Here is a 72,089-nt window from a genome sequence, read left to right on the forward strand (position 1 = left end):
GAGCGCTAACCTTATCCCCAGGCAGCCTGCACACCATTTCTAAGGTATCGATTTCTATACCTAGAAAACTCAGAACAGTGACTGGACCCACAGTTTTGTCCGGAGCTAAAGGAACCCCGAAAATCTTGCACACTCTCTCCATAGTGTGCAATAGCACCGAGCAATCGGTTCTTTGAGCCGGGCCTATAAACAGGAAGTCATCCAGATAGTGAATGCAGGATTTCAAGCCCGACACGTTTTTCACCACCCACTCCAAAAAGGTGCTAAAAGTTTCGAAGTACGTGCAGGAAAGGGAATAACCCATGGGGAGACAGCGATCGACGTAAAAACTATATCCCAATAGCAACCCAGGAGATGCATACTCTCTGGGTGAACTGGTAGTAGCCTGAAAGCCGCTTCGATATCCGTTTTCGCCAACAGTGCGCCACCCGCACATACCCGCACCCAATCCATAGCCTCATCAAATGAAGTGTAAATCACCGAACATAACTGAGGGTCAATTCCGTCATTTACTGAGGACCCTTTCAGAAAGGACAGATGATGAATCAATCTGAATTTATTGGGTTCCTTTTTTGGTACCATGCCCAACGGGGAAACCCTCAGATTGCGTATAGGCACCTCTGGAAAAGGGCCGGCCATCCTACCCAATTTAACTTCGCTTTCCAGCTTTTTAGCAACCACGTCAGGAAATTGCAGAGCCGAATTCAAATTTTTTGTGGAAAATTTATGTTCCGCATCCACGAATGGAATAAGGAAACCATCCCGAAAACCTCCTTCTAACAAAGCTGCAGCTGGTGAATCAGAGTACCTATTTAGAAATGGCACCATCATGTCCAGACGAATTGGCGTCATTCCTTTTTTCAGAACCGTCTCCGCTTCTCTGTCTGACACCCTTAAAACATTTGGATGACCCGTGCGGTCCCCCGCAAGTTGCACATTCATGCTTGAATTTGCATTTTTCCCCAAATTTACATGACCTTTCATTGAATGCAAAGCACAGTCCTCTCTGCATTGCCGCTGAGTGTCCCGACTGCCCTGAACCCCCAGCGCTTCCAGGAAACGACTGGCTGCCTGACCCAAAGCGTGATGGGACCATAACCTTCATCCACAAAGCTATATCTTTGTGATCCCACCGAATACTGGGCCTAATGGCCTTCCGTTGCCGGAATTGCTCATCGTATCTGAGCCAACCTTGGCCCCCATAAGTCCGATAAGCTTCCCCAATCGCATCCATGTAACAAAAAATCCCTGAGCAGTTCTCGGGGGACCTCTCACCAATCACACTCGCCAAAATGGTGAATGCCTGTAACCAATTAGAAAACGTCCAAGAAATCAGCCTAAAACGCCTTTTTTCTTCCTCCTCTTTTTTTAACTCATCCTTGCGCAGCCTGTCCAATTGAAAACGTTCTAGTGGTAATAAGGAGAATATTTCCACGTATTCCCCTTTCCAATTTTTTTCCCTAGTTTCACTTTTTAAGTGTGCCCCCAACGGTCCCTCGAAACAAACGTATACCTCCCCACGGGCCACGTCATCCAAATGCACTGAGGTATCTTTCTCTGCTTCCCCTGCCTGACTGGCAACAGACACGCTAACTGAAGGTATGGCAGCAGTCGGCGCCGCAGCATCATTCCCCACGTTATCTGACGACATACTCCTAGAACTAATACCAGTGAACCCCCCAGAGAACCCCTCAAACCCGAAACTTCCCCCGGATTCCCAAGCCATTCCGCAGAAGGAGAAGACCCCAGGTTTGAATCCCCCGATCCCCATAGCGCCGCCAGATCTATAAGCCCGTGCATGATAAGCCCTAACCCCCCCCCCCCGACTCCCCCCATAAATACATCCCTACTAACACAGACAGAGGGAGCTAACACAGGGGTACATGAAAGAAAAGGATTGTCCTCACCTAGCTTCCTGAGCGCTGTGGACCCGGCAGCCGAAGATCCTGAAGCCAGACACACGTGCTCCTCTCCTGAGCTCTCCATCCGTTGGTCCCCGGGTAAGTCAGACGGCCGACTGCCTTCCTGTGACACCCCATCCGAAGGTACAGGGTCCCTTGCTGCTGACGCCACCGCTGTGAAGATGCCTGAGCCAGTGTAACGCTGCCCGAGCTGGGAAGTGCTCCTATCTGCAGTTGTGACATGGCCAGACCCCCTGGATGGACTCAGCCCCGGCCTGCGCTGGCTAGAGGAAGTCAGCCCTCCAGCTCCCTGCCCCGTCCCAGGCAGAGCGCTGCTGACAGGGCCGACAGAACGCCGCCCGTTAGATGCCACATGCCGAGAGGCCTGGGAATAAGGCCCCCGCCTCCTGGAAGCACCCGCTCCTCCGCACCGAGCAGGCTCACCTGACCTGGCGCAGCCCGCCGCTCCTGGTCCCAACACCTGGTGAGTCACACGTGCTGAGGAGGAGGCCGACACCTCCCCCTGCTGCAGGCCTTGCCATGCTGCCAGATTCGTCCTGGCTCTGCCGTGGGCCGCTGCTGCACCGCCGCTCGCATCTCCTTCCGGAGGGTACCTAGAGGGGTTCCTGATACGGCGCCGGGCCCGAGGGGTGACGTTCGGGGCTCAAGCGCGTCGGAGGCCTGGACCTCCGCTGCCGGCATCCCTCTGCAGGTACCTGGGCTGGTCCCATCACCGCTCCGTCCAGAAGGCTGCTTATGGACTGCTGCAGCCATTCGGTGCCCTGTGTGCTGGCCTGTTTGCGCAGTCTCTGCAATAAGGCCTCCACATCCATCACTGGGGATTTCACCAGCAGGTGAGCGTGGCAGTTGCTGAGGTGAAATTGTCGGTTTCTTATTCAAATCACCCCCTCAGCAAGCTCCCCCCGCTTGCTCCTCCCTGCCTCATCCAAACCCTGCGCCCCCTCTGTCCAAATTCAAAAGTACAAAGCCCAAGCAAACTATTTAACCCCAACTTGCCCACCCTGAGGCTCTGCCATTCCCCATGACCCCGTCATGCTGGCTTCCCTTGAGGGCCAGGGGCCCAGTACAGCCTTTCCTTGACCCAACCTATTTTGACCTTAACCCCTTCCCGACCTTTGACGCGTACGCTGCGTCATGAAAGTCGGTGCCATTCCGACCCATGATGCAGCATATGCGTCATGGAAAGATCGCGTCCCTGCAGATCGGGTGAAAGGGTTAACTCCCATTTCACCCGATCTGCAGGGACAGGGGGAGTGGTAGTTTAGCCCAGGGGGGGTGGCTTAACCCCCTCGTGGCTACGATCGCTCTGATTGGCTGTTGAAAGTGAAACTGCCAATCAGAGCAATTTGTAATATTTCACCTAAAAAAATGGTGAAATATTACAATCCAGCCATGGCCGATGCTGCAATATCATCGGCCATGGCTGGACACACTAATGTGCACCCACCCCACTCCTCCGATCGCCCCCCCAGCCCCCCGATCTGTGGTCCGCTCCCCTCGGTCCTGTGCTCCGCTCCCCCGTCCTCCTGTCCGCTCCCCCCGTGCTCCAATCACACCCCCCGTGCTCCAATCAAACCCCCCCGCACTCCGATCCCCCCCCGCACAGCGATCCCCCCCCCCGCACAGCGATTCCCCCCCCGTGATCCGATCCACCCGCCCGCACAGCGATCCCCCACTCCGTGCTCCAATCCACCCCCCCCGTGTTCCGATCCACCCCCCCGTGCTCCGACGCCCCCCCCGTGCCCTGATCTCCCCCCCCTTATACTTACCTGGCCTCCCGGGGACCGTCCGTCTTCTTTCCTGGGCGCCGCCATCTTCCAAAATGGCGGGCGCATGTGCAGTGCGCCCGCCGAATCTGCCGGCCGGCAGATTCGTTCCAGAGTGAATTTTGATCACTGAGATAGGTTATATCTCAGTGATCAAAATAAAAAAAAAAGTAAATGACCCCCCCCCCTTTGTCACCCCCATAGGTAGGGACAATAAAAAAAATATTTTTATTTTTTTTTTCCACTAAGGTTGGGGTAAGAACTAGGGTTAGGGTTAGGGTTAGGGGTAGGGTTAGGGGTAGGGTTAGGGGTAGGTTAGGGGTAGGGGTAGGGTTAGGGGTAGGGTTAGGGGTAGGGTTAGGGGTAGGGTTAGGGATAGGGGTAGGGTTAGGGGTAGGGTTAGGGGTAGGGTTTCGGTATGTGCACACGTATTCTGGTCCTCTGCGGATTTTTCCGCAGAGGATTTGATAAATCCGCAGTGCTAAACCGCTGCGGATTTATGGCGGATTTACCATGTTTTTTCTGCGCATTTCACTGCGGTTTTACAACTGCGATTTTCTATTGGAGCAGTTGTAAAACCGCTGCGGAATCCGCAGAAAGAAGTGACATGCTGCGGAATGTAAACCGCTGCGTTTCCGTGCAGTTTTTCTGCAGCATGTGTACAGCGATTTTTGTTTTCCATAGGTTTACATTGAACTGTAAACTCATTGGAAACTGCTGCGGATCCGCAGCGTTTTCCGCAGCGTGTGCACATACCTTTAGAATTAGGCTATGTGCACACGGTGCGGATTGGCCGCTGCGTATCCGCAGCAGATTTCCATCAGGTTTACAGTACCATGTAAACATATGGAAAGCCAAATCCGCTGTGCCCATGGTGCGGAAAATACCGCGTGGGAACGCTGCGTTGTATTTTCCGCAGCATGTCAATTCTTTGTGCGGATTCCGCAGCGTTTTACACCTGTTCCTCAATAGGAATCCACAGGTGAAATCCGGACAAAAAACACTGGAAATCCGCGGTAAATCCGCAGGTAAAACGTAGTGCCTTTTACCCGCGGATTTTTCAAAAATGGTGCTGAAAAATCTCATACAAATCCGCAACGTTGGCACATAGCCTTAGGGCTAGGGTTGGGTTGGAATTAGGGTTGTGGTTAGGGTTAGGGGTGTGTTGGGGTTACGGGTGTGTTGGGGTTAGGGTTGTGATTAGGGTTACGGCTACAGTTGGGATAAGGGTTAGGGGTGTGTTGGAGTTAGAATTGAGGGGTTTCCACTGTTTAGGCACATCAGGGGGTCTCCAAACGCAACATGGCGCCACCATTGATTCCAGCCAATCTTGTATTCAAAAAGTCAAATGGTGCTCCCTCACTTCCGAGCCCCGACGTGTGCCCAAACAGTGGTTTACCCCCACATATGGGGTACCAGCATACTCAGGACAAACTGCGCAACAATTACTGGGGTCCAATTTCTCCTGTTACCCTTGTGAAAATAAAGAAATGCTTGCTAAAACATCATTTTTGAGGAAAGAAAAATGATTTTTTATTTTCACGGCTCTGCGTTGTAAACGTCTGTGAAGCACTTGGGGGTTCAAAGTGCTCACCACATATCTAGATAAGTCCCTTGGGGGGTCTAGTTTCTAAAATGGGGTCACTTGTGGGGGGTTTCTACTGTTTAGGCACACCAGGGGCTCTGCAAACGCAATGTGACGCCGGCAGACCATTCCATCAAAGTCTGCATTTCAAAAGTCACTACTTCCCTTCTGAGCCCCGACGTGTGCCCAAACAGTGGTTTACCCCCACACATGGGGTATCAGCGTACTCAGGAGAAACTGGACAACAACTTTTGGGGTCCAATTTCTCCTGTAACCCTTGGGAAAATAAAAAATTCTGGGCTAAATAATTATTTTTGAGGAAAGAAAACGTATTTATTATTTTCACGGCTCTGCATTATAAACTTCTATGAAGCACTTGGGGGTTCAAAGTGCTCACCACACATCTAGATAAGTTCCTTTCGGGGTCTAGTTTCCAAAATGGGGTCACTTGTGGGGGGTTTCTACTGTTTAGGCACATCAGGGGCTCTGCAAATGCAACGTGACGCCCGCAGAGCATTCCATCAAAGTCTGCATTTCAAAACGTCACTACTTCAATTCCGAGCCCCGACATGTGCCCAAACAGTAGTTTACCCCCACATATGGGGTACCACCGTACTCAGGAGAAACTGGACAACAAATATTGGGGTCAAATTTCTCCTGTTACCCTTGGGAAAATTAAAAAATTCTGGGCTAAATAATTATTTTTGAGGAAAGAAAACGTATTTATTATTTTCACGGCTCTGCATTATAAACTTCTGTGAAGCACTTGGGGGTTCAAAGTGCTCACCACACATCTAGATAAGTTCCTTTCGGGGTCTAGTTTCCAAAATGAGGTCACTTGTGGGGGGTTTCTACTGTTAAGCCACATCAGGGGCTCTGCAAACGCAACATGACGCCCACAGAGCATTCCATCAAAGTCTGCATTTCAAAACGTCACTACTTCACTTCCGAGCCTCGGCATGTGCCCAAACAGTGGTTTACCCCCACATATGGGGTATCAGCGTACTCAGGAGAAACTGGACAACAACTTTTGGGGTCAAATTTCTCCTGTTACCCTTTGTAAAATAAAAAATTGCAGGCTAAAAGATCATTTTTGAAAAAATAATTTTTTATTTTTTATTTTCATGGCTCTGCGTTATAAACTTCTGTGAAGTACTTGGGGGTTCAAAGTCCTCACCACACATCTAGATTAGTTCCTTTGGGGGTCTAGTTTCCAAAATGGGGTCATTTCTGGGGGATCTCCAATGTTTAGGCACACAGGGGCTCTCCAAACGTGACATGGTGTCCGCTAATGATTGGAGCTAATTTTCCATTTAAAAAGCCAAATGGCGTGCCATCCCTTCCGAGCCCTGCCGTGCGCCCAAACAGTGGTTTACCCCCACATATGGGGTATCAGCGTACTCAGGAAAAACTGGACAACAATATTTGGGGTCCAATTTCTCCTATTATCCTTGGCAAAATAGGAAATTCCAGGCTAAAAAATCATTTTTGAGGAAAGAAAAATTATTTTTTATTTTCATGGCTCTGCGTTATAAACTTCTGTGAAGCACCTGGGGGTTTAAAGTGCTCAATATGCATCTAGATAAGTTCCTTGGGGGGTCTAGTTTCCAAAATGGGGTCACTTGTGGGGGAGCTCCAATGCATAGGCACACAGGGGCTCTCCAAACGCGACATGGTGTCCGCTAACAATTGGAGCTAATTTTCCATTCAAAAAGTCAAATGGCGCGCCTTCCCTTCCGAGCCCTGCCGTGTGCCCAAACAGTGGTTTACCCCCACATATGAGGTATCGGCGTACTCGGGAGAAATTGTCCAACAAATTTTATGATCCATTTTATCCTACTGCCCATGTGAAAATGAAAAAATTGAGGCGAAAAGAATTTTTTTGTGAAAAAAAAGTACTTTTTCATTTTTACAGATCAATTTGTGAAGCACCTGAGGGTTTAAAGTGCTCACTAGGCATCTAAATAAGTTCCTTGGGGGGGTTTAGTTTCCAAAATGGGGTCACTTGTGGGGGAGTGCCAATGTTTAGGCACACAGGAGCTCTCCAAACGCGACATGGTGTCCGCTAACGATGGAAATAATTTTTCATTCGAAAAGTCAAATGGCGCTCCTTCCCTTCCGAGCCTTACCATGTGCCCAAACAGTGGTTTACCCCCACATATGAGGTATCGGCGTACTCGGGAGAAATTGCCCAACAAATTTTATGATCCATTTTATCCTACTGCCCATGTGAAAATGAAAAAATTGAGGCGAAAAGAATTTTTTTGTGAAAAAAAAGTACTTTTTCATTTTTACAGATCAATTTGTGAAGCACCTGAGGGTTTAAAGTGCTCACTAGGCATCTAAATAAGTTCCTTGGGGGGTCTAGTTTCCAAAATGGGGTCACTTGTGGGGGAGTGCCAATTTTTAGGCACACAGGGCTCTCCAAACGTGACATGGTGTCCGCTAAAGAGTGGAGCCAATTTTTGATTCAAAAAGTCAAATGGCGCTCCTTCCCTTCCAAGCCCTGCCGTGCGCCCAAACAGTGGTTTACCCCCACATATGAGGTATCAGCGTACTCAGGACAAATTGGACAACAACTTTCGTGGTTCAGTTTCTCCTTTTACCATTGGGAAAATAAAAAAATTGTTGCTAAAAGATAATTTTTGTGACTAAAAAGTTAAATGTTCATTTTTTCCTTCCATGTTGCTTCTGCTGCTGTGAAGCACCTGAAGGGTTAATAAACTTCTTGAATGTGGTTTTGAGTACCTTGAGGGATGCAGTTTTTAGAATGGTGTCACTTTTGGGTATTTTCAGCCATATAGACCCCTCAAACTGACTTCAAATGTGAGGTGGTCCCTAAAAAAAATGGTTTTGTAAATTTCGTTGTAAAAATGAGAAATCGCTGGTCAAATTTTAACCCTTATAACTTCCTAACAAAAAAAAATTTTGTTTCCAAAATTGTGCTGATGTAAAGTAAACATGTAGGAAATGTTATTTATTAACTATTTTGTGTCACATATCTCTCTGGTTTAACAGAATAAAAATTCAAAATGTGAAAATTGCGAAATTTTCTAAATTTTCGCCAAATTTCCGTTTTTATCACAAATAAACGCAGAATTTATTGACCTAAATTTACCACTAACATGAAGCCCAATATGTCACGAAAAAACAATCTCAGAACCGCTAGGATCCGTTGAAGCGTTCCTGAGTTATTACCTCATAAAGGGACACTGGTCAGAATTGCAAAAAACGGCAAGGTCTTTAAGGTCAAAATAGGCTGGGTCATGAAGGGGTTAATGACCTGGCCATTTTTTGCAATTCTGACCAGTGTCCCTTTATGAGGTAATAACTCAGGAATGCTTCAACAGAATCCACAGATTCTGAGACTGTTTTTCCTGACATATTGGGCTTCATGTTAGTGATAAATTTAGGTCAAACCAGGGATTCAAGCTTGAGGAGGCTAATTTGCATATTCCAGGTGCCTTCTGGGAAAGCGAAGAGTCTCCCTAAGCTAGAAGATCGTTGGGTACAGCCGGGACTAGCTGCTTGGAAAGAATCATCAAACCAGGGATTCAAGCTTGAGGAGGCTAATTTGCATATTCCAGGTGCCTTCTGGGAAAGCGAAGAGTCTCCCTAAGCTAGAAGATCGTTGGGTACAGCCGGGACCAGCTGCTTGGAAAGAATCACCAAACCACCAAATTTTTGCCTGTAGGACATTATTGCAAGAGAGCTTGGCTGAGTAGATTACACAAGAAGGAAAACACACAGCAAGTCAGCAGGATCTAAGAGCAACATGGCAGATGTGACAACCTACATGGTGAGCTGCAGCATGTGCTACATGTTCACAGATCGACCAGAAGAAGAATTAAATTTCACCTGTCAGAAGTGTAGACTAGTGGCCCTTTTAGAAGAAAAGGTGCGGGGTCTGGAAGAAAGAATAGCAACCTTGAAACTCATCAAAGAGAATGAAGACTTTCTAGATAGAACAGAAGCATCTCTACTGGTCACAGAAGGTGAAAAAAGTGTCAGAGAACCTCCAAAAGCAGATGAGTGGAAGCATGTGACCAAAAGAAGCAAGAAGACCATGGAGAAATCACCAACCACACAACTGAAGAACCGATATCAAATCTTTGTAGAGGATGAAGATGGCACACCTAAGGATGAAGCAATACCAGCAAGCAAAAAAGAAAAGGGCACACAGCAACAAGTGACAGCAAAAAGTACAGCCAAGAAGCAACGAAGAGTGGTGGTGGTGGGAGACTCACTACTGAGAGGCACAGAAGCAGCCATCTGCAGACCGTACATAACTGCAAGAGAAGTATGCTGCCTTCCAGGTGCGATGATCAAGGATGTGACCGATAGGATACCAAAGCTCTTCAACTCCAAGGACGTCCACCCATTTCTTCTGATACATGTTGGCACCAATGACACGGCAAGGAAGGACCTACCGACAATCTGCAAAGACTTTGAAGAGTTGGGGAAGAAAGTAAAGGAACTGGATGCACAGGTAGTTTTTTCTTCTATCCTTCCAGTAGACAGGCATGGCACCAGGAGAAAGAACAGGATCCTTGATGCAAACAACTGGCTAAGACGATGGTGCAGACAACAAGGATTCGGATTCCTGGGCCACGGTGTGAATTACTTGTACGATGGACTCCTCGCCAGAGACGGACTACACCTCAACAAACCTGGGAAACACACATTCGCCAGAAGACTCGCTATACTCATCAGGAGGGCATTAAACTAGAAGAAGAGGGGACGGGAAGAAAAACATTAGACTTGAACAAAGAAGATCCAGGAAAACATACTCAGAAGGGAGGTAAGAACATTTCTAAAACAATCCACAGCGAGGAGATTGGAACAAAACAAAATCCTCTAAACTGCATGCTTGCAAACGCCAGAAGCCTGACAAACAAGATGGAAGAACTAGAAGCAGAAATATCTACAGGTAACTTTGACATAGTGGGAATAACCGAGACATGGTTAGATGAAAGCTATGACTGGGCAGTTAACTTACAGGGTTACAGTCTGTTTAGAAAGGATCGTAAAAATCGGAGAGGAGGAGGGGTTTTTCTCTATGTAAAGTCTTGTCTAAAGTCCACTTTAAGGGAGGATATTAGCGAAGGAAATGAGGATGTCGAGTCCATATGGGTCGAAATTCATGGAGGGAAAAATGGTAACAAAATTCTCATTGGGGTCTGTTACAAACCCCCAAATATAACAGAAACCATGGAAAGTCTACTTCTAAAGCAGATAGATGAAGCTGCAACCCATAATGAGGTCCTGGTTATGGGGGACTTTAACTACCCGGATATTAACTGGGAAACAGAAACCTGTGAAACCCATAAAGGCAACAGGTTTCTGCTAATAACCAAGAAAAATTATCTTTCACAATTGGTGCAGAATCCAACCAGAGGAGCAGCACTTTTAGACCTAATACTATCTAATAGACCTGACAGAATAACAAATCTGCAGGTGGTCGGGCATCTAGGAAATAGCGACCACAATATTGTACAGTTTCACCTGTCTTTCACTAGGGGGACTTGTCAGGGAGTCACAAAAACACTGAACTTTAGAAAGGCAAAGTTTGACCAGCTTAGAGATGCCCTTAATCTGGTAGACTGGGACAATATCCTCAGAAATAAGAATACAGATAATAAATGGGAAATGTTTAAAAACATCCTAAATAGGCAGTGTAAGCGGTTTATACCTTGTGGGAATAAAAGGACTAGAAATAGGAAAAACCCAATGTGGCTAAACAAAGAAGTAAGACAGGCAATTAACAGTAAAAAGAAAGCATTTGCACTACTAAAGCAGGATGGCACCATTGAAGCTCTAAAAAACTATAGGGAGAAAAATACTTTATCTAAAAAACTAATTAAAGCTGCCAAAAAGGAAACAGAGAAGCACATTGCTAAGGAGAGTAAAACTAATCCCAAACTGTTCTTCAACTATATCAATAGTAAAAGAATAAAAACTGAAAATGTAGGCCCCTTAAAAAATAGTGAGGAAAGAATGGTTGTAGAAGACGAGGAAAAAGCTAACATATTAAACACCTTGTTCTCCACGGTATTCACGGTGGAAAATGAAATGCTAGGTGAAATCCCAAGAAACAATGAAAACCCTATATTAAGGGTCACCAATCTAACCCAAGAAAAGGTGTGAAACCAGCTAAATAAGATTAAAATAGATAAATCTCCGGGTCCGGATGGCATACACCCACGAGTACTAAGAGAACTAAGTAATGTAATAGATAAACCATTATTTCTTATTTTTAGGGACTCTATAGAGACAGGGTCTGTTCCGCAGGATTGGCGCATAGCAAATGTGGTGCCAATATTCAAAAAGGGCTCTAAAAGTGAACCTGGAAATTATAGGCCAGTAAGTCTAACCTCTATTGTTGGTAAAATATTTGAAGGGTTTCTGAGGGATGTTATTCTGGATTATCTCAATGAGAATAACTGTTTAACTCCATATCAGCATGGGTTTATGAGAAATCGCTCCTGTCAAACCAATCTAATCAGTTTTTATGAAGAGGTAAGCTATAGGCTGGACCACGGTGAGTCATTGGACGTGGTATATCTCGATTTTTCCAAAGCGTTTGATACCGTGCCGCACAAGAGGTTGGTACACAAAATGAGAATGCTTGGTCTGGGGGAAATTGTGTGTAAATGGGTTAGTAACTGGCTTAGTGATAGAAAGCAGAGGGTGGTTATAAATGGTATAGTCTCTAACTGAGTCGCTGTGACCAGTGGGGTACCGCAGGGGTCAGTATTGGGACCTGTTCTCTTCAGCATATTCATTAATGATCTGGTAGAAGGTTTACACAGTAAAATATCGATATTTGCAGATGATACAAAACTATGTAAAGCAGTTAATACAAGAGAAGATAGTATTCTGCTACAGATGGATCTGGATAAGTTGGAAACTTGGGCTGAAAGGTGGCAGATGAGGTTTAACAATGATAAATGTAAGGTTATACACATGGGAAGAAGGAATCAATGTCACCATTACACACTGAATGGGAAACCACTGGGTAAATCTGACAGGGAGAAGGACTTGGGGATCCTAGTTAATGATAAACTTACCTGGAGCAGCCAGTGCCAGGCAGCAGCTGCCAAGGCAAACAGGATCATGGGGTGCATTAAAAGAGGTCTGGATACACATGATGAGAGCATTATACTGCCTCTGTACAAATCCCTAGTTAGACCGCACATGGAGTACTGTGTCCAGTTTTGGGCACCGGTGCTCAGGAAGGATATAATGGAACTAGAGAGAGTACAAAGGAGGGCAACAAAAATAATAAAGGGGATGGGAGAACTACAATACCCAGATAGATTAGCGAAATTAGGATTATTTAGTCTAGAAAAAAGACGACTGAGGGGTGATCTAATAACCATGTATAAGTATATAAGGGGACAATACAAATATCTCGCTGAGGATCTGTTTATACCAAGGAAGGTGACGGGCACAAGGGGGCATTCTTTGCGTCTGGAGGAGAGAAGGTTTTTCCACCAACATAGAAGAGGATTCTTTACTGTTAGGGCAGTGAGAATCTGGAATTGCTTGCCTGAGGAGGTGGTGATGGCGAACTCAGTCGAGGGGTTCAAGAGAGGCCTGGATGTCTTCCTGGAGCAGAACAATATTGTATCATACAATTAGGTTCTGTAGAAGGACGTAGATCTGGGGATTTATTATGATGGAATATAGGCTGAACTGGATGGACAAATGTCTTTTTTCAGCCTTACTAACTATGTTACTATGTTACTATGTTACTATGTAATAACTTTTGCGTTTATTTGTGAAAAAAATGGAAATTTGGCGAAAATTTAGCAATTTTCAAATTTTGATAAACCAGAGAGTTAGGTGACAAAAAGTAGTTAATAAATAACATTTCCCACATGTCTACTTTAAATCAGCACAAATTTTGAAACCAATTTTTTTTGGTTAGGAAGTTATAAGGGTTAAAAGTTGACCAGCAATTTCTTATTTTTATAACAAAATTTACAAAACTATTTTTTAGGGACCACCTCACATTTGAAGTCAGTTTGAGGGGTCTATATGGCTGAAAATACCCAAAAGTGACAACATTCTAAAAATTGCACCCCTCAAGCTGAACAAAACCACATTCAAGAAGTTTATTAACCCTTCAGGTGTTTCACAGCAGCAGAAGCAACATGGAAGGAAAAAATGAACATTTAACTTTTTATTCACAAAAATGATCTTTTAGCAACATTTTTTTTTATTTTCCCAAGCCTAAAAAGAGAAAGTGGACCCAGAAAGTTGTTGTCCAATTTTTCCTGAGTACGTGGGGGAAACCACTGTTTGGACGTACGGCAGGGCTCGGAAGGGAAGGAGCGCCGTTTGACTTTTTGAATGGAAAATTAGCTCCAATTGTTAGCGGACACCATGTCGCGTTTGGAGAGCCCCTATGTGCCTAAACATTGGAGCTCCTCCACAAGTGACCCCATTTTGGAAACTAAACCCCCCAAGGAACTTATCTAGATGCATCATGAGCACTTTGAACCCCTAGGTGCTTCACAAATTGATCTGTAAAAAAGAAAAAAAAATGTTTTCATAAAAATTTCTTTTAGCCTCAATTTTTTCATTTTCACATGGGAACAGGATAAAATGGATCCTAAAATGTGTTGGGAAATTTCTCCCTGAGTACACTGATACATCATATGTGGTTATAAACCACTGTTTGGGCACACGGCAGGGCTCGGAAGGGAAGGAGTGCCATTTGAATTTTTGAATGGATAATTATCTCCAATCGTTAGCAGACACCATGTCGCGTTTGGAGAGCCCCTGTGTGCCTAAACATTGGAGCTCCCCCACAATTGACCCCATTTTGGAAACTAGACCCCCCAAGGAACAAGATGTGTGGTGAGCACTTTGAACCCCCAAGTGCTTCACAGAAGTTTATAATGCAGAGCCGTGAAAATACAAAACTCATTATTCTTTCCTGAAAAATTATTTTTAGCAAGCAATTTTTTATTTTTACAAGGGTATCAGGAGAAATTGGACTCCAAAAGTTGTTCAGTTTGTCCTGAGTAAACTGATACCCCATATGTATGGGTAAACCACTGTTTAGGCGCACGTCGGGGCTCAGAAGAGAAGTAGTGACGTTTTGGAATGCAGACTTTGATGGAATGGTCTGCGGGCGTCATGTTAAGTTTGCAGAGCCCCTGATGTGCCTAAACAGTAGAAACCCCCCACAAGTGACCCCATTTTGGAAACTAGACCCCCCAAGGAACTTATCTAGATGTGTTGTGAGCACTTTTTACCCCAAGTGCTTCACAGAAGTTTATAACGCAGAGCCGTGAAAATAAAAAATCTTTTTCTTTTCCTCAAAATAGATTTTTTAGTCCGCAATTGTTTATTTTCACAAGGTTAACAGGAGAAATTGGACCCCAAAAGTTGTTGTTTAGTTTGTCCTGAGTACGCTGGTACCCCACATGTGGGAGGGAACAACTGTTTGGCTGCACGGTGGAGCTCAGAAGGGAAGCAGTGACATTTTGAAATGCAGACTTTGATGGAATGGTCTGCAGGGGTCATGTTATGTTTGCAGAGCCCTGATGTGCCTAAACAGTAGAAACCCCCCACAAGTGACCCCATTTTGGAAACTAGACCCCCCAAGGAACTTATTTAGATGTGTGGTCAGCACTTTTGACACCCAAGTGCTTCACAGAAGTTTATAACGCAGAGCCGTGAAAATACAAAAATCTTTTTGTTTTCTCAAAAATGATTTTTTTAGCTCGCAATTTTTTATTTTCTCAAGGGTAACAGGAGAAATTGGACCCCAAAGATTGTTGTCCAATTTTTCCTGAGTACGCTGGTAACCCATATGTGGGAGGGAACCACTGTTTGGGCACACAGCAGAGCTCAGAAGGAAAGTAGTGACGTTTTGAAATGCAGACTTTGATGGAATAGTCTGGGGGCATAATGTCACGTCTGGAGAGCCCCTGATGTGCCTAAACAGTGGAAACCCCCCAAAACTAAATCCAGCCCTAACCCCAACACACCCCTAACCCTATTTCTATCCACAAACCTAACCCCAACACACCTCTAACCCTAATCCCAACTCTAGCCACAAACCTAACCCTAACAAACCCCTAACCTAATCCCACCCCTAACCCTAATCCCACCCCTAACCCTACCCCCAACCCTAACCCTAACCTTACCCCAATCCTAACTTTAGCCCCAACCCTAACCCTAATTTTTGCCCTCACCCTAACTTTAGCTCAACTCACTTTAGCCCAACTCTAACCCTAATGGGAAAACTGGGGTGGCAGGGGGCGATCTGCAGGGCAGGAGGGCGATCTGCTGGGCAGGGGGGCAATCATGGGGGGAGGGGATGATCTGTGGCCAGGGGGCGATCTGCGGGGCAGCGTGTGGAATTGGACGGTGGGGAGAGCGGAGGGCAGCAGAGGGGATGATGCCAAAGGGGAGCATACCGGATCGGCAGCGGCGATGGCAGGGTGATCAGTGGCGGCATCATCAGCGGCAGAGTCATCGGAGGCAGGGTCATCGGCAGCGGGGTCATCAGCAGAGGTGGCATCATCGGCGACGGGGTCATCGGCAGTGGGGTCATCGGTGGCGGTGGCATCATCAGCGGTGGCATCTTCAGCGGCGGCGTCTTCAGCGTCGGCAGCAGGATCATCGATGGCGGGGTCATCGGCGGCGGTGGCATCTTCAGCATCAGCGGCGGGGCCATCGGCGGCGAGGCAGCAGGCATGGAGCCATTGTTAACTTCATCCCTCCAGATCTGATTGGAGGGATAGCATCACATGGATGCTAGCTCCTATCGGATCTGGGGGAGGTGACACTGAGATCACTTAGCTCCAGCCAATGGCCGATGGTATTGCAGCATTGGCCATGGCTGGATTGTAATATTTCACCAAGTTTCATTGGTGAAATATTATGATTGCTCTGATCGACTGTTTCACTTTCAACAGCCAATGAGAGCAATCGTAGCCACAGGGGGGGCTGGGGGGCAAAGCCACCCCCCGAGCTCAAGTACAAGTCCTAAAATCCTAAAAAGGGACCCCCGCATTATCAAAATGATGACCGATGACGATTACAGGTTGGCCTGCCTCCTGGATCCATGATGTAAAGGAAAATTACAAAATATCATGCCACATGAGAACCTTGAGCAAATACTGGCTACCAAACAAGCAACTCTTGTAGACCGTTTAGTTCAGGCATTCCCAGCACACAGCGGCGGTGATGGTTCTCACACGAGCCGTAGGGGGCAACATGGCAGAGGTGTTAGAGGTGCACAAATCCGAAGTGGCGTTGGACAGAGGGGTTTTATGACCAGGTTGTGGCGTGATTTCGCAATGACCGCTGACACGACAGGTACTGCTGCATCGATTCAAAGTGACAGGAGACAGCATTTGTCCAGTATGGTTACGAACTACTTTTCCTCCCTTATCAATGTTCTCCCTCACAGGTCATTCCCCTTTGATTACTGGGCATCTAAAATAGACACCTGGCCTGAATTGGCAGAATATGCATTACAGGAGCTCGCTTGCCCTGCTTCTAGTGTGCTATCAGAAAGAGTCTTCAGTCCTGCTGGTTCAATACTGACCGAAAAAAGGACACGTCTGGCTACCCAGAATGTTGATGATCTAACCTTCATTAAAATGAACCAATCATGGATTTCAAATTATTTTGCCCCACCTTCTCCTGCTGACAGAAAAATGTCTTGCTTTTGGCCTCCTCTTACTGACTTCTCTAATTCCACCATTTGCAGCTGCTGAATGTCCACCATAGGCCATTTTTATACCTCCCTAAATGGGCTGACTCCCCCCACAGGGCCGTGGTCACCACGTGGCGCAAGCACCCGTTCGAGTGCCATTTGCCTGGACAGGTGGGTGCGCCCACTCTTGGGCGATGGCACTGACACATGGTCCCTCATAGTACAATGAAGTGTCTCTGACGGTGGTGGTGCACAACCAACGTCAGACACACCATCGTAATATGAGGGGCCCTGTGCCAGTACCACCGCCCACGAGAGAGTGTTCCCCCCAGCTCGAACAGTGCTCTACCACTTGCAATACTTACCTCTCCCTGCTCCACCACTGTGTAGTCTGTGCTGTTAAATACTTCAATGGCACTGCCAATACAAATTTGTTGAAATGATAGATGATAGTTAAAATATACAGGGGCCCTGGCCTCCATTTAGACCAGTTAATACTTTGCGCCTACTACCACTGTCTGCTACTCAGCAGAGGAGCCCACCCCAGTACCTAGCTATGCCGACTGTTTAGTCCTGTTACCAATTTTGAACTGCATTTTGCCTACTTTTTTATTGTGGGCCTACTAACTATGTCTGCACCACTCATTACAGTTGTCCTCCACTGAACAAACCTAGGCCGCCTGTTTAGTCCTGTTACCAATTTTGAACTGCATTTAGCCTACTTTTGTATTTGGGCCTACTAACTGTGTCTGCGCCACTCATTACAGTTGTCCTCCACTGAACAAAGCTAGGCCGCCTGTTTAGTCCTGTTACCAATTTTGAACTGCATTTAGCCTATTTTTTTATTGTGGGCCTACAAACTGTGTCTGCGCCACTCATTACAGTTCTCCTCCACTGAACAAAGCTATGCCGCCTGTTTTGTCCTGTTACCAATTTTGAACTGTATTTAGCCTACTTTTTTATTGTGGGCCTTCAAACTGTGTCTGCGCCACTCATTACAGTTGTCCTCCATTGATGCTAGATGAGTCTGCTGGTACATTGACCCAGACCACTACATTCCCCTTGCACTCTACACAGCTAGAATCTGACCCTGCTGAAAGTCAGGTTCCCCTTCCCGCATACTATACCACCTTACACAGGGACAAAGAGGAAGGTGCAGATGAAAGTGCAGTTCCTTCATCAGGTGGGCGGGGCATACTCGTTGGTGACGTCACTGGCACAGAGCCCCTCATAGTACGCAAAAGTGTCTCTGGCAGTGGGAGGTGCCACCCGCCGTCAAACACACCGCCATACTATGAGGGGCCCTGTGCCAGTGCCAAGTGCCAACGAGTGGCCCCTCCTGCTTGACAAAGTTGGGTTACGCGAAACCTGACTCGATCCTAAAAAAGTAAAAGTCGCTCAACTTTACTCCCAGTGATAACAGTATAATCTCCAAAATGAATAAAAACTCAAAATGCACTGTTCCAAATTATTAGACACAGTAGAATTTCTAAACATTTGATATGTTTTAAAGAACTGAAAATGCTCATTTGCTGAATTTGCAGCATTAGGAGGTCACATTCATTGAACAAAAAAGCCATTTAACTCCAAAACATCCTAACAGGCCAAGTTACATGTTAACATAGGAACCCTTCCTTGATATCACCTTCACAATTCTCACATCCATTTAACTTGTGAGTTTTTGGAGATTTTCTGCTTGTATTTCTTTGCATGAAGTCAGAATTGCCTCCCAGAGCTGCTGTTTTGATGTGAACTGCCTCCCACCCTCATAGATCTTTTGCTGGATGATACTCCAAAGGTTCTCTATAAGGGTGAGGTCAGGGGAAGATGGTGACCACACCATGAATTTATCTCCTTTTATGCCCATAGCAGCCAATGACTCAGAGGTGTTATTTGCAGCATGAGATGAGGCATTGTCTTGCATGAAAATGATTTTGCTCCTGAAGGCACGTTTCTGCTTTTTAGACCATGGAAGAAAGTTGTCAGTCAGAAACGCTATTTACTTTGCAGAGGTCATTTTCACACCTTCAGGAACCTTAAAGGGCCCCACCAGCTGTTTCCCCATGATTCCTGCCCAAAACATGATTTCTCCACCTCCTTGCTGATGTCGCAGCCTTGTTGCGACATGGTGGTCATCCACCAACCATCCACTACTCCATTCATCTGGACCATCCAGGGTTGCTCGACACTCATCAGTAAACAAGACTGTTTGAAATTTAGTCTTCATGTATGTCTGGGCCCACTGCAACCGTTTCTGCTCATGAACACTGTTTAGGGGTGGCCAAGTAGTAGGTTTATGCACCACAGCAAGCCTTTGAAGGATCCTACACCTTGAGGTTCGAGGGACTCCAGAGGCACCAGCAGCTTCAAATAACTGTTTGCTGCTTTCTAATGGTATTTTTGCAGCTGCTCTCTTAATCCAATGAATTTGTCTGGCAGAAACCTTCCTCGTTATGCCTTTATCTGCATGAACTCTGTCTGTGCTCTGTTTCAGTCACAAATCTCTTCACAGTATGATGATCACAAAGTTTTTGTGAAATATGTAATTTTTTCATACCTAGTCCAAGGCATTACACTATTTAACGCTTTTCAGCAGCAGAGAGTTCCTTTTTATTTCTCATATTGCTTGAAACCTTTGGCCTGCTTAATAATGTGGAACATCATTTTTAAGTAGTTTAGTTTAGAATCACCTGGAAAACTAATTATCACATGTGTTTAGGATTGATTTCAGTTATCTATTGAGCCCTGAGACACAATACCATCCACGAGTTTATTTGAAAACCAAAACAATTAAACCTTTATGGCACTTAAATCCAATTTGCATAATAATTTGGACCACAGTGTATATTTGTTTTCAGGGCAATTATCCTGCTCTTTACTCCATTTGTCTTCCTTCTGCAGCCCCATAGCCCTTATTATCACCATTTTACAGCCACTTTAAAGCACCGAAGTTCTGGTCCTCATTGACTTCCATTGGGTTTGGGTTCAAGTTCGGGGTCAAGTAACTATAGAATAGTCGAACTCGCCAAACCTTAACATCCACGATTCCGCTCATCGCTAGTGATAACACTGTTTTATTATTCTCGTAATCATTGTGTAATTTTTATTATTGTGTTTTTGTCTATTATAATTGTATCTATTCATCAATTGTTTTCATTTGATTCTCATCAACCTGTTGTTGAGGTTTTTTTTTTTATTTGAAATGGACAATGCATATGAACATGTTGTTATAAAGAATTGCTTAACAAACTCAATTGTACTTGCTACGTTGCTTCCGACTGGTATAAAGGTCGTGAGTTACTTCCTATTTACCTATACCTGAGAATGGGGCTGGACCGTCCCCGAAATGCATAGTTAAGTTCTACAATGAAATAAAACCTTTTTATCTCCAATTGGCTTGTCCTCCCTTGTGGCAGCGTCTGGGTGATAATAGAACTTCTTTTCCTGCATCTCTTTGGCTCTATAAAATTATGTCTGCATCATATTTGTTTAAATATCCTCCCCTTTAAAGATGACTGGTTTAGAACACCCATTTTCAAATACAATTTTGGGTCAATTTTTTACTTTGAGGTCCAGGTCCTCATTCAGTCAGTGCATGTTGCTCAGCGCATTATATGCATTACATATACAATATATTGATTATCAGTGGGAGCTGAGCAATGATTGATTTCTCCTGGGGAGGCGCTGCAGAAAAATGTAGCACTTACTACTAGGTTCTCCCATCAGAGATGAAGACTGGGAGAGTCCCATCAGTGACACACCACATAAACAGCTTGTCATCGGACAAGGGCAACTCTTCTAACAAAGTGGTCATCCAAAATAGACATCCACTCTCAGCCCTTCTCCTTCTAGACAACAATACTATGCACTATGCAAACATTCATGTTATTAAATAAGAAAGTACAAGGTATCAGACACGGACATACCATTGATGCAACCTGTACAGCCGCATTGGGGCCCAAGGTGTAATGGAGCCAACGTCTAACTCCAAAGTAGGTGGAACTGGGCATCATGATGAGAAATTGGGCTGCAAAAGACCCATATGTTGTTCTTGGACAGGAGCCCACTTCCCGTCTGTGTCCACACCTGCAAGGTATATGTCTAATATAATATATGACTTTTATTAAATTAAAGTTTTCATGTAAAGGGTTAATGGGAATAACCGACCCGAAAGTCAAATAGAACAGTCGCGTGTAAATATATTCTAAAAGAATAGATGTTTTCAGTGTTTTGGCCTATTCCAGTGACGAGCGCAAGGGGTTAAACACATGTCAGTGATTTCTCAGATTTAAATGAGTTTAATATTTCTGTACCTTTCTCTGACGCCCTCCCTTTCCCCCAATCACTTCACTCTGGTTTCCATGACAATGTGATTTTCCATTCTCTGTATGAAACAAAAGATAATATTTTTTCCAGGCCTCTCTAAATAGGAAAATAATAAGCAGATTTACTGATCGTCTACAATAGGCTCTTTCCTATGAAACGTTACAAGAATCAGACAGGCAATATAATGCAGACATCGTACACAGTGAATAGAGAGTATATACCAGGCCCACAGCATCACTTACCCTGAGCTTTCCTAGGTGGAAGGGAAAATCAACCGTGACAATGTATACACATAGGTAACTGACACTTCAAACTACAATGCAATAGATACAAAGAGGTGAGCATTGTCCTGAATGGCCGACCTCAGCTCCACATCTTCTATCACAAGGGGTCGCTATCCAGGTTAGGCCATCCTAATCTTGGCTGAAGGACCCATCTGCTCTTCTGGGTAGAGATGGGCAAACTTGTTTGGAAACATTCGCCAATCTAAAATTCGTCACGAACGTTGCACATTCGGATCCGTGTTCGGATTCCCAAGCTTTTTTTCTTAAAAATCGACAAAAGGCAGGCAAAGTTCAGTAAATGACAGAGTTTCAGACACGTGTTTCCGGTAGTAGCGCATGTACACACTGATGACACACGGATGACATCCCTGTGTCATCAGTATGACACATGTCAGCGAATGAAAATCAGCAGTACTTTTTGCGCTGTTTCCCGGGCCCGGGTACTGAAGAAAGCAGCTCACATCACTGTTCTCTGCTCGCACTGCAATCAGCGCTAGCAGGGCGCAATGTTGAGAGTTGTATTCAACTGTTAACAGTGAGAGCAGGTGGCGGCTGATAGTGTTCATCAGCCGCAGCCTGAACTATGAATAAATATTTTGTAAAAAATTACATGGGATTCTCCTGTATTTTTGATATCCAGCCATACAAAATTGACAGCTGGGGACTGCAACCCTCAGCTGTCAGCGTTAGCAAGGTTGGTTATCAAGAATAGAGGGGATCCCATGCCGTATTTTTTAATTATTTAAATAATTTTTGAAAAACAGCATGGGGTCTTCCCCATTTTGACAACCAACCAAGCTGAAGCAGACAGCTGGGGGCTGGTATTCCCAGGCCGGTGAGGGGCAATGGATATTGGACCCTCCCCCCAGCCTCAAAATAGTAGCCCGCAGCCATCCCAGAAAAGGCACATCTATTAGATGCACCAATTCTGGTGCATTGTCCAGCTCTTCGCAATTGCCTTGTGGCGGTAGCAAGTGGAGTCCATATTTGTGGGGTTGAGGTCACCTTTGTATTGTTCAGTGACATGAAGCCCACCACTTAGTAATGGAGAGGCGTCTGTAAGAACCCAGAATAAAGTCCTTTAACCCCTTCCCGACCTCCGCCGTACTAGTACTGCTCTGCGGGAACTGCATTTCTGCCCGGAGCAGTACTAATACGGCGGTGCGATCACCGCGGTCTCATGCTGAGCGCCGTGGTGGTCGGGTGCGGGTGTCAGCTGTATGTGACAGCTGACACCCTGCAGCAATGCCCACGATCAGTGCTAGGGGCATTTAACCCCTCTGATGCCGCTGTCAGAAGTGACAGAGACATAGAGGGGCATCGCGCAGGGACGGGGGCTTCCTGCGCGCTTCCATGAGAATAACACCAGATCCAAAATGGCAGCAAGGGTCCTTCTGGGTCCTGCAGTGAGGTGACTTGTGAGCGCCTGCTGAACGCAGGCACTGGCAAGCCTCCTGTTTTGCACAGTGCTGTGCAAAGTGTCAGATGAGTGATCTGATGTAATATAGTGATGTCCCAACCTGGGACAATGTTATAAAGTTAAAAGAAAATAGAATGTGTTAAAATATTTGTTTAAAATTTATGTAAATAAAAAAAAAACAATAAAAGTACACATATTTGGTATCGCCGCGTCCGTAACGACCCGATCAATAAACCTTTCCCACTAGTTAACCCCTTGAGTCAACACCAGAAAAAATAAATAAAAAACGAGGCAAAAAACAATGCTTTATCATCATACCGCCGAACAAAAAGTGGAATAACACGCGATCAAAAAGACGGATATAAATAAGCATGGTACCGCTGAAAACATCATCTTGTCCTGCAAGAAATAAAAAAGTTATAGCCCTCAGAATAAAGCAATGCAAAAATAATTATTTTTGCTATAAAACAGTTTTTATTATCTAAAAGCGCCAAAACATGAAAAAATGATATCAATGAGGTATCGCTGTAATCGTACTAACCCGAAGAATAAAACTGCTTTATCAATTTTACCACACGTGGAACGGTATAAACGCCCCCCCCCAAAAAAAAAAAAAAAACAGTTCATGAATTGCTGGTTTTTGTTCATTCTGCCTCACAAAAAATCGGTATAAACAGCGATCATAAATTTCATGAGCCCAAAAATGGTAACAAAAAAAATGTCAACTCTTTCCACAAAAACAAGACCGCCTATGACTCTGTGGACTAAAATATGGAAAAATTACAGCTCTCAAAATGTGGTGATGCAAAAAACTATTTTTTTGCAATAAAAAGCTTCTTTCAGTGTGTGACAGCTACCAAACATAAAAACTGCTATAAGTAGTAAATCAAACCCCCCTTTATCACCCCCTTAGATAGGGAAAAATGATAAAATAAAAAAAGTATTTATTTCAATTTTCCCATTAGGGTTAGGGTTAGGGCTAAAGTTAGGGTTAGGGCTAGTGCTAAAGTTAGGGTTAGGGTTGGGGCTAAAGTTAGAGTTAGGGTTGGGGCTAAAGTTAGGGTTAGGGTTGGGGCTAAAGTTAAGGTTTGGGTTGGGGCTAGAGTTGGGGTTAGGGTTTGGATTACATTTACAGTTGGGATTAGGGTTAGGGTCGGGATTAGGGTTGGGATTAGGGTTAGGGGTGTGTCAGGGTTAGGGGTGTTGTTAGGGTTATGGTTAGGGTTGGAATTAGGGTTAGGGTTGTGTTGGGGTTAGGGGTGTGTTGGAATTAGGGTTGTGGTTAGGGTTGGGATTAGGGTTAGGGGTGTGTTGGGGCTAGGGTTGGAGTTAGAATTTCAAGGTTTCCACTATTTAGGCACATCAGGGGCTCTCCAAATGCGACATAGCGTCTGATCTCAATTCCAGCCAATTCTGCATTGAAAAAGTAAAATGGTGCTCCTTCCCTTCTGTGCTCTGCCGTGCGCCCAAACAGTGGTTTACCCCCACATATGGGGTACCAGCATACTCAGTACTTTTGCTGGCCAATTTCTCCTATTACCCTTGTGAAAATAAAAATTTGGGGGCTAAAAAATCATTTTTGTGGGAAAAAGTTAGTTTTTATTTTCACGGCTCTGCGTTATAAACTTTACTGAAACACTTGGGGGTTCAAAGTGCTCACCACACATCTAGATAAGTTCCTTAGTGGGTCTACTTGTCAAAATGTTGTCAATTGTGGACAGTTTCCACTGTTTAGGCATATCAGGGGCTCTCCAAACGTGACATGGCGTCTGATCTCAATTCCAGCCAATTTTGCATTGAAAAGTCAAACGGCTCTCCTTCCCTTCTGAGCTCTGCTATGCGCCCAAACAGTGGTTTATCCCCACATATGGGGTATCAGCATACTCAGGACAAATTGCATAACAACTTTTAGGGTCCAATTTCTCCTGTTACCCTTGGGAAAATATAAAATTGGGGGCGAAAAAATCATTTTTGTGAAAAAAATAAGATTTCTTATTTTTACAGCTCTACATTATAAATTTCTGTAAAGCACTTGGAGGTTAAAAGTGCTCACCACACATCTAGATAAGTTCCCTAGGGAGTCTACTTTCCAAAATGGTGACACTTGTGGGGGGCTTCCCCTGTTTAAGCACATCAAGGGCTCTCCAAACGCGATATGGCGTCCGATCTCAATTCCAGCCAATTTTGCTTTGAAAAAGTCAAACGGTGCTCCTTCCCTTCCAAGCTCTTCCATGCGCCCAAATAGTGGTGTACCCCCACATATGGGGTATCTGCATACTCAGGACAAATTGTACAACTTTTGGGGTCCAATTTCTCCTGTTACCCTTGGTAAAAGAAAACAAATTGGATCTGAAGTAATTTTTTTGTGAAAAAAAAGATAAAAAATTTTTTTTCAACATTCCAAAAATTCCTGTGAAGCACCTGAAGGGTTAATAAACTTCTTGAATGTGGTTTTGAGTACCTTGAGGGGTGCAGTTTTTAGAATGGTGTCACTTTTGGGTATTTTCATATAGGCCCCTCAAAGTCACTTCAAATGTGATGTAGTCTCTAAAAAAAATGGTTTTGTAAAATGTGTTGAAAAAATGACAAATCACTGGTCCACTTTTAACCCTTATAACATCCTAACGAAAAAAAAAATGTTGGTTCCAAAATTGTGCTGATGTAAAGTAGACATGTGGGAAATGTTATTAATTAACTATTTTGTGCGATATAACTCTCTGATTTAAGGGCATAAAAATTAAAAGTTGGAAAATTTCTGTTTTTTTCACAAAAAAGCGAGGAAATTTTACTGCTATCATAAAGTACAATATGTCATGAGAAAACAATCTCAGAACCAGTGAGATCCATTGAAGCCCTCCAGAGTTATTACCTCATAAAATGACAGTGGTCAGAAGTGTAAAAATTGGCTTGGTCTGAGAGGTGAAAACAGGCAGGATCTTGAAGGGGTTAATTGAAAGAATGACACAGACTCATGTAATGAATCTAATTAAACCATACTCATGTCATCACCCAATCCACAGACGCCAATGTCTCCTGTAACAGAATTAAAATAATAAACCACAATATTGCTTACCTGTCCGCAGAGAAGATAATAATACATTTGTCCCATGGCAGGTCTACCTCTGCTACATCTAGATGGCAGGCTTAATTGTTGCATGGTGTGACTATACAGCCTGTTATCCAGCAGAGACACTAAGCAGCGTGTGCTACTGGTACTCAGTTTCTCATGCTGGACTCATATGACCTGACTGTCTATAAGATGGCTATCCATAACTAATCACATAGTTATATTGCAAATAAACACACAGACAGAATAAAGTCCTTTAATTGAAAGAATGACAAAGACTGCTTTTATGATTCTAAATTAAACCATACTCACGTCATCACTCATTCCACTGAAGACATGGCCTCCTGTAATAAAACAAAAATAAAAAACAACCATATCCCTCACCTGTCCATCGTTCTGTCCCACATTGTAGTCCATGTCAGCAGTCTGCATTATGAATACCTAATAAGAGCACTACATACAGACCCCCCTCCAGGCCCGCCCCGCTGCACGGGCATAACACAAAACTGAAAATAAACATTAAAAAACAAACACAAGATGGATTTAATCAACCAAGGTATAATTTCAATCAGCATAATGGCGCCGACCTGACACTGTCTGTAGGTTAGTTAGTACAATCCTGTTGACAGGTTCCCTTTAATGATGTAAAACCCAGAGTACTTTCCTCCAGCACTACGTGCTGTGAGATTTAGGGCTTGTTTCCACTTGCGAGAAACACGTCCATGTCTCGCATGTGGAAACGAAGCTCTGGCGCCGGCACTCCGGAGCAGAGCGTGCGGCCGCATAGCAACACATGCAGCCGCACACTCCGCTCTGGAGTGCCGGCACCAGAGCTTCGTTTCCACATGCGAGACACGGACGTGTTCCTCGCAAGTGAAAACAAGCCCTTAAGCTAAGTTCTGTACTGGGCTGGTTTTTATGTGGACATCCATAGAGTGGGTGGAAGGAGGTCCACTTTATCTCCACCTGCAAAGCCTGCACCGCCATGTGCTCACAGGACCTGTGTGCTGTCACAGTCATGTGTTCATGGGGAAAAATCGCATAGTCCGGGGCTTAAATGGCTTGGCTCCAGAGGCAGTATTTGCTCAGCAAGACTGGACAGAGGATTCTCCAGTGGTTTGTATCCTGTGGAGGAAAAACTGAACCTGTGTTGCTCCAGAGCGAGATGTTATCTGCAACGCATGGACTCTGTAAGGGTATGTTTCCACGGTCAGTAAACTCTGCGGGTTTGATGCTGCGTACATTTGCAGCGTCAAACCCGCAGCATCCAGATGTTTCAGCATAGTGGATGCGATTTCATGAAATCCCATCTCCACTATGCGTTCAGAGACGCAGGCGGCAGACCAGCGTATCCGGACATGCAGCGTGTCTTTATAGACCGCAGCATGTCTATTTACAATGCAGAGACGCTCAGCCCCGCAGCGTAAATTTCCCATAGACTATCATTAGATGCGGTAAAACTACATCTAATGATTAGTCACATGCATAATAACTGCGGAAATGCAGCTTACTACGCATGTCTACTAATTTAAGTAAGGTCTTACCTGTCACATCGTCAGAAGTCCGCGACCACTGCAGTTCTCGCGATGAATTAGCTTACTGCAAGAACTGCCGTGCATGTGAGCGGGGGTTATCTCAGGTCACTCTAGGCTATTTCTCATGATCAGCTGACCGCGAAGACTAGAGTGTAGGTGATCGCCGGAAATCTTCGGTGGTCATCTACAAGCTCTGCTATGTCTGGATGTCATGCATCCAGATGTAGCAGAGCTGGACGTGTTGTGGGATAGTCCGCATTAAGGACTGCGTCAGGACAGGAAGTATTTGTGTTTGCTTGTTTTTTTTTTTTTTTTTCAGATCGAGGGCGTCGCATGGATTAGGAGTATAATAAAATGGGAAAAATATGTGGTGTTTTATTTCATTGAAATACTTTATTCTACGTGTGTGTGTGTGTGTTTAGTTAACCCTTTACAAACTATAAGATTAGCAATGGATAGGTGTCTTATTGACACCTCTCCATTACTAAGCCGGTTAAAGTCACCTTACAAAGGTGACATTAACCCCTTATTACCACCACTACAGGGCAGTGGGAAGAGAGAGGCTAAGCGCCGGAATTGGTGCATCTTAGAGATGCGCCATTTCTGGGGCGGCTGCGGGCTGGTGTTTGTAGCCTGGACACGGCCAATATCCATGGCCCCTTCCTAGGCTATGAATATCAGCCCACAGCTGTCTGCACAGCCTTTTCTGGCTATTAATTATAGGGAGACCTCACGTCATTTTATAGGGGTTCCCTCTATTTTAATAGCCAGTAAAGGCTAAGTATACAGCTGCGGGCTGATATTCATAGCCTGGGAAGATCCATGGGTATTACCAGCTTCCCAGGCTATAAACATTGGCCCCCAGACACTGGCTTTCCCTGTCTGGTGCAGAAAATTGCGCGGGAGCCCACGCCATTTTTTTTAAATTAAACAGATATTGCATTTAAGGCCGAGATCACACTTGCAAGAAACTTACAAAAGTCTTGCTCCTCTGTTATGAAAGGCAATTCAGTACCACAATGGACATAGCGGTCAGAACACATACAGTGATCTGACAATAACCCAAAATCATAAAACGAGCTCTGAGACGTGGGAACTCTGCAGACCGCAATCCCTAATCCTCTCCAAACAACACTAGAGGCAGCCGTGGATTGCGCCTAATTCTGCCTATGCAACTCGGCACAGCCTGAGAAACTAACTAGCCTGAAGATAGAAAATAAGCCTACCTTGCCTCAGAGAAATACCCCAAAGGAAAAGGCAGCCCCCCACATATAATGACTGTGAGTTAAGATGAAAAGACAAACGTAGAGATGAAATAGATTCAGCAAAGTGAGGCCCGACTTTCTTAACAGAGCGAGGACAGAAAAGGTAACTTTGCGGTCTACACAAAACCCTAAAGAAAACCACGCAAAGGGGCAAAAAGACCCTCCGTACCGAACTAACGGCACGGAGGTACACCCTTTGCGTCCCAGAGCTTCCAGCAAAAAATTAGACAAGCTGGACAGAAAAAATAGCAAACAAATAGCAAAGAAGAACTTAGCTATGCAGAGCAGCAGGCCACAGGAATGATCCAGGGAAAAGCAAGTCCAACACTGGAACATTGACAGGAAGCCAGGATCAAAGCATTAGGTGGAGTTAAGTAGAGAAGCACCTAACGACTTCACCAGATCACCTGAGGGAGGAAACTCAGAAGCCGCAGTACCACTTCCCTCCACCAACAGAAGCTCACAGAGAGAATCAGCCGAAGTACCACTTGTGACCACAGGAGGGAGCTCTGCCACAGAATTCACAACAGTACCCCCCCCCCCCTTGAGGAGGGGTCACCGAACCCTCACCAGAGCCCCCAGGCCGACCAGGATGAGCCACATGAAAGGCACGAACAAGATCGGGAGCATGGACATCAGAGGCAAAAACCCAGGAATTATCTTCCTGAGCATAACCCTTCCATTTAACCAGATACTGGAGTTTCCGTCTAGAAACACGAGAATCCAAAATCTTCTCCACAATATACTCCAATTCCCCCTCCACCAAAACCGGGGCAGGAGGATCTCAACAGATGGAACCATAGGTGCCACGTATCTCCGCAACAATGACCTATGGAATACGTTATGTATGGAAAAAGAATCTGGAAGGGTCAGACGAAAAGACACAGGATTAAGAACCTCAGAAATCCTATACGGACCAATGAAACGAGGTTTAAACTTAGGAGAGGAAACCTTCATAGGAATATGACGAGAAGATAACCAAACCAGATCCCCAACACGAAGTCGGGGACCCACACGGCGTCTGCGATTAGCGAAACGTGGAGCCTTCTCCTGGGACAAGGTCAAATTGTCCACTACATGAGTCCAAATCTGCTGCAACCTGTCCACCACAGTATCCACACCAGGACAGTCTGAAGACTCAACCTGTCCTGAAGAGAAACGAGGATGGAACCCAGAATTGCAGAAAAATGGCGAAACCAAGGCAGCCGAGCTGGCCCGATTATTAAGGGCGAACTCAGCCAAAGGCAAAAAGGACACCCAGTCATCCTGATCGGCAGAAACAAAGCATCTCAGATATGTTTCCAAGGTCTGATTGGTTCGTTCGCTCTGGCCATTAGTCTGAGGATGGAAAGCCGAGGAAAAAGACAAGTCAATGCCCATCCTACCACAAAAGGCTCGCCAAAACCTTGAAACAAACTGGGAACCTCTGTCAGAAACGATATTCTCTGGAATGCCATGTAAACGAACCACATGCTGGAAGAACAATGGCACCAAATCAGAGGAGGAAGGCAATTTAGACAAGGGTACCAAATGGACCATCTTAGAAAAGCGATCACAGACCACCAAAATGACTGACATCTTTTGAGAAACGGGAACATCAGAAATAAAATCCATAGAGATATGTGTCCAAGGCCTCTTCGGGACCGGCAAGGGCAAAAGCAACCCACTGGCACGAGAACAGCAGGGCTTAGCCCGAGCACAAATCCCACAGGACTGCACAAAAGTACGCACATCCCGCGACAGAGACGGCCACCAAAAGGATCTAGCCACTAACTCTCTGGTACCAAAGATTCCAGGATGACCAGCCAACACCGAACAATGAACCTCAGAGATAACTTTATTGGTCCACTTATCAGGGACAAACAGTCTCTCCGCTGGACAACGATCAGGTTTATTAGCCTGAAATTTTTTCAGCACCCGCCGCAAATCAGGGGAGATGGCAGACACAATTACTCCTTCCTTGAGGATACCCGCCGGCTCAGACAAACCCGGAGAGTCGGGCACAAAACTCCTAGACAGAGCATCCGCCTTCACATTTTTAGAGCCCGGAAGGTACGAAATCACAAAGTCAAAACGGGCAAAAAACAGCGACCAACGAGCCTGTCTAGGATTCAACCGCTTAGCAGACTCAAGATAAGTCAAGTTCTTATGATCAGTCAATACCACCACGCGATGCTTAGCTCCTTCAAGCCAATGACGCCACTCCTCGAATGCCCACTTCATGGCCAGCAACTCTCGGTTGCCCACATCATAATTTCGCTCAGCAGGCGAAAACTTCCTGGAAAAAAAAAGCGCATGGTTTCATCACTGAGCAATCAGAACCTCTCTGCGACAAAACAGCCCCTGCTCCAATCTCAGAAGCATCAACCTCGACCTGGAACGGAAGAGAAACATCTGGTTGACACAACACAGGGGCAGAAGAAAAACGACGCTTCAACTCTTGAAAAGCTTCCACAGTAGCAGAAGACCAATTGACCAAATCAGCACCCTTCTTAGTCAAATCGGTCAATGGTTTGGCAATACTAGAAAAATTGCAGATGAAGCGACGATAAAAATTAGCAAAGCCCAGGAACTTTTGCAGACTTTTCAGAGATGTCGGCTGAGTCCAATCATGGATGGCTTGGACCTTAACAGGATCCATCTCGATAGTAGAAGGGGAAAAGATGAACCCCAAAAATGAAACCTTCTGCACACCAAAGAGACACTTTGATCCCTTCACAAACAAAGAATTAGCACGCAGGACCTGAAAAACTGTTCTGACCTGCTTCACATGAGACTCCCAATCATCCGAGTAGATCAAAATGTCATCCAAGTACACAATCAGGAATTTATCCAGGTACTCTCGGAAGATGTCATGCATAAAGGACTGAAACACTGATGGAGCATTGGCAAGTCCGAATGGCATCACTAGATACTCAAAATGACCCTCGGGCGTATTAAATGCAGTTTTCCATTCATCTCCTCGCCTGATTCGCACCAGATTATACGCACCACGAAGATCTATCTTGGTGAACCAACTAGCCCCCTTAATCCGAGCAAACAAATCAGATAACAATGGCAAGGGGTACTGAAATTTAACCGTGATCTTATTTAGAAGGCGGTAATCTATACAAGGTCTCAGCGAACCATCCTTCTTGGCTACAAAAAAGAACCCTGCTCCTAAAGGTGACGATGACGGGCGAATATGCCCCTTCTCCAGGGATTCCTTCACATAACTGCGCATAGCAGCGTGCTCAGGCACGGATAAATTAAACAGTCGACCTTTTGGGAATTTACTACCAGGAATCAAATTGATAGCACAATCACAATCCCTATGCGGAGGTAGGGCATCGGACTTGGGCTCATCAAATACATCCCGGTAATCAGACAAGAACTCTGGAACCTCAGAAGGGGTGGATGATGAAATTGACAGAAATGGAACATCACCATGTACCCCCTGACAACCCCAGCTGGACACCGACATGGATTTCCAATCTAATACTGGATTATGGGCTTGTAGCCATGGCAACCCCAACACGACCACATCATGCAGATTATGCAACACCAGAAAGCGAATAACCTCCTGATGTGTAGGAGCCATGCACATGGTCAGCTGGGTCCAGTATTGAGGCTTATTCTTGGCCAAAGGCGTGGCATCAATTCCTCTCAATGGAATAGGACACTGCAAGGGCTCTAAGAGAAACCCACAACGCTTAGCATACTCCAAGTCCATCAAATTCAGGGCAGCGCCTGAATCCACAAATGCCATGACAGAATATGATGACAAAGAGCAGATCAAGGTAACAGACAGAAGAAATTTTGACTGTACCGTACCAATGGTGGCAGACCTAGCGAACCGCTTAGTGCGCTTAGGACAATCAGAGATAGCATGAGTGGAATCACCACAGTAGAAACACAGCCCATTCAGACGTCTGTGTTCTTGCCGTTCAACTCTCGTCAAAGTCCTATCGCACTGCATAGGCTCAGGTTTAAGCTCAGGCAATACCGCCAAATGGTGCACAGATTTACGCTCACGCAAGCGTCGACCGATCTGAATGGCCAAAGACATAGACTCATTCAAACCAGCAGGCATAGGAAATCCCACCATGACATCCTTAAGGGCTTCAGAGAGACCCTTTCTGAACATAGCTGCCAGCGCAGATTCATTCCATTGAGTGAGCACGGACCACTTTCTAAATTTCTGACAATATACCTCTATCTCATCCTGACCCTGACAAAGAGCCAGCAAATTTTTCTCTGCCTGATCCACTGAATTAGGTTCATCGTACAGCAATCCGAGCGCCAGGAAAAACGCATCGATATTACTCAATGCAGGATCTCCTGGCGCAAGAGAAAATGCCCAGTCCTGAGGGTCGCCGCGCAAAAAACAAATAACAATCAAAACCTGTTGAACTGGATCACCAGAGGAGCGAGGTTTCAAGGCCAGAAATAATTTACAATTATTTTTGAAACTCAGAAACTTAGTTCTATCTCCAAAAAACAAATCAGGAATAGGAATTCTTGGTTCTAACATAGATTTCTGATCAATAGTGTCTTGAATCTTTTGTACTCTTGCCGAGAGCTGATCCACAGATGAAGACAGACTTCTAATGTCCATCGCTACACCTGTGTACTGAACCACCCAAATGTCTAGGGGAAAAAAAAGGCAAAACACAGTGCAAAGAAAAAAAAATGGTCTCAGAACTTCTTTTTTCCCTCTATTGAGAATCATTAGTACTTTTGGCTTCCTGTACTGTTATGAAAGGCAATTCAGTACCACAATGGACATAGCGGTCAGAGCACATACAGTGATCTGACAATAACCCAAAATCATAAAACGAGCTCTGAGACGTGGGAACTCTGCAGACCGCAATCCCTAATCCTCTCCAAACAACACTAGAGGCAGCCGTGGATTGCGCCTAACTCTGCCTATGCAACTGAGAAACTAACTAGCCTGAAGATAGAAAATAAGCCTACCTTGCCTCAGAGAAATACCCCAAAGGAAAAGGCAGCCCCCCACAGACAAACGTAGAGATGAAATAGATTCAGCAAAGTGAGGCCCGACTTTCTTAACAGAGCGAGGACAGAAAAGGTAACTTTGCGGTCTACACAAAACCCTAAAGAAAACCACGCAAAGGGGGCAAAAAGACCCTCCGTACCGAACTAACGGCACGGAGGTACACCCTTTGCGTCCCAGAGCTTCCAGCAAAAAATTAGACAAGCTGGACAGAAAAAATAGCAAACAAATAGCAAAGAAGAACTTAGCTATGCAGAGCAGCAGGCCACAGGAATGATCCAGGGAAAAGCAAGTCCAACACTGGAACATTGACAGGAAGCCAGGATCAAAGCATTAGGTGGAGTTAAGTAGAGAAGCACCTAACGACCTCACCAGATCACCTGAGGGAGGAAACTCAGAAGCCGCAGTACCACTTCCCTCCACCAACAGAAGCTCACAGAGAGAATCAGCCGAAGTACCACTTGTGACCACAGGAGGGAGCTCTGCCACAGAATTCACAACACTCCTCAGTACCCGGCACTGCCGCCGGCACTCGGACCAGAGCGTTCAGCGGCATAGAAATACATGCAGCTGCACACTCCGGTCCGGCTGCAGTGCTGGGTATTGAGTTGCAAAGCTCATGCGAGTTCCTTTCAAGTGTGACCCCAGCTTAACGCAGATTTCGTGTGTGTGTGTCTTTATTTAAGGCTGGGATCACACATGCGAGAAACTTGGATGAGTCTCGCATCTTAATACCTGGCACTGACGCTGTCACTCAGGAGCTGAGCATGCAGCTGCATAGAAATACATGCAGCCGTACGCTTCGCTCCTGAGTGCCGGTGGTCGTGCCGGGTATTAAGATGCGAGACTCGTCCGAGTTTCTCGCATGTGTGATTGTCACGATAATGTGAATATGCCATGTTTGAGTTTCTGCCTAGATTTTCAAGACACAAGCTGTGGGCTATTCCGACCCCCCTCTTTTCTCTCTGCTGCCTCCCTGTGTGTGTGTGAAGAATTTCTATTGCTTCCCCTGCAAATACCAGGCTCTGTGCACACTACCCCTCCCTCCTCCCATCTAGTACTGGTTGGAAATGGTGTAAGACATGAGTTTCTTTTTCAATTACATATTCTGGATGTTCATCGGTAGACCTATCACCCACTGAAACGCGAGCAGCTAGGCGCAACTAGTGAAAAGTGCAGATTAGGGTTGAGCGAAACGGGTCGAACATTTTCAAAAGTCGCCGACTTTTGGCGAAGTCGAGTTTCATGAAACCCGATCCGACCCCTGTGTGGTCGGCCATGCGGTACGCGACTTTCGCGCCAAAGTCGCGTTTCAATGACGCGAAAAGCGCCATTTCTCAGCCAATGAAGGTAAACACAGAGTGTGGGCAGCGTGATGACATAGGTCCTGGTCCCCACCATCTTAGAGAAGGGCATTGCAGTGATTGGCTTGCTGTCTGCGGCGTCACAGGGGCTATAAAGGGGCGTTCCTGCCGACCGCCATGTTACTGCTGCTGATCTGAGCTTAGGGAGAGGTTGCTGCCGCTTCGTCAGAAGCAGGGATAGCGTTAGGCAGGGTCCATTAACCACAAAACCGCTTGTGCTGTAGCGATTTCCACTGCCCAACACCACCTTCGGTGTGCAGGGACAGTGGAAGCTCCTTTTTTTTTTTTTTCCTCAGTGCTGTAGCTCATTGGGCTGCCCTAGAAGGCTCCCTGATAGCTGCATTGCTGTGTGTACGCAGCTGTGCAAACCAACTGCTTTTTTCAAAGCACAAATCCTCTTGTTCCTTCCTTTCTGCACAGCTATCTTGTTTGTTTGTCCACACTTTTTATTTAATTTGTGCATCAGTCCACTCCTTATTGCTGCCTGCCATACCTGGCTGAGATTACAGCAGGGAGATAGTAATTGAAGGACAGTTCCTTTTTTTTTTTTTTTTTTTTTTGTGGGAGATTAAGATTGACATTTCTGCTAGAGTGCCATCTCTGTCTGTGTCATCTCTCACTCAGTGGGCCATAGAAAGCCTATTTATTTTTTTGCTTGATTTGGGTTCCAAAATCTACCAGAAAAAATCACAACATCAATCAGTGGGAGAAAAATATTGGCCTCAGGGCTTGTGTGCCACTCCTTACTCCTGTGTGTGCCATCTCTCACTCAGTGGGCCATAGAAAGCCTATTAATTTTTTTGCTTGATTTGGGTTCTAAATTCTACCTGAAAAAATCAATAAATCAATCAGTGGGAGTTTAATATTGGCCTTTGGGCTTGTGTGCCAGTCCTAAGCGTGCCATCTCTCTCTCTCTCAGATAGTGGGCCATAGAAAGCCTATTTATTATTATTTTTTTTATTGGGTTTATAAATTTTCCCTGGAAAAAAAAAAAAAGTGGGAGATTAATATTGGCCTCTGGGCTTGTGTGCCAGTCCTGAGCGTGCCATCTCTCTCACAAATAGTGGGCCATAGAAAGCCTATTTATTTTTTGGGTTGATTTGGGTTCCTAATTCTACCTGAAAAAATCAATCAATCAATCAGTGGGAGAAAAATATTGGCCTCAGGGCTTGTGTGCCACTCCTTACTCCTGTGTGTGCCATCTCTCACTCAGTGGGCCATAGAAAGCCTATTAATTTTTTTGCTTGATTTGGGTTCTAAATTCTACCTGAAAAAATCATTAAATCAATCAGTGGGAGATTAATATTGGGCTTTGGGCTTGTGTGCCAGTCCTAAGCGTGCCATCTCTCTCTCTCAGATAGTGGGCCATAGAAAGCCTATTTATTATTATTTTTTTTATTGGGTTTATAAATTTTCCCTGGAAAAAAAAAAAAATGGGAGATTAATATTGGCCTCTGGGCTTGTGTGCCAGTCCTGAGCGTGCCATCTCTCTCACAAATAGTGGGCCATAGAAAGCCTATTAATTTTTTTGCTTGATTTGGGTTCCAAAATCTACCTGAAAAAAATCACTAAATCAATCAGTGGGAGATTAATATTGGCCTCTGGGCTTGTGTGCCACTCCTGACTCCTGTGTGCGTCATATGTCACTCAGTGGGCCCTAGAAAGCCTATTTTTTGTTTTATTTGTTTTCTAAATTCTCCCTGAAACAATCATTTTATTTTCTTTGGTTTCTAAATTATTCCTGAAAAAAATCATTTTTTTTGTATTTTTTTTTTCTCTCAAGTCTCCCTGAAAAAAAAAAAAAAAAAAAAAATCTGTGGGAGATTCATATTGCCCCTTCTGCTTGTGTGCCAGTCTTGACTCCTGGGTGTGCCATCTCTCTCTCTCTCCCCAATTGTGGGCCATAGAAAGCCTATTAATTTTTTTGCTTGATTTGGGTTCCAAAATCTACCAAAAAAAATCACTAAATCAATCAGTGGGAGATTAATATTGGCCTCTGGGCTTGTGTGCCACTCCTGACTCCTGTGTGCGTCATCTGTCACTCAGTGGGCCCTAGAAAGCCTATTTTTTGTTTTATTTGTTTTCTAAATTCTCCCTGAAACAATCATTTTATTTTCTTTGGTTTCTAAATTATTCCTGAAAAAAATCATTTTTTTGGTATTTTTTTTTCTCTCAAGTCTCCCTGAAAAAAAAAAAAAAAAAATCTGTGGGAGATTCATATTGCCCCTTCTGCTTGTGTGCCAGTCTTGACTCCTGGGTGTGCCATCTCTCTCTCTCTCTCCAATTGTGGGCCATAGAAAGCCTATTAATTTTTTTGCTTGATTTGGGTTCCAAAATCTACCAAAAAAAATAACTAAATCAATCGGTGGGAGATTAATATTGGCCTCTGGGCTTGTGTGCCACTCCTGACTCCTGTGTGCGTCCTCTCTCACTCAGTGGGCCCTACAAAGCCTTTTTTTTTTTTTTTTTTTCCTAAATTCTCCCTGAAACAATCATTTCATTTTATTTGTTTTATAAATTCTTCTGTAAAAAATAATTTTTTTTTAATTTTTTTTTTTCTGAAGTCTCCCTTTTAAAAAAAACAAACACAAATCAGTGGGAGATAAATATTTACATTTGCGCTTCAGTGACAGTCCTGCGTGTGTGCCATCTCATTTGTTGCCAACAACAACAGAGTGTGTAACATTGTGGCTGATTTTCGTTGTGGTCTCACCCACCTGTAAAGGGGTAGCTAAATCATACTGAAGTTATAGCTCACCGTGTAAGTTGTGTGACAGCAACAAATACCGTTCGTTTGGTAACGTTTTTAAAACAATGAGGAAGTCTGGTGGAAGAGGTCGTGGCCGGGGGCGTTCATTGTCAGCTGGTAATGAGGGTAGTGGTAGTGGTGGAGCATCAGCTGGTCGTGGGAAAAAAAATATTGCACCTAAGTCTGGAGCTGTGGAGCCAGGTTCGTCGTCTGGCTACACAAGGCCTCGAACGCTCCCTTTTCTGGGAGTAGGAAAACCGCTTTTAAAGCCGGAGCAGCAAGAGCAAGTTTTGGCTTATCTTGCTGACTCAGCCTCTAGCTCTTTTGCCTCCTCTCGTGAAACTGGTAAATGTCAAAGCAGCGCGTCGTTAGTGGATGTTCACGGTCAGGGACAAGTCGCTTCCTTGTCCTCTTCAGCAAAAACAACAACAGAGAAGAATGCAGCAGGCGACACAACGGGTTACTCCATGGAGCTCTTTACACATACCGTCCCTGGCTTAGAAAGTGAAGCAGTTAACAGTCCATGCCCATTACAAGTTGAATCTGACATGGAGTGCACTGATGCACAGCCACAGCCAGACTACTATCCTGGTCCTTTGACTCAGACCACAACATTGCCATCGCAGGGTGCTGATCAAGAATCAGACCCTGATGAGACTATGTTGCCCCATCACGAACGCTATACCACCGACCGACACGGTGACACAGACGAAGTTGCACACGAGCTACAAGAAGAGGTAATAGATGACCCAGTTCTTGACCCCGATTGGCAGCCATTGGGGGAACAGGGTGCAGGCGGCAGCAGTTCTGAAGCGGAGGAGGAGGGGCCGCAGCAGGCATCAACATCACAACAGGTTCCATCTGCCGGGCCCGTATCTTGCCCAAAACGCGTGGCAAAGCTAAAACCTGTTGGAGGACAGCGTGGCCATCCGGTTAAAGCTCAGTCTGCAATGCCTGAAAAGGTATCCGATGCTAGAAAGAGTGCAGTCTGGCATTTTTTTAAACATCCAATTGATCAGCGCAAAGTCATCTGTCAAAAATGTTCAACTACCTTAAGCAGAGGACAGAATCTGAAAAGTCTCAATACAAGTTGCATGCATAGACATTTAACCACCATGCATTTGCAAGCCTGGACTAACTACCAAACGTCCCTTAAGGTTGTAGCACCCTCGGCCAATGAAGCTAGTCAGCAACGCAACATCCCTTCCGGCAATGTAGAGCCACCATTTTCCGCACCACCTGCAGTATCTGTGCAGGTTTCTTTGCCAGGCCAAAGCCGTCAGGGTCAGGGAATCACCAGTTTCGTAGTAGGAAACACTGCATCTAGGGCACCGGTGGCAACAATACCATCTCCCACCGTCTCTCAGTCTGCCATGTCCACCGGCACCCCCGCTAGTTCCACGATCTCCAGCTCTCCAGTCCAGCTCACCCTACATGAGACTATGGTTAGAAAAAGGAAGTACTTAGCCTCGCATCCGCGTACACAGGGTTTGAACGCACACATAGCTAGACTAATCTCGTTAGAGATGATGCCCTACCGGTTAGTTGAAAGCGAAGCTTTGAAAGCCCTGATGGACTACGCTGTACCACGCTACGAGCTACCCAGTCGACACTTTTTTTCCAGAAAAGCCATCCCAGCCCTCCACCAGCATGTTAAAGAGCGCATCGTCCATGCACTCAGGCAATCTGTGAGCACAAAGGTGCACCTGACAACAGATGCATGGACCAGTAGGCATAGCCAGGGACGTTACGTGTCCATCACGGCACACTGGTTAAATGTGGTGGATGCAGGGTCCACAGGGGACAGCAAGTTTGGGACAGTTCTGCCTAGCCCACGGTCTAGGAAACAATTGGCTGTAGCCGTTCGCACCCCCTCCTCCTCCTCTTCGTCCTCCTGCAGAAGCGAGAGCTCGTCCACAGACCGCAGTCGCACAACCACTCCATCCGCAGCTGCCACTGTTGCACACCAGGTCTCCCATTATGGGGCAGCTACTGGCAAACGTCAGCAGGCTGTATTGGCTATGAAGTGTTTGGGCGACAACAGACACACCGCGGAAGTTCTGTCCAAGTTCTTGCAGAAAGAAACGCAGTCGTGGCTGGGCACTGTAGATCTTGAGGCAGGCAAGGTAGTGAGTGATAACGGAAGGAATTTCATGGCTGCCATCTCCCTTTCCCAACTGAAACACATTCCTTGCCTGGCTCACACCTTAAACCTGGTGGTGCAGTGCTTCCTGAAAAGTTATCCGGGGTTATCCGACCTGCTCCTCAAAGTGCGTGGACTTTGCTCACATATCCGCCGTTCGCCCGTACACTCCAGCCGTATGCAGACCTATCAGCGTTCTTTGAACCTTCCCCAGCATCGCCTAATCATAGACGTTGCAACAAGGTGGAACTCAACACTGCACATGCTTCAGAGACTGTGTGAACAGCTGGCGTGCTGTTATGTTTTTGTGGGAGGATACACATACACGGGCAGGCAGTAGGATGGCAGACATGGAGCTGTCAGGTGTGCAGTGGTCGAAGATTCAAGACATGTGTCAAGTCCTTCAGTGTTTTGAGGAATGCACACGGCTGGTTAGTGCAGACAACGCCATAATAAGCATGAGCATCCCCCTAATGCGTCTGCTGATGCAAAGTTTGACGCACATAAAGGATCAGGCGTCTGCAGCTGAGGAAGAGGAAAGCCTTGATGACAGTCAGCCATTGTCTGGCCAGGGCAGTGTACAGGACGAGGTAGCGGGCGAAGAGGAGGAGGAGGACGAGGAGGATGATGGGGATGATTATATTTTTAATGAGGAAGCTTTTCCGGGGCCACTGGAAATTGGTGGCGCGGCAAGGCCGGGTTCTGGTTTTTTGAGGGACACAAGTGACGTGGATTTGCCTGAAACTGCCCCTCAACCAAGCACAACCGCAGATTTGAGAACTGGAACTTTGGCCCACATGGCGGATTATGCCTTACGTATCCTCAAAAGGGACACACGCATAACTAAAATGATGAATGATGACGATTACTGGTTGGCCTGCCTCCTTGATCCTCGCTATAAAGGCAAATTGCAAAATATAATGCCACATGAGAACTTGGAACTAATATTAGCAACCAAACAATCAACTCTTGTTGACCGTTTGCTTCTGGCATTCCCTGCACACAGCGCCCGTGATCGTTCTCACACGAGCTGCAGGGGCCAGCAGACCAGAGGAGTTAGAGGGGCAGAAATCAGAAGTGGCATTGGCCAGAGGGGTTTTCTGACCAGGTTGTGGAGTGATTTTGCTATGACCGCAGACAGGACAGGTACTGCAGCATCAATTCAAAGTGACAGGAGACAACATTTGTCCAGTATGGTTACAAACTATTTTTCATCCCTTATCGATGTTCTCCCTCAACCGTCATTCCCATTTGATTACTGGGCATCAAAATTAGACACCTGGCCAGAATTGGCAGAATATGCATTGCAGGAGCTTGCTTGCCCGGCAGCTAGTGTCCTATCAGAAAGAGTATTCAGTGCTGCAGGTTCAATACTAACAGAAAAAAGGACTCGTCTGGCTACCCAAGATGTAGATGATCTAACCTTCATTAAAATGAACCACAACTGGATTTCGAAATCTTTTGCCCCACCTTGCCCGGCTGACACCTAGCTTTCCTATGAAAAGGTCTTGCCTGTGGACTATTCTGAATGCCTTTTCCAATCTCGTAATTTTCAGCACCTGATTGTCCAGCATACGACATGTTTACACCTCACTAAATGGCCAAACTCCCCACACGGGGCCGTGGTATCGACACTTGGCGACAGCACCCGTGAGAGTGCAGTTTGTCTGAAGAGGTAGGTGAGCCCGCTTTTGGTCGACGGCACTGCCACTGGGCCCCTCCTAGTACAATAAAGTGTCTCTGGCGGTGGTGGTGCGCACCCAACGTCAGACACACCGTTGTAATATGAGGGGCCCTGGGCCTGTACCGCCGGCCACAAGACAGTTTCCCCCCACCCCAGCTCAAACAGTGCTCTACCACTTGCAAAATTATCTCACAGCTCCCCAATGTTTAGTCTATGCGCTGACATCCTTCAATGCCTGCCACTGACAATACCATTGTATTGACATTTTTGTTATGTTAGGCCTTCGATGCCTGTCTGTGGTCACTCCTTCCACTAGGCCTCCACTGACCACACCACTGCTGCCCGTGTACCCCTGGAACCAATTTAAAATTGCCTACAGCCATGTGTTATTATTTTAGGCCTTCGATGCCTGTCTGCGGTCACTCCTTCCACTAGGCCTCTACTGACCACACCACTGCTGCCAGTGTACCCCTGGAACCAATTTAAAATTGCCTACAGCCAGCCCAATTTTTTTATTTTAGGCCTTCGATGCCTGTCTGCGGTCCATTCTTTCAACTACTACTACACTGACCAGGTCACTGCTGCCCGTGTACCCCTGGAACCAATTTAAAATTGCCTACAGCCATGTGTTATTATTTTAGGCCTTCGATGCCTGTCTGCGGTCACTCCTTCCACTAGGCCTCCACTGACCACACCACTGCTGCCCGTGTACCCCTGGAACCAATTTAAAATTGCCTACAGCCAGCCCAATTTTTTTATTTTAGGCCTTCAATGCCTGTCTGCGGTCCATTCTTTCAACTACTACTACACTGACCAGGTCACTGCTGCCCGTGTACCCCTGGAACGAATTTAAAATTGCCTACAGCCATGTGTTATTATTTTAGGCCTTCGATGCCTGTCTGCGGTCACTCCTTCCACTAGGCCTCCACTGACCACACCACTGCTGCCCGTGTACCCCTGGAACCAATTTAAAATTGCCTACAGCCATGTGTTATTATTTTAGGCCTTCGATGCCTGTCTGCGGTCACTCCTTCCACTAGGCCTCCACTGACCACACCACTGCTGCCCGTGTACCCCTGGAACCAATTTAAAATTGCCTACAGCCATGTGTTATTATTTTAGGCCTTCGATGCCTGTCTGCGGTCACTCCTTCCACTAGGCCTCCACTGACCACACCACTGCTGCCCGTGTACCCCTGGAACCAATTTAAAATTGCCTACAGCCATGTGTTATTATTTTAGGCCTTCGATGCCTGTCTGCGGTCACTCCTTCCACTAGGCCTCCACTGACCACACCACTGCTGTCCGTGTACCCCTGGAACCAATTTAAAATTGCCTACAGCCATGTGTTATTATTTTAGGCCTTCGATGCCTGTCTGCGGTCCATTCTTTCAACTACTACTACACTGACCAGGGCACTGCTGCCCGTGTACCCCTGGAACCAATTTAAAATTGCCTACAGCCATGTGTTATTATTTTAGGCCTTCGATGCCTGTCTGCGGTCACTCCTTCCACTAGGCCTCCACTGACCACACCACTGCTGCCCGTGTACCCCTGGAACCAACATCAGAAAATATAAAAATAAGTATTTTGCTTACAAAAAAGAAAATACTGGAGAGATATCAAATGCAGACATTTTAACATTAAAAACAAACACACAACTAAAATCTGGTACAGTACTAAAAATGGCCACCAGCTACAATTACTTTCTCCTGCAAGTAGTTAACTGAAAGGTTTTTTAAATTGAAAACACACATATGGCATCCACCGAGTGTTGTCCTGTCGCGTCTTCTTTATATTATTGCCGAGAAGATGCAAAACAATGAAAATAATAAAATCATTAATTACCAAAATAATAGAGAAAGTCAACACCACATTGCAAATAAACATTCATTCCAAATAAAGAAGCAGGGCGCGTCCGAGGGTGAGTATATACCTAATAAGAATATAATCACCCTCGGACGCGCAATGCTTATTTCCAACAGCCTTCCTTCCTAAGAATCAGCCCTTCCGTGGTGTAGAGAGACGTTGTGTTACACTCCAAGGTGTTCCCCAGGTTGCCTTTCCTGAGCTTCGATCTTCCGGCTCTCGTTTAGTAGTTGTTGGAAACTACGCTGCATTAGGCCTTCAAATTGGGTATGGGGTGTAGAGAGATGGTGTGTTCCACTCCAAGGTGTTCCCCAGGTTGCCTTTCCTGAGCTTCGATCTTCCGGCTCTCGTTTAGTAGTTGTTGGAAACTACGCTGCATTAGGCCTTCAAATTGGGTATGGGGTGTAGAGAGAGGGTGTGTTACACTCCAAGGTGTTCCCCAGGTTGCCTTTCCTGAGCTTCGATATTCCGGCTCTCGTTTAGTAGTTGTTGGAAACTACACTGCATTAGGCCTACAAATTTGGTATGGGGGAAACATTGGCGCATCTGCGGTCCCTCCTTCCTCTAGGCCTCCACTGACCTGTCTACTGCTGCCCGTGTTCCCCTGGAACCAATTTTAAATTGCCTACAGGCAGCCCAATTTATTATGTTAGGGCTTCGAAGCCTGTCTGCGGTCCCTCCTTCCACTAGGCCTCCACTGACCTGTCTACTGCTGCCCGTGTACCCCTTGAACCAACATCATAAAATAAAAAAAAAAGTATTTTGCTTATAAAAAAGAAAATACTGGTGAGATATCAAATGCAGACATTTTAACATTAAAAACAAACACACAACTAAAATCTGGTACAGTACTAAAAATGGCCACCAGCTACAATTACTTTCTCCTGCAAGTAGTTAACTGAAAGGTTTTTTAAATTGAAAACACACATATGGCATCCACCGAGTGTTGTCCTGTCGCGTCTTCTTTATATTATTGCCGAGAAGATGCAAAACAATGAAAATAATAAAATCATTAATTACCAAAATAATAGAGAAAGTCAACACCACATTGCAAATAAACATTCATTCCAAATAAAGAAGCAGGGCGCGTCCGAGGGTGAGTATATACCTAATAAGAATATAATCACCCTCGGACGCGCAATGCTTATTTCCAACAGCCTTCCTTCCTAAGAATCAGCCCTTCCGTGGTGTAGAGAGACGTTGTGTTACACTCCAAGGTGTTCCCCAGGTTGCCTTTCCTGAGCTTCGATCTTCCGGCTCTCGTTTAGTAGTTGTTGGAAACTACGCTGCATTAGGCCTTCAAATTGGGTATGGGGTGTAGAGAGAGGGTGTGTTCCACTCCAAGGTGTTCCCCAGGTTGCCTTTCCTGAGCTTCGATCTTCCGGCTCTCGTTTAGTAGTTCTTGGAAACTACACTGCATTAGGCCTTCAAATTGGGTATGGGGTGTAGAGAGAGGGTGTGTTACACTCCAAGGTGTTCCCCAGGTTGCCTTTCCTGAGCTTCGATCTTCATGCTCTCGTTTAGTAGTTGTCGGAAACTACGCTGCATTAGGCCTACAAATTGGGTATGGGGTGTAGAGAGAGAGTGTGTTACACTCCAAGGTGTTCCCCAGGTTGCCTTTCCTGAGCTTCGATCTTCCGGCTCTCGTTTAGTAGTTCTTGGAAACTACACTGCATTAGGCCTACAAATTGGGTATGGGGTGGAGAGAGATGGTGTGTTACACTCCAAGGTGTTCCCCAGGTTTCCTTGCCATTGCTTCGGTCTTCCGACTCTCGTTTAGTAGTTGTAGAAAAGTACACTGCATTAGGCCTACAAAATGGGTATGGGGTGGAGAGAGATGGTGTGTTACACTCCAAGGTGTTCCCCAGGTTGCCTTTCCTGAGCTTCTATCTTCAGGCTCTCATTAAATTGTGGTTAAATGGAACAACTGCATTTGGCGTACTAGTTGGTTTGGGGCCTACTATCGGTGTCTGCCACTCCTTGCTGTTCTCCTGGTTTCCTGTCCTGAAATTCCATTTTCAGGCTCTCGTTAAGTAGTTGTTAATGTTAGACTGCATTTGGCCTACTAGTTGGGTTGGGGCCTACTATCGGTGTCTGCCACTCCTTGCTGTTCTCCTCCACTGAACAAAGCTGTGCCGCCTGTTTACTACGGTTGCCAATTTTGAACTGCATTTCGACTACTTACTGATTTGGCCCTACTCTCTGTGTCAGCCTCTCATTCCAGTTGTCCTCCACTGCAATGCCCCCTGGTTATTCCTGTGTTACCAATTTTGAACTGCATTTAGCCCACTTTATTCTTTGGGCCTATATCTGTGTTTCCACTTCATCGTGCCCATTGCCCAGCCAGTGATAGATGAGTCTGCTGGTACATTGACCCATAACGCAACATTCCCCGTGCATGCTACACAACAACATTGTGACCCTGCTGAAAGTCAGGTTGCTCTTCCCGCATACCATACCACCTTACACGGGGACAAAGAGGAAGGTGCAGATGAAAGTGCAGGTTCCTTCATCAGGTGGGGGGAGGAATACTAGTTGGCGACGTCACTGGCACAGGGCCTCTCATAGTACGCAAAAGTGTTGCTGCCGGTGGGAGGCGCCCCCGCCGTGCAAACACACCGCTGTACTTTGAGGGGCCCTGTGCCAGTGCCAATGCCAACAAGTGGGCCCCCCCTGCTTGCTCAGGATCACAGCACTTGCAAAGTTGAAATACTTACCTCTCCCTGCTCCACTGCCGTGACGTGGTCCAGATTTCCTGGGCCCACTAATTACTTGAACCAGCCCTACCCCACACAACTTTAGCCAAATGACCCCCAATTTCAAATGCCTTCCAATTATTATAAGGTAAATTACGCTTGACAAGCTTCATTAAGAAGAATGGATGGTTTTGACATTAAAATGGGCACTCTAGGTGTTTTCCTGGCCCCCACTCACTGCCGATTATGCTGCCCCATTGACTTGCATTGGGTTTCGTGTTTCGGTCGATCCCGACTTTACGTCATAATCGGCCGATTTCACTCGACCCGACTTTTGAGATAGTCGGGTTTCGCGAAACCCGGCTCGACTCTAAAAAGGTCAAGGTCGCTCAACTCTAGTGCAGATTTCTCCTCAAGCAGTTCATGTAATGGCTCCATATTTACACTTCAAAGAATGCCCCTGACATGGGGAACATCAAGTAGTAATAGAACAACACGGCACTCGCTTATGGATTGTAGAGTAGGTGCTCAAGTAGGGTATCCAGCCCAAAGAATCCAAATGAGAAAAAACTTGGCACTCTGGTTGAGGGATTGTCATATGCAGAAAAAGTTTTATTGATGTGCATCCATAAAGGCAAGTTAAGTTGAACGTTTTCGGTCCACTTCCAGACCTTCATCAGAACAAATATACTAACAAAACAAAATATACAACAGAGATATATATAAATATACTACATTGACTTCTCTTTCACATGAGCACCAGACCACAGTTATGTCATCCGAAACCTTTTTCTATAACACCACTGAAGTCGCGGATATTGTTTCCAGAGTTACAGCCTCCAGTGACTTTGTTCAAACTCCACCACAGGAATTGAAGAATAGGGATTTGGAGAGAGAAACAAAGAGAGCCATCAATTTGGAGTTACATACCATAACGATCGCAGAATACTTGAAGGTTCAGCGTATACGCAGAGGGATGCGTGTCCCTCTCCATCCAACCTTTTTCAAGGAAGATAAGGAGTATTGTACAAAATTTGAGCAAATTTTGAACAAATGTTCTTTCGACTTAATGACCCTAACTTTATCCTTTTTACATAAGAACCTGGAATCTGTCAATTCACAGATTACAGCAATAGAGACTCAACTCTCAAGCACCATGCCAGTGGAGGAATTCCAGGAGATGAAATCCAAGAATCAGGAGACTCTCAACATCTTTCGACGGGACCTGGAGAAGAAGAAAAGATCAAAGTTTTTAAGAGATACAGAGGATTACCAGCAAAGCAGGGTCTACCAATGGAGAGACACAAATCGCTTCTTCAGACACCGAGCCTCCCAAAGCTCCTCAGACTCAACAGACAGCAGACATGGTTCTTCAAACACCCCAACCAATACCACTTTTTTAGGTCTGAATCGTGGTCGACAAAGAGGATGACGTGGCGGGGGGGGGCCAATGCCGCAGGGGACGTCGTGACAACACTATCCCAGGTAGGCATCTCCTACTTGTAATCAACATATCGTCTAAAAATCTTGATTATAACCAACTTTCCCTCCTCCAGAAGGGTTTGTCCTTCTGCCCCTCTTATAGACATGATTCCTTCGAGTTGAGAATGGATCCGCAGAGGTTTTATCGTAACTTGCGCCTTCGGGCGCATTTCTCAAAACAGATGCCAACTTCAGAATTACTTACCTCTGCAGATCTTGCCCTACTTACATTGGGACAATTAGACCTACGTAAACCTAGTTCATATATGCCCCCAAAGAACAACCCACCTGTTGAGACATTCATTTCATAAGTAGAGAGAGATATGGATATATTAAATAGGGATATACTCCAAGAAAAATTACATTTTCACCCCAACCTTATATTTGCCGAAAAAACAGCCCTCGAACAAATATCATCAGACAAGTCTCTGATAGTTAAAACAGCTGACAAAGGGGGGAGCGGTGGTCATCATGGATAAAAGGGAATATTTGGAGGAGGTCATGAGACAACTTAACGATACCACTGTCTATAAGGTCATTCCTCATAACCCCACCAACATAATAGCTTCCCAAATTAATACAGTTCTGGACAGACATATACATACAGGTACCATTGATAAGAAGCTCAGAGAGTTTCTATCTAAATCCAACCCAATCGTACCTGTCTTTTATGTCCTCCCAAAGATCCATAAGAGGCTACACAAACCACCAGGGCACCCCATAGCCTCCTCTTCTGACTGTATCCTCTCACCATTGGCCATGACTTTGGAAAAAATTCTAACTAGTGTTGAGCGATACCTTCCGATATTCGGACATATCGGTATCGGATTGGATCGGCCGATATCCAAAAATATTGGATATCGCTGATACCGATACCCGATACCAATGCAAGTCAATGGGACAAAAATATCAGAATTAAAATAAACCCTTTCTTTCCTTGTAGGTTAATTCTACATGAAGGAAAACAACTAAGAATAATGTATGATGTATTGGGGGAGGTGGAGGAGACATTAAAGGCATAAAGGTTTAGCCCAATCAAATGGAATAGCAGGAATAAAAAAAAAAATTAAGATGTTCGGAGTTACAAAGATATTGACTATGTTAAGCTTTTTATATTTTGTCAGATATTTATGTTTCACTACTTCCATGCTCTTCACCTTCTTTTTTACTTCTCCCACACTTTCTTCTTCATCATCCTCAGCAGCAGCATCTTTTTCATCAACTTCTCCTTCACCTTATTCATCTTCTTCTTCTTCACCTTCTTCCTATTCTTATTTTTACATTCTTCATATTTTTTTTATTCAATTATTCTTCTTCTTCATATTCTACTTCTTCATCTTCTTCATATTCTTCTTCTTCATCATATTCTTATTTGTGACAGGCATTCCTGTAGTTGTTATCTATAAAAGTTTGAAGATTATACCTTTCGTTCTGCCTGTCACAAAAGAATTACAACAGGATTTGTCCACGTTCAGTTTGGCCTGCAGCAGCAGGTTTTTTCCAGGGGCACCATGAGGAAGAACGGACTCACCCCCATACACTGCTTAGTCTTCTTCTGCTTATAATTTAGATAATATCTATCACGAGACAAAAATAGGAAGACAGGAGATTAGGAATATGGGCCCCTGAACTGCCCCTGAGGCTAGGGGAAGCTCTTTCCTTAACTTGGGGGTACCCTTGAAGGTAGGGAGGCCCAAGTCACCGACCTGTCCCTGTCTCCTGTTAAACCCTGAACTAAACCCCCAACCCCCACCCCAGGAGGTGAACAGTGTAAACAGCACCACAAAGCAAATAAACAGGAATAAACATTATGAGAGTGAAAGGAACACAATACCAAAAGGTGAATGGACAAACTACAAAGTAACAAAACTCAGAACTTAGCTTGTGCACGCCGCTGCAGACTCCACAATACAGAGAGTACAGCAACTGAGCTCCAAACAACAGACTTGGCTGGAATCAGGATGGGGAGCAGAAGGTACAAGAGCCAAAGACACTGCCGGGAACCAACTGACGGTACTGGAACACGGATGGCTACCAGAAGGTAGAAGAGCCAATGGAACAACCAAGGACCAGCTGACGGTACTGGAACCCGGTTACTAAGCAGGGGGTACCCGTGCCAGAAAGCACTACCAAGGACTGCCTGACGTTGGTGGAACTCGGATACCCAGAAGGAGGCACCTAACCCAAAGGCTCTGCCCGGAACCAGCTGATGGTACTGGAACCAGGATGGGGAGCAGAAGGTACAAGAGCCAAAGACACTGCCGAGAACCAGCTGATGGTACTGGAACACGGATGGCTACCCGAAGGTAGGAGAGCCAATGGAACTACCGAGGACCAGCTGATGGTACTGGAACCCGGTTACTAAGCAGGAGGTACCCGTGCCAGAAAGCACTACCAAGGACCACCTGACGTTGGTGGAACTCGGATACCCAGAAGGAGGCACCTAACCCAAAGGCTCTGCCCGTAACCAGCTGATGGTACTGGAACCAGGGGGACCTATTCAAGATTGTCTTCCAAAGAACCAGCTAATCGTGCTGGAACTCAGATGGGCAGCAGAAGGTCCACAGGAAAAGAAAAAATTGCTGGGCCACGAGCCGGCCGTAGTTACCGAAAACCCACAGCCCTACAGGGGGAGCTTGTCCTATTGGCACTACGGAACCAGCCTTGAATGCCACTTCCCGCAGCCCACATAGGAAGCACCTAAACTGCAGGCACCATAGAGTCGGCTAAACCGACCACAACACGACAGGACAACGCATTGGAGGCAAAGTGACCTTGACACTACCCGGAAACAGCTGACGTGCTGGAACCAGGCTGGGCAGGAGGGAATACCCGTGCCAAAGACACTGCCAAGAACCAGCTGACGGTACTGGAACCCGGATGCATTGCCTAAGGTACAAGAGCCAATGGAACAACCGAGGACCAGCTGACGGTACTGGAACCCGGTTACTAAGCAGGAGGTACCCGTGCCAGAAAGCACTACCAAGGACTGCCTGACGTTGGTGAAACTCGGATACCCAGAAGGAGGCACCTAACCCAAAGGCTCTGCCCGGAACCAGCTGACGGTACTGGAACCAGGGGGAACTATTCAAGATTGTCTTCCAAAGAACCATCTAATGGTGCTGGAACTCAGATGGGCAGCAGAAGGTCCACAGGAAAAGAAAAAATTGCTAGGCCGCAAGCCGGCCGTAGTTACCGAAAACCCACAGTCCTACAGGGGGAGCTTGTCCTATTGGCACTACGGAACCAGCCTTGATTGCCACTTCCCGCAGCCCACATAGGAAGCACCTAAACTGCAGGCACCATAGAGTCGGCTAACCTGACCGCAACACGACAGGACAACATATTGGAGGCAAAGTGACCTTCACACTACCCAGAAACAGCTGGCGTGCTGGAAATAGGCTGGGCAGGAAGGAGTACCCGTGCCAAAGACACTTCTGAGCAGCAACTGACGGTGTTGGAACCCAGGGATTACACGAGAAACAGAGTGTGAAGGCTGAGGCCTAATTGGAGCAAGTTGAAAGGGAACCTTTAACCCCCCAGGCATTTGCAACTGAAAGATCCAGCTTGTGCAGCACTAACGCTAAGTTTAGACTTCTAAAATGTGGCCCCTCATACCATGAAAGTCAAGGAGGCGGGACTTTCCTTCCAAATCGGTTGCGGCACAGCCGTCATTCATACCCCCTCGGTGCCATGCGCCACTTCCTGAGCGTTGTTTGAATCTGTCCCGGAGCCTGCGCTGTTATGTTATCCCGTGGCCATGCGCAGTTAGCGCTGCCCGTCTTCTGACATCATTTGTTGTCAGGCAGACAGCGCCTGTGCGGCCGCCCTGCCCGAGATCCCGCCCCGCAGTGTCTTCTGATTTATTCACACTGCAGGGCTGGGATTCATGGCCTTGCGCAGAGCATCTGTTCGCCTCTCTATCATCTCCTTCCGCCTTCTTCAGACTGTGCGGCATCAGCTGATCCCTAATCACATGCCACGGCCATGAGGCCGCACAGTCTGAAGAAAGCGGAAGGAGATGAGTAACAGGCGAAGATATGCACTGCGCATGCCCATGAATCCCAGCCCCGCAGTGTGAATTTAATCAGAAGACACTGCAGGGCGGGATCTCGGGCAGCGCGGCCGCACAGGCGCAGTCAGCCTGACATCAAATGATGTCTAAAGACGGGCAGCGCTAACTGCGCATGACCAAGGGATAACATGACAGCGCAGGCTCCGGGACCTATTCAAACAACGCTCAGGAGGCGGCGCACAGCGCCAAGGGGGTCTGCATGACCGCTGTGCCGCAACCGATTAGAAAGGAAAGTCCCGCCTCCGGGACTTTCACGGTATGTGGGGCCACATTTTATAAGTGTTTAGTTCAGTATGTGCAAGAAGAATAACTAAAAGAGCCACCTTGTCCAAATGCAGCATTAGAGCTGCACAAGGTGGCTCTTTCAGTTACAGATGCCTGGAAGGCGAGACAGGTTCCCTTTAATTTCTGTAGTAGTGTCAGTGTGCAGGTAGCAGGACAAATTGCCGTATGCACAGCAGGGGATCAGCTGACGTTACTGAACCCCACTAACACAGGAGCTAGTGTTTTCCTCTGTGCAGTCAGCACTTCCGAGCAGCAACTGGTGGTGTTGGAGCCCAGGGTAAATGCTCAAAGCATAGTGTAGGCCGAGGCCTAATTTGAGCAAGTTTAATATCTGATGTTGTCTTAGTGTGGAGGGAGCATGAGAACTAGTCGCACAAACAGCAGGAGAGCAGCTGGCGTTACTGAACCCCACTAACACAGGAGCGAATGTGTTTTTCTCTGTGCAGACAGCACTTCCAGGCAACAACTGGCGGTGTTGGAGCCCAGGGACAGCAGGAGGAGCAGATTTGAGTTATTACCGCACACACAGCAGGGGAGCAGCTTGCGTTACTGAACCCACTAACACAGAAGCAAGTGTTTTTCTCTGTGCGGACAGCACTTCCGAGCAACAACTGGCGGTGTTGGAGCCCAGGGACAGCAGGAGGAGCAGATTTGAGTTATTGCCACACACACAGCAGGGGAGCAGCTGGCGTTACTGAACCCCACTAACACAGAAGCAAGTGTTTTTCTCTGTGCGGACAGCACTTCCGAGCAACAACTGGTGGTGTTGGAGCCCAGGGACAGCAGGAGGAGCAGATTTGAGTTATTGAAGCACACACAGCAGGAGAGCAGCTAGCATTACTGAACCCCACTAACAGAGGAGCAACTGTTGACTGTTCAAACAGCACTTCCAGGCAACAACTGGCAGTGTTGGAGCCCAGGGACAGCAGGAGGAGCAGACTTGAGTTATTGAAGCACACACAGCAGGAGAGCAGCTAGCATTACTGAACCCCACTAACACAAGAGCGAGTGTTTTTCTCTGTTCGGACAGCACTTCCGAGCAACAACTGGCGGTGTTGGAGCCCAGGGACAGCAGGAGGAGCAGATTTGAGTTATTGCCACACACACAGCAGGGAAGAAGCTGGCATTACTGAACCCCACTAACAGAGGAGCAACTGTTGACTGTGCGGACAGCACTTCCAGGCAACAACTGGCGGTGTTGGAGCCCAGGGACAGCAGGAGGAGCAGACTTGAGTTATTGCCACACACACAGCAGGGGAGCAGCTGGCATTACTGAACCCCACTAACACAGTAGCGAGTGCTTTTCTCTGTGCGGACAGCACTTCCGAGCAACAACTGGTGGTGTTGGAGCCCAGGGAAAGAAGGAGGTGCAGATTTGAGTTATTGCCACACACAGCAGGGAAGCAGCTGGCATTACTGAACCCCACTAACAGAGGAGCAACTGTTGACTGTGCAAACAGCACTTCCGGGCAACAACTGGCGGTGTTGGAGCCCAGGGACAGCAGGAGGAGCAGACTTGAGTTATTGCCGCACACACAGCAGGAGAGCAGCTGGCGTTACTGAACCCCACTAACACAAGAGCGAGTGTTTTGCTCTGTTCGGACAGCACTTCCGAGCAACAACTGGCAGTGTTGGAGCCCAGGGACAGCAGGAGGAGCAGTTTTGAGTTATTGCCACACACACAGCAGGGAAGCAGCTGGCGTTATTGAACCCCAATAACAGAGGAGCAACTGTTGACTGTGCGGACAGCACTTCCAGGCAACAACTGGCGGTGTTGGAGCCCAGGGACAGCAGGAGGAGCAGACTTGAGTTATTGCCACACACACAGCAGGGGAGCAGCTGGCGTTACTGAACCCCACTAACACAGTAGCGAGTGCTTTTCTCTGTGCGGACAGCACTTCCGAGCAACAACTGGCGGTGTTGGAGCCCAGGGAAAGCAGGAGGCGCAGATTTGAGTTATTGCCGCGCACACAGCAGGGGAACAGCTGGCGTTACTGAACCCCACTAATAGAGGAGCAACTGTTGACTGTGCTGACAGCACTTCCAGGCAACAACTGGTGGTGTTGGAGGCCAGGGACAGCAGGAGGAGCAGACTTGAGTTATTGCCGCACACACAGCAGGGGAGCAGCTGGCGTTACTGAACCCCACTAACACAGGAGCAAGTGTTTTTCTCTGTGCGGACAGCACTTCCGAGCAACAACTGGCGGTGGTGGAGCCCAGGGACAGCAGGAGGAGCAGATTTGAGTTATTGCCACACACATAGCAGGGGAGCAGCTGGCGTTACTGAACCCCAATAACAGAGGAGCAACTGTTGACTGTGCGGACAGCACTTCCAGGCAACAACTGGCAGTGTTGGAGCCCAGGGACAGCAGGAGGAGCAGACTTGTGTTATTGCCACACACACAGCAGGGGAGCAGCTGGCGTTACTGAACTCCACTAACACAGGAGCGAGTGTTTTTCTCTGTGCAGACAGCTCTTCTGGGCATCAACTGATGGTGTTGGAGCCCAGGGACAGCAGGAGGAGCAGAGTGTTGTGGCGCTGTCTTTCTTCTATTCTGGTATATGGACTTGCAGCCGAGCTGGACCCCTTGGCATTGACTTGTGCCAATATGCGTATGGAAGCTGTATGGACATAGGGTGCGGTTTTTCTCTATTTGGATTTCTAAATAGTCTATCACCATCTGACGGAAATGTTGCCTCCTGCTGACGAGAGCCATCTGAGATGGTGTAGACATTTGTGGCGGGCACACAAAACTTTGCCACAGTTGGGCCATACCTGTCTTGCCTTGTGCTGAGGCACTGCTTCTGCTCCCTGTTTGTGCTGAGCTTCTTCTACTGCCTCGACGCACTGAGCTGCTTTGTAAAGCACTAGCAGCACTGCTCTCAGTTGGACTGGAGATGATGAAATGCACCAGTGTGTCTTGGTACTCCCGCATTTTACGCTCCCGGTTCAATGGTGTTATGAGGCTTTGTACGTTGTTCCGGTAGCGTTGATCTAGGAGAGTTTACACCCAATAATCAGCCAGGTTGAGAATGTGGGCGATGCGGCGGTCGTTTCTCAGGCACTGCAGCATGAAATCAACCATGTGCTGCAGACTGCCAACTGGCCAAGAAACGCTGTCCCCTGCTTGAGGCGTGATCTCTGCCTGCTCTGTATCACCCCACCCTCGCTCTACATACTGACTACTGGAGCATTGTGTAACTCCCTCCTGTGGGCAGATGTCTTCCTCCTCCATTGACTTCTCCTCATCCTCCTCACAAAGTGTCCCCTGCCTAGGCCTCTGTGAGGAACCACGTCACGCAGACTGTCCAGAAGCAGATGGCATTTCTTACTCCTCATCCTCCACCTCTTCCACAACCTCATCCCTTAGCGCTTGCAGTGATTTCTCAAGCAGGCAGATAAGGGGGCAGTCATGCTGACTAGTGCATCATCTGCACTCACCATACGCGTGGAATCATCGAAGGCACGCAAAACCTGGCAGATGTCCTTCATAGTGGCCCACTCAGTGGTTGTGAAGTCTGACTTCTTTGCGCCTGATGCAGCTGGTACTCGATTACTGCTGGCTGTTGCTCACACAACCGCTCCAACATATGTAACGTTGAATTCCACCTGGTGGGTAGGTCACATATGATGCGATGTTATGGAATCGATGCTGCAGAGCTGCAAGGTGCGATCTTGCCATGCTAGAATGCCGCAAGTGAACGCACTCTAGGTGGACCTTGTGCAGCAGTGCATCAAGATCCGGATAGTCCCTCAAAAAACTCTGCACAACCAATTTGAGCACATGTGCCAGACGTGGGATGTGAGTGAGGTTGCCTAGGCCCAGAGCTGCCACCAGATTTTGGCCATTGTCACATACTACCATGCCTGGCTGGAGATTCGCTGGCACAAACCACACGTTGCTCTCCTGCTTGATGGCATTCCAGAGCTCCTGCGCTGTGTGGCTTCGATTCCCCAAAGAAAGTAATTTCAGTACGGCCTGTTGACGTTTGGCAACGGCTGTGCTCATATCGGTCGTAACAGGTAAGCGTTCACGGGTCAAGGTGGAGGTAGACCATGACGGCTCCTGCAGCGATGATTCAGAGGAACTGGAGTATGAGGAGGAGGCAATGTGTACAGACTAGATTCCTGCAATCCTTGGAGTTGGCAGAACACGTACAGCGCCACTCGCCAGATCTGTACCCGGCTCCACAACATTGACCCAATGGGCAGTGAGGGAAAGGTATTGTCCCTGTCCATGGTGACTGGTCCACGCATCGGTGGTGAGGTGGACCTTGCTATTGATGGTGTTTAATAGCGCATGTTTAATGTTTCCCTCCACATGCTTTTGCAGGGCAGGGACAGCTTGCCCGCTGAAATAAAAGCGGCTGGGCACGTTGTATTGTGGGACTGCCAGTACCATCAAGTTATGGAAGGTGTCAGTCTCCACCAGCCTGAATGAGAGCATTTCAATGGACAGTAGTTTTGCAATGCCAGCATACAGAGCCTGTGCTCGGGGATGGTTTGCTGAGAATGGCCACCTTTTCTCCCATGCCTGTTCTACCGATGGCTGTAGACTGGGCTGGGAGTGTGAGGATGACTGGGAACGTGGTGCTGAGGGTGGAATTACACTGGGTCTCTGGACAACAGTGACAGAGGTTCTTCCATGGCGATCCTGTGAGGAAGCCGAACCAGCTGTGTGTGAGCTGGAGGAAGAGGCTACAACATGAGCTGAAGAGGTGGTAGGTGCCGCTGTTGGTTGGCCTAGGTCTTCAGTGTGTTTTTGTAACTCAACCGTGTGCTTGGTCCGCACATGTTTCCACATATTTGTGGTATTGAGGTTGCTGACAGTTTTCCCTCTTTTGACTTTCTGATGACACAGCTTGCATTTGACAAAGCAAATGTCATCTGCAACTGTGTCAAAAAAGGACCAGGCACTGCAAGTCTTGGGAGCACCCATTTTGGCTTTTGGAAGAGGCATGCTCCTAATGGGTGCCGAAGTGGAGGCTACAGGCAACGCAGTCTTCCCCCTCCCTCTCCCTCTTTGGGCCATTCGGGGAATCTCTTCCTCAGAGCTGCTCCCACCACCTTCCTGTACCTCACACCATGATGGGTCAAGGACCTCATCATCTACACTACCCTCTTCCACCAACTGCTTCTCCTGGGTAGTCTCGGCAGCACAGTACGCACCAGAAAGGGGCACCTGAGTCTCATCATCAGATGCGTACTGAGGTGTGCTGACCAGAGGCACTGGCCCACCCACCTCTTCAGATTCAGAGAGACAAAGCTGTTGGGCATCACTGCATACTGCCTCTTCTTCCATTTCCCCAATGCTGCTTGGCTGGCCCCCTCTTTCCAAGCCAAAGAGATTCAGAGAACAGAAGTAGAGATGGCTCCTGTCTTGGGCTCTCTGACTGCCTGGGCAATTTGGCAGGTGGTGAAGAGACAGATGGGTGCTCTTCAGTGCTCTGTGCCTGAGAGGATGTGGCACTAATTGAAGTCGATGAGTTAGCTGCCATCCATCCGACAACGGCTTCAATTTGTTCGTCCCGCAGCAGCGGGGTATGGCGAGCTCCTACAAATCTGTCCATGAAGAACTGTTCCCTGCTAAAACTGAGGGATGATGATTCACCGGTGCCCGCAGAAGGCACAGAATCCCCATGTCCTTTCCCTGCTCCACCTCCACGCCCACAACCACGTGCCTTACTCCCTGCCTTCTTCATCTTGGTAGACTGATAAAGATAGGCAGAAAAGTACTAAGGGCTTAGTGTGCTTATTCCTGAACAGCTGCTAACTGGTATAAGAAACACTAATTTTATAAAGTGTGGACAACACTTTAATATGAGTTAATGTGGCCTACACAAATGTAACGTGGAGTGTTTGGTGAACTTTATAAACTTTTTGTTTGTTTCGCAGAACAGACTACAGAGTGTGCTGCACTCACACAGAGACAGTGCAGACAGCCGTGAACAGCGCTGTCTGGCCAAGAAAAGCTCCTCTATCTAATCCTATATAGTGTTTTTCCACAATCTAGCAGGATACGGATGGAAAGCCACTAATAGGATAAATTTGAAAAAATGTGCAGCAGGCTGCACTAATTGCAAAAAAGGACAATGGATTGAACAGTATGAGGCAGTGACGCACCCTGAGCTGACTACAACTGGCTGTGGCTGTGGACAGACTACGGAGTGAGCTGCACTCACACACACAGAGACCTTGCAGACAGCTGTGAACAGCGCTGCAAGGCAAAAGCAAGGTTCTCACACAGTGGTTGCTAAATTAGCCTGGGTAAAGCACAATAAAGCAAATCGCTATCTCAAAACTGGCCCTCAGTCAGAACAACAGAATCCTGTCCCTAACTGAATTCACAGCAGAGTGAACCCAAAATGGCAACAGTGACTTTTATAGTGCATGATGACATCATTTCAGCAGCCAATCACAGCCATGTCAGTAGTTATATGCCTACCATGCAGAACAGGATGTGCCAACACTTCTAGTCATTCCCTCATTGGCTGAATTAAATGATACTGGCTTTTTGCATTATGGGAACTTCTGATTCCGGTATCCGATATTGCAAAAGTATCGGAACTCGGTATCGGAATTCCGATACCGCAAATATTGGCCGATACCCGATACTTGCGGTATCGGAATGCTCACACTATACATGACCTGTGGATGCAGCCCAGAGTCCCGACGTGTGCTTCATGTTAGCTTCTTCATGGGGGGGGGTTTCTGTGGATGACCTGTGGATGCAGCCTGGCGCGTTGGGGTGCCATGCTGCATCCACAGGTCATGTATAATTTATCTCTATGAGTTTTCCTCCTTCCATCATGTACACATGTTAGCTTACTCAGAAAAGTTACATGGTGGCTCAGTGGTTAGCACTGTCGCTTTGCAGCTCTGGGTTCCTAGGACCAAATCCCACCAAGGAAAACATCTGCAAGAAATTTGTATGTTCTCCACATGTTTGTGTGGGTTTCCTCCCACACTGCGAAGACATACTAATAGGGAATTTATATCTTGAGCCCAATGGGGACGTTGATGTCTGTAAGATGCTGTGGACTTAATTGTGCTATATAAGTAAGCATAATGAATAAAACCTTAAACACAGGTATGCTTTAATATTTATTTATTTTATTTGCTTATTTAGCCACTTTACACACATCATCATCATTAGGTTGTCTCTGCTACAAAATCATAATCAATTTGCAATCAAAGCAACTAAGCCAAATCTGTGACTGACGACCATTACATCAATGATCATTGAATTTGGAAATTTACAGTGGGTTACAGTGCTTGGAAGGCACAGCATCTTTGCCTAACAACTTTTGATGCCGTGTAGAGTAGTCTGGTCTGGTCAACTAGCTTACAAATCTTGACATCCAGGGTTTGCCTTAGGTAGTGTGTGATGGAACATGGACATTTGCCCTATCTGAGCCTTAGGTGGTGTGTGACGGAACATGGTACATTTGCCCTACCTGCTGAAGGGGATAGCTAACTATGGAGCTGCGGTGTGGTCATTGAAAATACCTCCATGCACGTCTCAAATACTAACATATATAGTACTGTCCTGCTACTTAGGAACTGTAGATTATTGTTTGAGTATGTGGCGGCACTATCTGGACTTGACTTGGACAATATTTGCCATTTATTCCCCAGGAGGCTGCATTCTCCTCTCTTCTAGTTATGATGGCTGTACAGTGCAGTTAATTAATATGCAGACTCATCATTCATCTAAGTCCCCTGAAGTCCACCAGGGACTTCCTAGGCACTAGTATGGATCCACATTATTACGAGGTGTGCCACTTATGTTTACAAATCAGATATGTCAAATCTCGCTGTCCACATGAATAATGTTACCTATGTGGATCCTGGACACGTCCTCTAGTAAATAGACTTAGAAAGAACATGCCCTTATAGTATTATCTATGTTGTTAAATATCCATACACAGGGTTTAATAGACAATCTGTCGGGTGATGGATCCAGTTCCATGAAATATTGAACAAAGCTATAATTAATAAGGCACAGATGAATCGGAAAAAGGAACAGAGGTGAAAGTAATGATGTTTTTCCCTTGCACCGACATGTCTGTAATAGAGAGATAAATGGCCATCTGCACTCATATGAGACAGTGTATTGATCTACTACAAATATGGATGGCTTATGGACAGCAGATAGGCTTTGTCGTTCCAGTATTGCTATAATGCAGCAACGCAAATAAGAGAGCTATTATGTTTCCAAGCGGTGAAAAAACTATAGCACCTTCTTTTTCCTACCACTTGTACATAAGTGTATTCATCCATAGGCAACAATATACTGTATGACTGCCGAGACCCGCGATAATATTCTCCCACAAAGTGACGCCACACCAGAAAATTCAAACTAATAACTTGTTTATTTTATGAAATAATTTTGTTCCTGTAACTTGCATCTTTTCTTTTGGCTTAAGATTTGGGTCGCAGCTTAAAACCGGCAAAATTTGCCAACCAGTCGGGTGTAGGGAGATTGACTGCCTTCCGGACTCCCGGTGCAGGTATCCTCACCACCATAATCTCCACCCATTCCGCCAGCTGCAACTAAATAACACACAAAAACCAACAAATCGAACACAAGGGAGGGAGGGCGGGAAACAGGTCCGGGTCCAAGTGAGAGGATCCGGAAGCTCAAATCGGCGCCAACCCCCTTTTCAAATGAGGCCCCGCCCCCCGGCGGCGTGGCCTCCAATCAAAGCGCCGTCACCCCGTGGGAGACCAGGGAGGAGCCATACAGAGGCCCCGCAGTCAGGTGACAGCGGGCTATGCCGCAGTGTCCCTCAGACTGCCGAGACCCGCGATAATATTCTCCCACAAAGTGACGCCACACCAGAAAATTCAAACTAATAACTTGTTTATTTTATGAAATAATTTTGTTCCTGTAACTTGCATCTTTTCTTTTGGCTTAAGATTTGGGTCGCAGCTTAAAACCGGCAAAATTTGCCAACCAGTCGGGTGTAGGGAGATTGACTGCCTTCCGGACTCCCAGTGCAGGTATCCTCACCACCATAATCTCCACCCGTTCCGCCACGGAGTAGCCCGTACCACGAGCTACGACCCACCCAAAGAATGGAGCGCCTGAACCACCCCTTCTCGAAGACCATCCAGGAATATATCCAGGCCGGCGTCATTCAGATGGACCCCATCTGGCAGGAGAAAACCTGAATTATCCCCTTCTAGCCGGTGGTGCCTCACCACCACACCATTCTTGAACCTAATGAATCGGGATATCCGCTGGTTTAATGTGCGTCGAGATCTTTCCATGGCGCTCAGCTCCCTGGCACCACGCCAGACCAATCTGGGAACCACCTCCGACCACACTAGACGCATTGCTGAAAAGAAACCTGGAAATTTGTCCAAGTCGGCTCTCATCAGGGTCAACAGCTCCGCAAGAGGAAAAGAAGCCAGGTCATTCCCTCCGGCGTGAATAACCACCACTGTCGGCGAAGACGCGACTCTTGCAATACGCACAACTTCCGGAAGGACTTGAGACCAGGTAAGTCCCCTTGTACCGCGCCAGATAACGTCCATTCCTGCAAGACCCAACGATCGACCTCCTGGTCGCAGCTCTGCACGCTGTGCTGCCCAATAGATGAACGAATGGCCCACCAGCCATATGCTGGGCCGCATACCATCTAAAACAAACAGAACAACATTAATGTCACATACAAGCTTTGTTAGCTAGGGTAAGCGGCGATAAAAACATACGCGACATCCTCAAAAGTGTTATCTTAGCCACAAAAATCTTACATGACAAGTTCAGGCCTGATGTACCTGGTAAAACAGCGGGACCTCCATCTACCAACCCTCTGGTAGAATGTCCGCTTCGAAAAACCCCGCCCTAGAGGCTTCGGTCGCTGCGCCGATTCTAAATGAATGGGTACCAAAGTCTGCCGCAGGCAACCCCAGACAAGACAGAGCGTGCCTGAGGACCGCCAAAAACTGACATGACAAAAAAGGGGAACCGTTTTCGTGAATGAACAGTTGCGACCCACTACTCCTGACCTGCATGAAGTTTTTAACCAGTGCTAAAGGGCAGACCGCCCCTCCGATGGCAAAAAGAGGGAACCAAGTGCCCCTGCCTTCCCGATCAGTTTTGGATTTGCGCACCCTCACCCTCAATCCGTCGTCGCAAATCACCAAGTCGGCCAGCTGCAGGCCGCCAGCCCTGCAACGGGACGAGGGAAGTATTTCGCTAACCCGCATGGCCCCGAAAAACGCCAGGCCAAAAGCCGCCAATATCAGAGTGGCTTCGTAAACAGAGTCGCAAACATCAACTGAAACCTTGATCAAATTAGATAGCAATTGAAAAGAAATGGGCCTCCTTTGGTCGTTCTGCACACGTTCCCGACGCCAGCCCTTCAGTACCTGCCCAATCAAAAAATGTTTGGTCGAATCGGGCCACCCACGTAGCTTAAAATGAAAAGCAACCCCGGATAGACGATTACGAGCTACCACTCCCGAAACCCCCGAGGCCTGTAACCGAGCCAGGAAAGCCAGCGTAACCTGAAGTCTCATAGAGCTTGAAGCACCTACCGGTTTCTCCGCTGCCAAGCTGCACCACTCATCCCATGCCTTACCGTATGCTCTCCAGGTTGAGGGAGCGATGGAAGACCTTATCAGGGGAATCAATTCTCCGGGACATCCCAGACCAAAGGAGGGCATTCCAGGATTCGCTGTAGCTCCTTCGGCTGCCGGCCATACCGCACCTGTGGATCAAACCGATGTGCAACATCCGTAAATTCATCATTCATAGAGGCATAGGCGCTCGCCTTTATCCAAGCGTTGTACTCCAAACATTTTAACACCGTGAAGCCTATGACCTTTACCGCGGGTAAGGAGGAAGATGACAGACAATTAATGGCATGTATAGCCTTCGCTGATCTGAGCTGAATTCTGATACACTTGTTGCATAAAGACCGTCCCCACAATTCCATGGCCGCTGCCAGAGGGAACAACTCAACTAGAACCGGATCCTGATGCCATGCTCTGGAAACCCAGGAATCAGGCCACGAACCCGCGCACGTCTGCTCCCCAAAACTAACACTGAAGCCTGCCGAGTCCGCCAGCCCAAACTTAAGCCCCAAGCTGTCGCTAATGCATTCCTCTTCCTGAAAACATGTTTTGCCATTGTAAGAAATGAGGAAACGCTGCCATATGATCAGATCTCTGCGCAGCTGAGCAGTGATTCTAATCCTGTGGTGAGGTTGCCTCACGCCTCTCGTTGCCAATATCAACCTGCGAGAAAAAATTCTGCCCATTGGCATTATCTTACAGGCAAAATTCAGTGAACCGAGGAGAGATTGCATTTGGACTAATGAGACCTTACCGACCGATAAAAAAACGTCGATTAGATCCAAAAGCTTTACAATCTTATCTTGGGGCAGCCTGAGCTCCATGGCGACCGAGTCAATTTCAATCCCCAAGAAAGAGATTACAGGAACCGGGCCAATCGTTTTTTCCAGAGACAGGGGAACGCCGAATAGGGACATGATCTCCTTAAACTGTGCCAGGGCCTGGGAACAAGATTCCGAATTGGCCGGGCCTACCATCAAAAAGTCGTCAAGGTAGTGCGTAATTGATGGCAAACGCGTGACCTTACGAGCGACCCATTCCAGAAATGTGCTAAACATTTCAAAATAATGGCAGGAAATTGAGCATCCCATCGGGAGGCATGTGTCGTAGTAGTATCGCCCCTCGAACATGGCTCCCAACAGGTGGTAGCAATCTGGGTGAACCGGAAGCAGCCGGAAAGCGGATTCAATATCGGACTTAGCCATAAGGGCGCCCGGGCCCGCTTTTTTGACCATTTCGACAGCTCTGTCAAAAGGAATATATGTTACCGCAGTGTCGTCACCCGGGATACCGTCATTCACCGAGCTGCCTTTGGGGTAAGACAAATGGTGAATCAGCCTGTATTTTCCCGGTTCTTTCTTTGGAACTATGCCCAATGGGGAAACCCTCAAGTTATAAAATGGGAGGGCGTCGAATGGCCCCCGAAAACGTCCTGCTTGAATTTCCTTATTCAATTTTTCATAAAGAATGGCTGGAGAGTCCCTAGCAGATTTTAAATTAGGGGACGTCTGGGGTTTACTCGAGAAAACAAAGGGAATGAAAAAACCAAAAGAAAAACCAAAAACTGAGTTGGGCCGCCGCCGGTTTATTGGGGTATCTGGCCAGCCATGGTTCCATGTTTTTTGCGTTCACCGGTGTCAGATGGTTCACCCCCCGCGGGAGTCTTATTGTTTCCCATTTTTTGAGGGGGTCTGGAGCATTTTGAAGCCGAATGGGTTCCCCCGCACGCAGAACATTCGTGTTTATATTTGCATAATCCGTAGAATTTGCAGTGACCCTCGTTGAAGAGCCAACAGGTGCCTGGTCTTCGAACCACCGATGACCCTGAACTATTGGGCGGGCCGGCGGGGGACCCGGGAAAGGGCTGCAGAGTTTTTTGCGCCATCATCAAACGCAACCATGAATCGGTGGCTTTGACCCCCAACCCCAATTGTGGGTTAATGGCTAGCCGGCGGCGGAAATCTTCATCATATTTCCACCACGCCGAGCCGCCGTGTGACTTGTAGGAATTGTATATACTGTCTAGATAAATGAAAAGCTCGGAACAACGTTCCGGATGCTTCTCCCCCATAACACACCCTAGAACTGCAAAAGCCTGAAGCCAATTGTTAATAGTTTTGGCTACTTTCGGTTTCCTGTCGTACACTTTTTCGCCTACCCTTCTCTCCTTGTCCACCGAATGCTGTTCGGTGGTTACAAGGGACCAAATGTCGATGAATTCGTTAGCCCAAATCTGTTCCTTCACACTGATATCTAAGTGCGACCCTAAGGGTGGAACACCGCAAAAAAGTCCATCCTTGTAAATGTCCGGGCGGGGAGGGGGGATAGATGGTCTAGGCGGTGCCGTTTGCAGTAACCTGGGATTTACAAAAATCCTCCCACTGCCTGAGCCAAGCGGGATTGCGTCCGTTAAATTCAAGGTCGTACCCCTATCGCCACCCCAGGCCCCCGTAAAAGCGTACTCACCGGGTTGCATGCTAGGTTCCGGGCGACTCTGCTCCTGAACTCCTTGGGTATCTGCATTTCGCCGATCCCCCCGGGATGCGGACCTGCGTCGTGATGAAACATGTCGGCGAGATCTGCTGGAAGAACTATCCGACGATGATGGAGATCGCCACCTCGATGACCTAGACCGCCTGCTTCGGCGACTGGATTTGGACCTGTGGGAATGCCCCCTGCTAACGTAGTGTTCCCTACGTCTTTTTCTGCGTCGTCTATAGTGTCCTGATGACGAGGAGGAGGATACGCTGCGCGCGGGGCAGTTACCCGCACTCTGAACGCCAACCAGAGCCGAGGTGCCAGCACCCTGCGTGGGAGGTCCAACACCGGTTGCCACCAGCGGTATAGCTGCTGAAGCGTTCTGATGTTCTTCCGCTCCTACAGATAAATGCGGTGTCACTACTTGTCCCCCGGGGGTTAAAGAAGGTGGTGTTGTGAAAATCACTGGGCAAGAGGGAAAGGGGGAATCCACTCTAGCTCCTGCATGCCCTCCTACTATTTGCTGCCCTAGTATTGACGCAGAACGTATCTGTTGCTGGGCTGTTATTAATGTCCCCCATCCTCTCCCAGTGTCATTGCTGCTTTCCCCCATTGGCTGTGGTGTCGGGGAAATTAGCTCCTGTGAGCCTTCTACCCCTTCCACCTCTTGTGACGATGCGGATGACCCCTGTGCGCCTCCCATGTTAATCGCAGTTGTGGGACCTGACCCGGCTATGGTGCTCAGCGTCTGCTGCTGTGAAGCCCCTTCCCACACAATACTAACCGCTGAAGGAGCGGCGCTGGAATAGTGTCCCAAATCCCCCTCCCGCACCTGCCGACTGCAGCTGCTGAGCCGCGCTGTCTCCTGCCCACGTGTGAGGAAGCGCACGCACTCGCGCCGCGCGCGCTCCTCTTTGCTACTAATGGTGGGCTCAGGCGAGCCGGCGGCCGGGAGGCTCTGCCAGAACGCCGCCCGCCCGACGGCATCGCCTGGCTCGCTGCAGGGAGGGAGCCGCTCGCAGCCAGTAGTGCCGCTAGCCAGTCGCTACCCTCCCTGCTGATTTTTTGTCTCACCGCCTCCTGGAGCGGGTCCATAGCGCCGGCAGCCCCAAACAGGTCCGGGTCCAAGTGAGAGGATCCGGAAGCTCAAATCGGCGCCAACCCCCTTTTCAAATGAGGCCCCGCCCCCCGGCGGCGTGGCCTCCAATCAAAGCGCCGTCACCCCGTGGGAGACCGGGGAGGAGCCATACAGAGGCCCCGCAGTCAGGTGACAGCGGGCTATGCCGCAGTGTCCCTCAATCTTCAACATTAAAACATGCTTTCACGTCTATACAACCAATCCACATATCGGTTATATATTGTTTCTCCTATCATAAATGTTGTGCAGATTGTGGAGGTGTAACTTAAAGCACCTGGACCCCAATGTAAAATCTGTATTGTTTATAAAACTGGTGTCTTTATGAGAATGAGGGGGTCTTTGTGTGACCTCAGATATAAGGCCAATGTGCCACTGCTACTTCTACACATCCCAATCTGACCAGTGTCTTAAAAAGATGCTGTCACCAAGTCAAACATGACCAGTTTTTGCTCCAATTTTGTTCCCGCTATCCTCAGTATTATGAGGCTGCCATCACACTAGCAGTATTTGGTCAGTATTTTACATCAGTATTTGTAAGCCAAAACCAGGAGTGAAACAATTAGAGGAAAAGTATAATAGAAACATCTGCACTACTTCTGTATTTATCACCCACTCCTGGTTTTGGCTTCCAAATACTGATGTAAAATACTGACCTAATACTGCTAGTGTGACGGCAGCCTTAGACAGATGGCTGTATTCCTCTTGTGGGGATCACATCGCAGTGCCAGGCGTTCCTCCTGACCTGAGCATCACAGAGTGATGTATTTCTATGTAGCTGTCACACTCAGGTCAGGAGAGCCATGGGTCAGTTCAAGGATTGCAATGCAATCTTCACATGAGAAATACGGCCGCCCGTCTGTCTCTTCACAGTATTTTTCAAATCCACCATATAGCTCAACAGATATGGGCATTTTCATTTAATCATGATTTTGATTGTCTTTACTATGGCTCAAAAGGTATTTATGCAGAGCAGCTTAAAGAAACGACCCCAGAGAATCCTGTAAGCCACACCCCATTGTAAAAATCAAAGACATTGGCAATAAATAAAAAGTCCACTATCTATGACCCTGTATGGCAGATTAAAATTTTTTAATACATAATAATCAAGGATGCAGCAGGAACAAAATAACAATAAAAACTGGCCATTTTCGACCTGGTGTCAAGTTCTCTTCAGCACGCAGTCAGATGACCGTATAACACGGACGACAATCGCATCGCAAAGCATGGACTGGCCAGCGGCACTTCTGACCTGAGCGTGACAGCTGCCTAGAAATATGTGCTATCACACTCAGGTCAGGAGAGTCGCTGGCCAGTTCGGGCATTGCGATTCGATTGTCGTCTGTGTTATACGGCCATCTGACTGCACCCTTGAAGTGATAATACTAAGGGTATGTGCCCACGATCAGTAATCGGCAGCGCTTTGAACACAGCACATGTCCCCTGGGTCTAAAGTGCCACCAGGTTTTGAACGCAGGTGATTCCGCATGTGTTCATTGAACGGTGAGGAATGACCTTGCTCAATACATTGTAAGGGTGAGATTTATCTTGCGTGTCTCCGCAAGATAAATTGACATACTGAGGTCTGAAAAGATGCACCGCATGTCTGTCTCTGCAGGGAAGCCGGAGGTATCTGTGCATGCATAGCGGGCATGGAATTTCTTGAAATCCTATCCACTATGCTGTAACATCCGGATGCTGCAGGTTGCGGATGTACGCAGTGTCAAACCCGCAGCGTTTACTGACCATGGTAACATACCCTAATAGGGGCGAGATGCATATTTTTGGAAGTTTAGCAACAAAAGGTAAGCAGAAACATAGCTATGCGTTTTTTCCGCTTACCCAAGCTTCTCCCCTTGCACTTTTTAGGTATTATCCTGTGTGATGTGTGTTTATTTAATTAATATGGGGGCATCCTTTTCCGTGGTCTTGTTTTTGCATCATGACTATAATGCTTCCTGTCTGTACCTCCGTGGAGTATGGGTTACTTTATTTAAATGTGGTTTATTTATTCTTTTTGATATTTAATAAAGATTTCTACTGTTTTTTAGTAAAATTATCATCTGGTACTCCTTTTTCTCCTATTTGCCATGTTTTTTGGAGTTGGTGTAGCTGTTTTAGGGTGGACCACCATAGGTGCCCCATTCTCTTAGCATTTGATGTGCAGCTGGGTTGGTTTCTAAAAACCAAGCTTAGTACAACAACCTATTGTAATATCAAGTCAGCCCCAGAAACAGTAGTATCACATGAACCTACAGCTCCCAGTATGTCCTTAACAGTGTACCAGGGCTATTCACTCTATTTATACAATGCTCAAAAAATAAAAGGAACAATAAAATCCCAAATCCTAGATATCACTGAATGAAATATTCCAGTTGTAAATCTTTATTCATTACATAGTGGAATGTGTTGAGAGCAATAAAACCTAAAAATGATCAACGTAAATCACAACTAATATCCCAGGGAGGTCTGGAGTTGGAATGATGCTCAAAATCAAAGTGGAAAAAGAAGTTACAGGCTGACCCAATTTTAGTGGAAATGCCTCAAGACAAGGAAATGATGCTCAGTAGTGTGTGTGGCCTCCATGTGCCTGTATGATCTCCCTACAACGCCTGGGCATGCTCCTGAGGGATCTCCTCCCAGACCTGGACTAAAGCATCTGCCAACTCGTGCGAGACATGATGTCCCAGATGTGTTCAATTGGATTCAGGTCTGGGGAAAGGGTGGGCCAGTCCATAGCTTCAATGCCTTCATCTTGCAGGAACTGCTGACACACTCCAGCCATGAGGTCTGGCATTGTCCTGCATTAGGAGGAGCCCAGGGCCAACCTCACCAGCATATGGTCTCACAAGGGGTCTGAGGATATCATCTCAGTACCTAATGGCAATCAGGCTACTTCTGGCGAGCATATGGAGGGCTATGCAGCCCTCCAAAGAAATGCCACCCCACACCATTACTGACCCACTGCCAAACCGGTTATGCTGAAGAATGTTGCAGGCAGCAGATCACTTTCCACGGCGTCTCCAGACTCTGTCACATCTGTCACATGTGCTCAGTGTGAACCTGCTTTCATCTGTGAAGAGCACAGGGCACCAGTGACGAATTTGCCAATCCTGCTGTTCTGTGGCAAATGCCAAGCGTCCTGCAGGGTGTTGGGCTGTGAGCACAGCCCCCATCTGTGGATGTCGGGCACTCAGGCCATCCTCATGGAGTTGGTTTCTGTTTGTGCAGACACATGCACATTTGTGGCCTGCTGGAGGTCATTTTGCAGGGATCTGGCAGTGCTCCTCCTGTTCCTCCTTGCACAAAGGCTGAGGTAGCAGTCCTTCTGCTGGGTTTTTGCCCTCCTACAGCCCTCTCAACGTCTCCTGGTGTACTGGCCTGTCTCCTGGTAGCACCTCCAGCCTCTGGACACTATGCTGACAGACACAGCAAACCTTCTTGCCGCAGCTCACATTGATGTGCCATCCTGGATGAGCTGCACTACCTGAGCCACTTGTGTGGGTTGTAGAGTCTGTCTCATGCTACCACGAGTGTGAAAGCACAACCAGAATTCAAGTGACCAAAACATCAGCCAGAAAGCATTGGTACTGAGATGTGGTCTGTGGTCCCCACCTGCAGAACCACTCCTTTATCGAGTGAGTCTTGATAATTGCCAATAATTTCCATCTGTTGTCTATTCCATTTACACAACAGCATGTGAAATTGATTGTCAAACAGTGTTGCTTCCTAAGTGGACAGTTTGATATCACAGAAGTTTGATTTACTTGGAGTTATATTCTGTTGTTTAAGTGTTCCCTTTATGTTTTTGAGCAGTGTATATAGCTGAATTTCATTTTTTATATGTGCATTGGTTCCTGAGGTGTCACTGTTGTCTTGTTCCAGTAGTTTGGAGGTAAGGGGAGAAATAATATTGGTCAATAGCTAGACAAAGAGGATGGATCAAGGGTGGGCTTTTTGAGGATGGGTATCATTGAAATAAGTTTTAATCAGGATGGAAGACATCAGCTGTTAGTGCCAGGTTGAAGAGGTGGGTTAGGCTTGAGGTGAATACTGTGGTAGAGTTTGGAATGAGGTGGGACATTATCGTGTCAAGTTCACAGGTGGTGAGGCAAAGTCTTCAGCTGAGATGAGAGGAGAAGGAGGGGGAGCTGCATGCAGGAGAGAATTGAAAGTACTGAATACCTGTTTAGGGTTGTGAGACAGATATGATATGAGGGATAAGAAGTCAGTTTGTTTTGCTGCAGTAAGCAATTGCACAGCATTTTTACAACTCCTGTTACTGGACAGGCAGCCATACAGCGGCATGCTTTGTAGATGAGGGCCAAAAAGAACATATGCTCCAGTCGATGGCAAGCACTGCATCAAGTGTCCTCTGCTCCTCTTCCTCCACCTTAACATCACACACAGTACAGTACTCAATGGTGGCACCTCAATTACCCCTTTTTTCCCCCACATCACAACTCTCCAAGTGCCTAACTGTCTGTTGGGAACCACAGATGGCTGAGTCTGCAGATCTCTTCACACATTGTATGCCATGAGCATAGGAAGTATACTCTAAAGATTCATAGAGCCAAGAGGAGGAAATCATCTGCACCGATGGCCAAATATTTTCTCAGTTTGATTTATGGCCTGAAAAAGTTTGGTCCAAGCATAAACTAAACCCTTGTCAACAGACGTTAACCCCATTGGGCGAAGGTGATCCATTCATGATGAGACTCAAATACTTGAGACGCTCGAGGACTGTACTGTGCTGTCAAGGCAGGAAGAGGAGGAGGGTGACTCTCAGATGTAAGAGTGGGAGAACAGGGAGGATGACGATGAGGTAGATCACACTTGGTGTAAACCCAGATGCATGCAGCTGAGTAGTTCAGCAGAGGTGGTGGAGGAAGTTGAGGAGGTGACATAGACACAGAGTTATGCAACCACGACAACCAATGCATCCTGAGCCCCACCTCCGGCAGTGTACAGCAGCATTCACGGTTCTGCAGTTGCCTATCTTGGGTCTTTTTTTCAAACAGGCAAAATCTAAAAAATCCTGTTAGCTGTCAACTTTTTTTAAAAAAAGGCCTTGTAGAGTACAAAAATAATAATAATTTCATCACTACATGCATGAACTGGCACATGAGCGATCATGCATTAATCTGGGAATGTCATTGTGCTAAAATGCAGACTAGCAGGCATCGCAAACCACTGTTCACCCCATCAACCGCATCTTATGATTCTTCCTCCCTCACCATGGCAAGTGTTGTCACACAGGTCTCCGGCCGAAGAATCTCCACTTGTTTACCCTCTACAGTTGGGCTGATTGAGAGCCTGTAAGCTGATATGGAATTGGACATGCCTGCTCTTTTTGACTGATATTACATACCAAGCACACCCCATCTTTCTCACTACACCATAACATCTTAACCTGCACCTCTCTCACAGTCTAGTAGCTTGTCTTGTTCACCCTACTCCACCCTGTCAGCACAGCAGCAAACCCTCATTTGTGCAGTTGTGATCATGTAAAAGATTCTTTCCTCCTACACATGGCAAAGCTAATAGCTTCAGATGATTCGTCGCCTAGTCGTGTCATTGTCTGGATGATAGGGGCCAGCTGAGAGCTATTCTCTACAAAGATAACAGCAAGTGTTTCTGTATGACTCATGGCCAGTGATCTCTGTGATTATTGCATGGCCATTCCAATC

Source organism: Ranitomeya imitator, chromosome 2, assembly GCF_032444005.1.
Source record: "Ranitomeya imitator isolate aRanImi1 chromosome 2, aRanImi1.pri, whole genome shotgun sequence".
In the NCBI taxonomy this organism is placed as follows: Eukaryota; Metazoa; Chordata; class Amphibia; order Anura; family Dendrobatidae; genus Ranitomeya; species Ranitomeya imitator.